The sequence below is a fragment of the Cervus elaphus genome, chromosome 1 (genome assembly GCF_910594005.1).
Source record: "Cervus elaphus chromosome 1, mCerEla1.1, whole genome shotgun sequence".
Taxonomy (NCBI): Eukaryota; Metazoa; Chordata; class Mammalia; order Artiodactyla; family Cervidae; genus Cervus; species Cervus elaphus.
Window position 1 is genome coordinate 94369148 of NC_057815.1, and position 72089 is coordinate 94441236.

The 72089-nt window shown below is 37.1% G+C and overlaps 4 protein-coding genes and 1 pseudogene across 4 annotated transcripts; all 5 read right to left on the bottom strand.

The window, feature by feature from the left end:
* Positions 1–6584: 6584 nt before the first annotated feature.
* LOC122700224 (olfactory receptor 8K3-like) lies at positions 6585–7526 on the bottom strand. Its single transcript, XM_043912953.1, has one exon. The coding sequence runs from the start codon at positions 7524–7526 to the stop codon at positions 6585–6587; it is 942 nt and encodes a 313-aa protein (XP_043768888.1).
* Positions 7527–18072: 10546 nt separating this feature from the next.
* On the bottom strand, positions 18073–19032 carry LOC122703163 (olfactory receptor 8K3-like). The gene has a single exon (XM_043917217.1). It carries the CDS (start codon positions 19030–19032, stop codon positions 18073–18075), a length of 960 nt encoding a protein of 319 aa, XP_043773152.1.
* Positions 19033–25549: 6517 nt separating this feature from the next.
* LOC122700259 lies at positions 25550–26486 on the bottom strand (annotated as a pseudogene).
* Positions 26487–33960: 7474 nt separating this feature from the next.
* LOC122700149 (olfactory receptor 8K3-like) lies at positions 33961–34917 on the bottom strand. The gene has a single exon (XM_043912820.1). It carries the CDS (start codon positions 34915–34917, stop codon positions 33961–33963), a length of 957 nt encoding a protein of 318 aa, XP_043768755.1.
* Positions 34918–56432: 21515 nt separating this feature from the next.
* Positions 56433–57380, bottom strand: LOC122700528 (olfactory receptor 8K3-like). The gene has a single exon (XM_043913477.1). It carries the CDS (start codon positions 57372–57374, stop codon positions 56433–56435), a length of 942 nt encoding a protein of 313 aa, XP_043769412.1. The 5' UTR covers positions 57375–57380.
* Positions 57381–72089: the final 14709 nt, after the last annotated feature.

Genomic DNA, 72089 nt, shown 5'->3' on the forward strand with positions numbered 1-72089 from the left:
AAAATCCCCTGGAGAAGGGAATAGCAACCCACCCCAGTATTCTGGCCCAGAGAATCCCAAGGACAGAGGAGTCTGGCAGGCTACAGTCCATGGGGTTGCAAAGAGTCAAACATGACTGAGCAACTAACACTTTCATCTTCCTACCTACAATAAAACATATAGTGAGAGAGACAAAGAGAGTTGCTGGTTCTCAACTGGAAATTATGCTACTAACCAAAGGACATTTGTCAGAATTGAGAGGACATGTTAATTGCTACAAGTGGAATGTGGAAGCTACCAGCATATGATGATTAGAGGTCAGTGATGCCTCTAAACATCCTGTAAAACACCATATCTGTCTAAAATATCAATAGTACTAAAGTTGAAAAACCAGGATGTTATAGATAGATGATAGATAAATAGATACATATATACATATATAGATGTATAGATACAGACAAGAAATACAATAGATAACAAACATAGATAGGACAAAAAAAAGTTAAGACATAAATTTGAGGGCTACATATATAAACTATTATTGTGCTGTTCTTATAAACTTTCTATAATTTCTATCTAGTCATTTATATAATTGCAATTACATAGTGACATGTATGGAGAAGGCAATGGCACCCCACTCCAGTACTCTTGCCTGGAAAATCCCATGGACGGAGGAGCCTGGTGGGCTGCAGTCCATGGGGTCGCTACCAGTCGGACACGACTGAGCAACTTCACTTTCACTTTTCACTTTCATGCATTGGAGAAGGAAAGGGCAACCCACTCCAGTGTTCTTGCCTGGAGAATGCCAGGGACGGTGGAGCCTGGTGGGCTGCCGTCTGTGGGGTCGCACAGAGTCGGACACGACTGAAGTGACTTAGCAGCAGCAGCAGCAGCAGTGACATGTATAAATTACATTTAATAATATGACAATACATATGCCAATTATATAATAAATTATGATGCAATTAAATACTATCCATTATAAAATTTTAAAACCAGAATTCAGAAAATCTACAGAACTTGCTACTCCAACACAGAGTTCCATACAGTTCTATGCACAGTTGATATAGGCTGAAACAGTTGACACGCTTGACACATTTTAGACAGCTGTATAAATAAGAAAACTATAGTAGATTGCAGTGAGACATATTTGTATTTCTGTGAAGAAACATATAAGACATATAATAAGTAGGTAGAAAGATAGATGATAGATAGAATCTCTGTATTAAATTTCCTTATGGTATATAAAAAGGGCTAGTTTGGGCAAATAATTCAATTTATCTGAAAGTTTATTTTCATACAGAAAACCAATACAATTACAGGATTGTTGGGTGGGAAAATGAGGATTAAATAATTAAATGCCTTTATGTTACCTGGAAATCAAGTACATCTTGGTTTAAAATATATATATATATATATATATATATGTATATATATATATAATGGAGGCAATATCTTAGCTCAAAGAGATCTTCTTTATGTATGTAAATTCATCTGCACTGTGACATACCTTATTTGTCAAGGCAATATGATTAACAGGTGAGGATTATATAATGTACGATGGAATACATACAATTTACTCCAAGTCTTGCCCTTTCTGCAGAAATAATATTGGGCCATCAGAGTGCTTGGATTTTTTTATCTTCTAAATTTTTTAGTTATTTTAGTAAAATATAATAAAACTTTATTTTGATATATATTTTCTTAAAATATTAATTTGACCCAAGGGGCATATTCACTATAATGGACTTCTACTAACTTGTAAGAATTCAAATGTACTTTGTTATGCAAGAACCCAGGGTAAAATGAGGAAATTTGAGCAAATTGGAAGAAAGAGAAGTCATTAGCATTGTTTTCATATCTTGAATATCATAACTTGCTTTGAATAAAGAGATGCTATACTTTAAAAGGGTGCCGGGAGCCGGCACACGAGATCCCACCCATGACAAGGTCGTGAGGAGAAAGCCTGACGGGCAAGGCGGATCAGGTTTTCAGGGATTCCTAAAAGCTGCCCACGGCGCTCACCTTAAAGATGGTATCTGTCGTTCTGGTGCTTGCTTCAATAGACTACTCCCTAATTTCCGTGACACAGGCAGAAGGACTTCCCCGATCTCTTCCCAAATAAGAATCAATTTAGAACTTTAACCAATAAGTTTCCCGGGCGGTGGTATTTTATGAGATTATCCAGGGTGAAAGGAGTGTTTTAATTTAAACTCCTTTGCTGGTATTTTAGTTTGTTTGGCAAAGGCGTCTATGCCCTTGGTGCTAATATGCATGATTGCTTATAATACCCTAATCATAAAACAGCATAAAGAACCTGATCACATAAAGGCCCTAATAGGCACAGAGCCCTTCGGGGGTGAGGAAGCCCTATTAGAGAACATAAAAATATTATTCTAAAAGTGGTTATAGTTAAAGATTTAGAAAAATAAGAGTTTAAAATTGTTAATTTTAACCAGGAATGCTAAACAGGGGCTGCCTCACTGGAGCTGCAGAGTCTTTGTGTGGTAAACCTTTTAGATAAATTTAACTGATAACTTCTGCAAAAGGACTGACCTTTGTGTTCATTTAAGAATAGATTACGGGAAACAGCTTTGCATTCACCTAGGTCATAAAATGTCAGTAGGCCCCAAGTCCAGAAGATAATGCACAAGACCCTCATAAACAAAGAAATATGCAGAAAACACCCTGGTTTGGTGAAGAACAAGCTGATGTAATGTTAAACTATCTTCCCCTTAGAAATGTACTAATTTAGGGTATAAAAGCCACAGTAAAAAATAAAGCATTGCCAGACTCCGCCAGACCCTGCAAACACCCCCGTCTGGTCATTCTCTCTCTCTCTCTCTCTCTCTCTGGTCATTCTCTCTCTCTCTCTCTCTCTCTCTTTCTCCCTCGCAGACTTGGCCCTATCAAGGCTGGTCTCATGTGTCTTCTCTCTCTCTCTCACCAACGCCATTCATTCTGAGGGTATCCCCTGGATCCTGCCGAGGCTGGACCCCGGCAAGTGGACTTCCCCGGTGCCTCAGTGTTAAAGAATTTGCCTGCCAATGCAGGAGACATGAGTTCAATCCATGGGTCAGGAAGATCCCATGGAAAGGAAATGGCAACATACTCCAGTATTCTTGCCTGGAAAATCCCATGGACAGAGAAGCCTGGCAGTCCATGGGGTCGAAGTCACCTGGAACTTAGCAACTGAGCACAACGCATCACAGTATGATAAAAAAAATGTTCAAAGTCCCTATGTTGCATAATAATGTACTAGAGTGATGGGATAAAATACACTGTAGAATTGTTATACATGGATCCTTGCATATCATTGCAAAATTTACATCTTACGCCAAAGAAATTCCTTCAAACTATAATACAAAACATAATTATTTTTATATCATTAAATAAAAATATATCTGAAGGTCCCTAATAATACACACATCAAGAATATACCAGTGTAAGAAGTGGATGGCAGATTAAGGTAGATAATTATTAAATTTAAAATATTGTGAGCCTGAATGTTTCTTTAAAGAAATAAAAATGATACAGGTTGAAATAAAAATTACAGTGACAGTAATCTCTAAAGGATCTCTATAAGAAAAGGAATAAAAGCACAATTTTATAACATTACATGTAAAAATGATTACATGAAATCTGCATTTAATTCACTTAAAATACTGCTTACAATTTTATGACCTCCTAATCACCAATCTTGCCTTGATGCATACACTTTTCTTATATCAGAAATACTGAAATGTGCATCACTAGAGAATAATTTTAGAAAAATATCTTCAGTATATTTAATAAGAAGCACGCCAGGCCTCCCTGTCCATCACAAACTCCCAGAAAGGACTGAGTGACTGAACTAAACTGAACTGAACTGAATATGAAACTTGTTTTTGTTTCTTTGTTTTGTAAATATGAAACAGTGAGAAAATACAAACTTGGCAAATTTCAATTTTCCTGTAAATATGAGAAAAGATAGAAGTGTTTTTGCTTTTCTCTCACACTTTAGCATTTTACAAAAACCAAATAGTTTTCTCAGAGTTTAACATCTTTGTTGAATACCAATTTATCTTTTTAAAGCTGTACCTCATGAGATAATTATATATTTTCTGTCAGATCTCACTTGAAATCAAAGAGCATGTTGATCACTGTACCATTACCATAAAACTGGCTACTTAAAAGTCTCTTAATATGCAAATAATGTTTTCTATGTCTCAGTGTGAGGTGGGAATTCCATTTTGCTTCATCAAGGGATCTGGAAAGAATTATACTTTTACATTTATTTAAATAATCATTAGGTATTAAATTATGTTGAGGGGAGGTCACAAAAAAGCACCTGGAGCACTAACTAACTAAGAATTCAGAAGGAGTTAAAAAAGAAAGACAAGACCCCAGCTTCTGAATTTTCCCAGTTTCTAAAAATTCACATCTCTTTTGTTATGTATCATTTGCTCTCTACTTTGCCCTCCATTAGAGATATCATTGTTTATACAAAACAAATATCATGGTAATGTTTCAAAGATGTTTTTCAGCATTTTGCCTGTCATCTTATGGAATAACATTCAACAAATTATTATGAAATGACAAGAAGAGAGGTCCTATTCCTGCTCAGGAATTATGGAGTAGTGGAAAACAAAGAAAACGGTATCAGAAATGGTCTCATTTTGCTTGGGCTTTGCCATTGAGCTAAACTGTAACTTTGAATATGTCACTGAAACATTCTTGATATTGAAAATGAGGCATCACATGCAATATCCTGTCATTTTACCTGTAAAAGCATTTCTCATGACTCTCACCTGTATTCCTGACATGGCTAAGTGAGAAGAATTTATGGATTTCTTTCACTTTTTGAGATTCTCCCTGAGGAGATGCCAAGCAATTTGTTGATTATCCCTAAAGTATTGAGAGCAAAACAGCATGTCTAGAGATTGTCTTTTAATCGCCTGGGACATTTGTCTTTCCTTCCTTACTTCCTGACTTCCTCCCTCCCTCCCCCCTTCCTTCTTTGCATATATATACATACATTTATATATCTTTTAACTCTTGGTTGACTTTCCTTTTGTAGCACACAAGACTCTTGATTAAATCTTGCATCTATAGGGCATGCCTACCGAGAGTCAGTATTTCCACAGGTTCTTCTCAAATGTGTGGCTGTGGAGAAATTTTCAACATTGTTTTATTACAGTATTTAATATATTTAGAAATTAAAATAATACATTATGCTAATATGAGATGTTTCCTCCTTGATTTGTTGCCCATGTGATTGTTTTTACTTACCTCTCAGAGACAGAAATTAGTTACTTACTGTTACTTCTTATTTCTGGAGAAAGAATGGCAACCCACTCCAGTATTCTTGCCTGGAGAATCCCATGGACAGAGGAACCTGGTGGGCTACAGTCCATGGGGTCTCAAATAGTTGGACATGACTTACCAACTAAACAATAAAGATGGGATATAGTGGCGAACAGAGAAGCCTAGAGTGCTGCGATTTATGGGGTTGCAAAGACTTGAACGTGACTTAGCGATTTAACACCACCAACAACAATACCTCCATCATATTCCGTTTCTTTTGTGATGAAAGCATTTAAATATTGCTCTCTTAACCTTCAGGCATACAGTAGAGATTGCTAACTATAATCAAGGAAATTGATCTTGACTGGAATGTCCACTGGTACAGAGAACGGACTGGTTGAAATAAAACATTGTGCTGATTTTGTGCGTTACTGAATTGCAAAGTGTGCTGAGTTAATAGGCTTTCTAGGGCTCATGTATGAGAGTAACTTCATGGATGAGAACAGATCAGGATTCTAACCTCCTCCATGCAGTATGGAAACACCTGGGAAAGTTCAGATAATTCCTGAGATCAAATCTTTGTGCTACACTGAGCCTCCTTGAAACCACAATAAGTTTAATTTTTGTGTTGTGTTCTCAGTCATGTCCAATTCTTTGTGACCCCGTGGAGTGTAGCCCACTGGGCTCCTCTGTCCATGGAATTTTCTGGCAAGAATACTGGAGTGGGTTGCCCTGTCCTTTTCCAGGGAAGTTTAATTTTTCATATGCCTTCGAAGTGTATGGGGGCTCAAACAGATAGATATTCTTACACAAAAACATATGCACATGCCCAAATACACACATAGTCACGGGGAAGTTTATTCTAGCAGTTAAGAATGTATGGCAAAATCAATACAATATAGTAAAGTAATTAGCCTCCAATTAAAATAAATAAATTTATATCAAAGAAAAAGAGAAAAGCAATAATCATTTAAAGTCACCTTTTATATCTACTATTCTTCCTTTCTCACACACAGCATACCCACTCTCCTTACCTGCTTGAATATCTGTAGTGTCCTCATTAATTCTCGTGTATAATAACATTTATTTAATTATATTTATGATTAATCTGTCTTACTCAAATAAGGCAGATATTTTCTTGCTTTGTGCGCTAGTGTAAGTACAGACCATTAGAGTGCTACTGGCACATAAAAGGCAATCTCTAAAAGTACATTGAACTTATTCGTGTTCACTGTTCCATTTAAAGACACATAGAGAATCTAAAGGATAGGAATCTAAAGGAAGCGCAGAACCTAAAGGATAGGAATTGTACATAGGCTTTAAGAGGAACTGTTACAAAGCTTATTCCACACCTTTTGTAGTGCATATTTTACATCTTTGTTCCTCAAACTGTAGATCAAGGGATTTAACATAGGGATAACAAGGGTGTAAAATATAGATGCCATTTTGTCTGTATCAAAGGAGTGTCTAGACTCTGGTTGCGCATACATAAATATCAAAGCCCCAAAGAACACGGTGACCACTGTCAGGTGGGATCCACAGGTAGAAAAAGCCTTGTGCCTGCCTTCAGCAGAGCTCATCCTGAGAATGGCTACAAGGATGAGCGGATAAGACATAAGAATCATTGGAAGGGAGAGGATCACATTAACACCTGCAAAGATCAGAATGATCAGTTCAATTTCTTGCGTATTTGAACAGAGCAAGGATATCAAGGGGAGACAGTCACAGTAGAAATGTTTGATGACATTGTAGCCACAGAAGGATAAATTAAAAATCTTTACAGTGATTATAAGAGACACGGATGTGCTATAGAGGTAGGGGATTGCCACCAGCACCCGGCACACCCTTCGTGACATGATGACCGTGTAGAGCAGGGGGTGACAGATGGCCACGTAGCGGTCACAGGACATTGCGGCCAGAATAAAAAGTTCACTAATCATGAACATGATGAAGAAAGCCAGCTGGGTGGCACACAAATAATAGGAGATTGAATTTTGACTCACAATAAAACTTGCCAACATTTTGGGTCCTACAGCTGTTGAATAGCCAAGATCAGTAAGAGCCAGGTGTCTGAGAAGGAAGTACATGGGTGTCTGCAGCCTGGGGTCCACCTTAGTGAGGATGACCATGCCCAAGTTGCCCACCGTTGAGGTCACGTAGATGATGAGGAAGAGCCCAAACAGTGGAGCCTGCAGCTCGGGGCGGTCTGTGATTCCCGTGAGGATGAATTCATTTGGCACAGTAAGATTTTGTGTTTTCATGCAGTTTTATCAGGATATGTGTTCTGGGTGGAGACATCAAGCATAGTAAGCAGATTTCATGTATTATCACCTGGCAGGTTTTTCATATGTGAAGCTTGTATAAGTAAAATACATCCTAACTTCCCAAAACAGGATATTTTTAAAAATCCCATATCCTATGTATAATAATATGCATAAATAAAGATAGAGACAGAGTCTGAGATATTCATTAGTTCTCAAATAGGAGTTATTTTGCTAAGCAAATAACTGTCAACATCTGAAAGGCATATTGGTTATTGCAACTGGAAGGTGAGTAGTACGTGCATATAATGGTCTGTGGTCAGTTATGTTTCTAAACATCTCATGACACCCCTTATCAGTCCAAAATCTCAGTAGTGCTAAAGCTGGAAAACAAGAAAGGTATAGATGGTATACCTAGACATAAATACAGAGATAGATAAATATCCTCTGTCCATGGGATTCTCCAGACAAGAATACAGGAGTGGATTGCCATGCCCTCTCCAGGGGATCCTCCTGACCCAGGGATTGAACCTGTGTCTCTTATGTCTCCTGCCTTGGCAGGCAGATTCTTTACCACTAGGGTCACCTGGGAAGCCCCATATAAATATATAGATACACATATAGGTGTGTATACCTGTAAATACATAGATAAAAGATACAGAAATGTATGCATAGAAGTACATTAGAAATGAAATAAAATTAAAACTGTGTTTCATATATAAATTTATACATATATAAACTTATGTGATACATATTTAAAGTTTTCTATTAGTCATTTATGTAATTGCAACCACATTGTGATATTTATAAATTATACTTGATAATATCACTTAATCATATCACTTAATACATATAAGAATTGTATTATTCAATTATGTGAGAATTATGATAAAAATGTAAAGCCATAAATTCCAAAAATGTAAAGAACACAGTGGGCTTCCCGGGTGGCTCAAATGGTAAAGATTCTGCCTGCCATGAGGGAGACCCGGGACTGATCCTTGGGTTGGGAGGATCCCCTGGAGAAGAGAACGGCTACCCGCTCCAGTATTCTTGCCTGGAGATTTCCATGGACAGAGGAGCCTGGTGGGCTACAGTCCATGGGGTCGCAAAGAGTTGGACGCTTTCACTTCACTTTCATAGAACCTGTTACTTCAACGCATAGTCCTCAAAATCCTTTGTTCAGGTGATACAGACTGAAATAGTTAACAGACAACAAATATTGGACAGTTGTATAAATAAGAAAAATATAATAGATTGCAGTGAGAATTACCCCTCTATAAAAATATGTGAGGCATATATGTATATAGATATGCTGCAGCTGCTGCTGCTAAGTCGCATCAGTCAGGTCCAACCCTGTGCGACCCCATAGACGGCAGCCCACCAGGCCCCGCTGTCCCTGGGATTCTCCAGGCAAGAACACCGGAGTGGGTTGCCATGTCCTTCTCCAGTAAATATATATAATCTCTGCTATATTTTCTGTTATATACAAATGATTACTTTGGGCAAATAATTTATCTGAAAATCTTTATTTTCTTATGCAAAACTGATATTTCTTTACAGGGTGGTTGGGAGAGAAAAATGAAGATTAAGGGATTCAATATGTTTAGGCTTACCTGGAAATCAGATAAAAATCAAATATATACATATATATATGTACATATATATGTATATATATATATATGTATGTATATATATATTTCATGGTGGCAATAACTTAGCTCAAAGAGAGTTTCTTTATATATTTGTGTGTCAGTTCTTCTGTACTGTGACGTTGTCTTATTTGTCAAGTCTATGATGTAATGATCAATAGGTGAGGACTAGGTCAAGTAGAATGGAGCACATTTAACTTACACCAAGCCCTTCACTATTCCCCTCTGCAGGACTAAAATTGGACCTCTGAAGTCCATAAAGTGGGTTCTTTATGTTCTAGTTTTATTTATTATTTTAGCAAAAATGAAAGTTCATTATGATGCAAATTTTCCAAAAACATAATCTTTCCCTAGGAACATTTTCACTACAATTGGCATATATTAATTTGCATGTAACAATTCAAATAAACATTGTCATGCAAGAACCCAGGAGAGTGCAAGGAGATCTAAGCAAATGGAAAGAAAGAGTAGCCATTGGCATTTTTTCTGCATAATGGAGATTTATTAAAAACTCCGTTTTGAAAAGAAGATGCTGTGCTTAAAAAAAGAAAAATGTGTAAGGTTACTGTGTCACACAATGCTACGCTGTTGTTTAGTCACTAACTCCTTCCTGACTCTTTGTGACCCCATGGGCTGTATTCTGCCAGGCTCCTCTGTCCCTGAGGTTTCCCAGGCAAGATGAGTGGAGTGGGTTGCCATTTCCTGACCCAGGGATCGATCCTGCATTGACAGGTGCATTCATTATCACTGAGCCTCCAGGGAAGCCCCACACAGTACTGTAGATGTGAATAAAATACATTAAATAGATATACATGGATTAGGGGTGTTACTTAACATTTTTTTTATTTTAAGGTCACAAAACTCCACCAAATGATAATGTAACACGAAACACAAATCAACATTTTATAAAATCAAATAAAAGTGTATCTGAATATGATAATAATAAACATAGTACGAATATACCAGAATAAGAGGTGGGCTTCCCTGGTGGCTCAGACGATAAAGAATCTCCTGCAATGCAGGAGACCTGAATTCAATCCCTGGGTTGGGAAGATCCCTTAGAGAATGGAATGGCTACCCACTCCAGTCTTCTTTCCTGGAGAATTTCATGGACAGAAGAACCAGCGGGCTACAGTCCTTGGGGTCTCAAAGAGTCAGATACATCTAAACAACCAACTCACAAGAGTAGGAGGTAAATGGCAGATCAAGGTAAGAGGATTATTATGTGCAAAATATTGTCAACATAAACACCTCCTTTAAAAAATATAAATAACATTGGTTACAATAAATTATCAGTGACTGCAGTCTCTGAGTGGTCTGTGAGAAAATTAATTAAAAAATTTATAACATTAAATATAACAGTATTTACACGAAATTAGCACTTTGCTCACTTAAAATATCGTTTACAATTTTAAGACCTCCTGATAGTCTACCTGGACTTGATGCAAACAATTTTCTAATATCAGAAACATGAAATGTATATCACTCAACAGTTACTGTAGAGAAATATCTTCAATAAATGTAATAAGAAGTAGCATAAATCTTGTTTTCTTGTCTTCGTTTTGCAATTATGAAAAGCTAAAAAAAAATCAGACTTTGCAAATTCCAATTTTTCCGTAAAGGTAAGAAATGATATAAGTGTTTTTGGTTGCTTTGTCACAAGCTTTATCATTCTATGGATAGACCCAAATAGCTATCTCATAGTTTAACATTTTTTTAAAATCCCGATTGTCAACTTTTTAAAGCTGTGCCCTGTGAGATAATTTTATCTAATTTGCGGTCAGATTCTACTTGAAATTGAAGGACACACTGAAAATTCCACCATTGCCATAAAACTAGGTGCTTAAAAGCCTGCTAATAACCAAATAGCAATTTCTACATCTCATTGTAAGGAGGAAATGCTCTTTTGTCTCATCAAGGGATCCAGAAATAATCATATTTATATACTGATGTACATAATCATTAAATATTAAATGATATTGAAACAGTCACCAAAAAACACCCAGAGCACTAAATGAATAAGAATTTAGAAGAACATCACCATAAGAGACTGAATACATGAGGCTTCTTAATTTTGCCAGTTTCTAAATATTCATGTGTTTTTGGCAGTGGTGGTGTTTCAGTTGCTAAAGCCTGTCTGACACTTGTAACCCCTGGACTGCAGCCCGCCAGGCTTATCTGTCCAAGGGGTTTCTCTGGCAAAAATGCTGCCGTGGGTTGCCATTTCTTTCTCCAGGGGATCTTCCTGACCCGGGGAAGGAACCAGGGTTGTTGCAGGCAGATTTTTTACCAGCTGGGCCACCACGGAAGCCCTCACGCATCTTTAGTTTTGCTTTATTTACTCTTGGTTTTGCCTTCCACTGGAGATACTGTTATTTATATAAATGGACATCGCGATGATGTTTCAGAAATGCTTTTCAGGGTTTAGTCTGTAAATATGTGAATATTTTCAAATAGTTAATATGAAAAGACAGAAGAGGAGTCCTATTCCTGAGAGAACTGAATCAGAAATGGTTCATTTTGCTCAGGCGTTGCCAGTGAATTAATGTGAAACCTTGAATTTGTCTCTGAAACGCTGTCAGCGTATTGGAAACAAGGCATCACGTGAAATACTCTGTCATTTTACCTGTAATGAAGTCTCTGTAGTGACTCCCTCCTGTGGCTCTCACATGGCTAAGTGGAACAATTTATGGATCTCGTTCACCTTTTGATACTCTCCCTGAGGAGATGTCAAAGAATTTGCTGATCATCCCTAAAGTCCTGAGACCACAACAAAATATCTGGAGATTGGCTTTTCAATTTTCTAGGACAATTATTTCTTTCCTCTTTATTCTTTCCTACCTTTTTTTTTTTAACTTTTGGTTAACTTTCCTTTTGTAGTATACAAATCTCTTAATTAAACCTGTCTCTAGAGCAGACCCATTAAGTCACAGTGGTCTTCTCAAATGAATGATGATATAGAAATGTTTAAACATTGTCCTATTTCATTATTGAAAAATAGGGAATTAAAGATGGGCTTCTTAGGTGGCTCAGTGGTAAAGAATCTGCCTACCTAGCAGGAGACACAGGTTCTATTCCTGGGTCAGAAAGAGTCCCTGGAGAAGGAAATGATAACCCACTCCAGAATTCTTGCCTGGAAAATCTCATGGACAGAGGAACCTGGTGGGCTACAATCCATGGGGTCTGAAACAGTTGGACACAGCTGAGGGACTGAGCACATATGCATGCTATGAACTCTTCACCAGACCTAGATCTTGGATATGGATTTCCCCCTATTGTTTTATCTAAATATTTTATTTGTGGCTGTTATTTAGTTGCTAAGTCATGTCCGACTCTGTTGTGAACCCATGGACTGTAGCCTGCCAGTCTCCTCTGTCCATGGGATTCTCCAGGCAAGGATACTGAGCGGATTGCCATTTTCTTCTCCAGGGGTTCTTCCCAACCTGGTGTCTCCTGCACTACAGGCAGTTTCTTTACCACTGGGCCACCAGGGAAGCCCTAAATATTTCATAGTTTAGCATTTTACAGTTAAGTTGTTCTTCATTTTGAGTTAATTATTGTATTAGGTCAACATTATTTATTTGCTTGCTTAGTTTTTCCTCCATATCCCTAATTACCTCTGCACAATGATTTTAAAAGGCTACACCCCTTCTTTTGAATTACCTTTGCAACTTTATGAAAAATTAGTTGGACTATTTATAAAAATCTATTTCTGTGTTGTCTATTATGTTCCATTAATTTATATGTTTGTGTTTCTACCAATATAAAAATCTTGGTTATTTGGTTATATAATTAATCCTAACATGAAGGAGTGTTTTTTCCTAGTTATACTAAATTTTAAAATGTGTTTTCGTTTATGTTCTGCCCTTAACCTTTCAATAAAATACAGTATAAAATCACCTCTGCACTAAATCTTGCTGAGATTTTATTTAGGTTTGCATTAAATCTATGGATCAATTTGGGAAGAATTTTATCTTAAGTATACAGATCTGAGCTAAGTATAGCTACTAAATTATTCAAATCTCTTTTGATTTTTAAAATTGGGATTTGTACTTTTCAGCATACAGATCCTGTGCAGGCTTTGTTAGTTTTTATGTACATTTTCATTAGCTATGAAGTGACTTTAAATGGTCTTGTTTTATTAATACCTATATATATATATTTTTTTTTTTATATAATTTTTGTCAATCATATATCTTGTCTTCTTTGTGAACTCATGTTTTCCAGATTATTTTACTTTCCATAGTTTTGTGGACATTATCTATTAGAAAGCATGTCTTTTGCAAATAAGGATGTTTTCATTTCTTTCTTTGAAATTTCTATGAATTTTATTAGTGTTTTTTTTTCTTTTTCTTTTTTTTCTTACACTTGGACACTACTGAAGCAGTTAACAGTTTCACTTTCACTTTTCTGGGAATATAAAAGCAATAATTTTAATGAGCACATTTCCATTCATAAAAAGATGATAATTTATCAATTTGAGATATCTGCTTTTTCTTTAATTTAACAATAATCTGGTAATCTGATGATGTTCCAACTACCCATGTTTTGGTTTAAGTGTCTAGGATAGGATTTTTTAGAACGTTGACTCTAAATTTGAATGTAATCCAATGAGGTATGTGATTTGTTTGAAACTTCACTGCTTTATCTCAGCAATCAATTTTGTGCTGAAAGCTCATTGCAGGTCAAATGCAATATGAAAGTAACACCTAAAGACAAAGTTGGAATATTCAAAGTCATGTTTTAAAAATATATATCCAATTTAGCATATAAGTGATTGCACTCATTGAGTATTTAAGAATCATACTTTGTTTATTCACCCATTCGTTTGCTTAGTCACTAAGTGATTTCCCACTCTTTGCAACCTCATGGACTGTAGTCTGTCAGACTCCTCTGTCCATGAGATTTTCCAGGCAAGATTATTGGAGTGGGTTTTCTTCTCCAGGGGGTCTTCTGGACCCAGAGATTGAACCCAGATCTCCTGCATTGGCAGGAGGATTCTTTACCACTGAGGCACCTGGGAAGGCCCAAGCCTTTTTATTAACTCAAAAGTATTAATAATAGGCCTTTGTATGGCATTTGTATGGGTTTCTCTGATGACTCAGTGGTAAAGAACCCACCTGCTAATGCAAAGGCGCAGGTTCAATCCCAGGGTCGGGAAGATCACCTAGAGAAAGAAATGGCAACCCACTCCAGTATTCTTGCCTGGGAAATCCCATTAACAGAAGGAGCCTGACAGGCTATAGTCTATGGGGTCATAAAGAGTAGACATACTTAGTGACTAAGCAATGATGACATGGCTTATCTATGGAAGCAGGAGACATTCTAGAAGAAGGCAGAATGTGCAGCTTCCTCCCCCAAGGTCCAGAGCTCCTTCCAAAGGATAGCCTAAGAAAGCAAAGTCCTTTGTGTGCCTCCAGCTGTGACAACAGGTAGGCAATGCTGGGATTGGATTTTTCCAGAACTGGATATTTTCCAGCAATGAAGATAAAAGTGACAAAGTTCTCTTATGGATTGGAACTTGTTCTTAAGGTTAACTCCCCTGAGAACTGGTATTGCTGGACAAGGGAGTGCTGCCTCTCACTTCATGACTCTGGCCCCAGTCAGCTGGCTTGCCTTGATACAAGTTTGACAACCCGCATCTTCAGCCAGCAGAAACCAGAGGGAATGCCCCCACTGGCTACAAGGTCTCAGGACAGAAACAAGATGAAAGGAGAACTTGAAAGTCTATGCTTTCTCCACAAAATGGCTTTTTTCTGTTTTTCTCTTTTGCTTATGGAACATTTATTGTTCATATACACATGAATCTATTTCTGATCTATCAGTATCTTTTCATTGATATATATTGCCAATTTTTATATCAAGAGCAGACTTTAAAAAAAATAACTGTAGCTTTGGAATAAGACTGGATATCATTACTGTTTGTCTTAATGTTAATATTGCAAGTTTATTCCTCTTTTTAAAGTTAGTTCAGCTATTCTAGATCTTTTGCTCTGTATGGTTTGATTTTAGCTCCTTTATGTGTTTTGGTTTCAGCTTCTCAATTCCTATCAAAAAAGAATTTCTGCTTAAATTTTAATTGTGTTTGATTTGAGAAATTGTGATATTTACCTAATATTGAATAAATCAGTAAATAAATATGGTAAGATCTCATTTGTTTATGCCTCCATTAATATCATTCAGGAATATTTTCTAATTTTTACCATACAGGCTTGCATATTTTGTATATATCTTTAAGCATTTCATAATTATGATGAATTTATAACAGGTATTTAACAATTTAACAAGGCTTTCCAGTAGTCATTTATGGATGTGAGAGTTGGACCATAAAGAGCCTAAGAATTAAAAAAAAAAAAGCCTAAGAATTGACGCCTTTGCACTGTGGTGTTAGAGAAGACTCCTGAGAAGCCCTTGGACTGCAAGGAGATCAAACTAGTCCATCCTAAAGGAAATCAACCCTGAATATTCACTGGAAGGACTGATGCTGAAGATGAAACTCCAAAACTCTGGCCAGCTGATGTGAAGGGCCAACTCATTGGAAAAGACCCTGATGCTTGGAAAAATTGAAGGCAGAAGGAGAAGAGGGTTACAGAGGATAAGATGGTTGGATGGCATCACCAATTCAATGGACATGAGGTTGGCAAACTCCAGGAGATGATGAGGAGGGAATGGCCTGGCGTCCTGCGGTCCATAGGGTCGCGAAGAGTCAAGACATGATTTGTCGACTGAACAAAAATAGCATTTAACAATTCCATTTCTAATTTTTCATTTGTAGGATATAGAAATAAAAATTACTGTGTGTACTGATCTCTCTTTGAAACATCCTAAATTCACCTTTTAATTCAATGCATTTTTCTATAGTTTATATTTCCACCTGTACAATCTCATCATGTACTAAAAAACACAGTTTAAATTCCTTCTTTCCAATATGGACTGTTTTTTTTTTCTTTGCCATATTGAATACCACCTCCATTAAAATATCAATATCATGGGAAAGATAAGTCCTACTTGCCTTTTTCTTGATTTAGTGAAAATGTTTTTGAGTTTTTAAGAATAATGAACAAAGAACAGTGCAGTCTCTATATGATGTAAACACAATTTCATAAATGTTAAAAATAAAAAATTAAACAAAAAAGTGACAATTTAGAATACATGCAAATCCATGGCTGATTCATGTCAATGTATGACAAAAACCACTACAATATTGTAAAGCAATTAGCCTCCAACTAATAAAAATAAATGGAAAAAAAAAGAAGAGGATATTTGTACACATATTATATATATAACAAATTGTTAGATATCTTATTACATTCTTCTTAGAAATATTGACCAAATCATGGAATTTTGTCTTGTGTTTGCTACAAAGAGATGATCAAATCATGGCAATCAAGCAATAAAATAAAAATTATAGAATATAATAAAACATATTACAATACAATATATAATATAATAAACATATATGCATACATATATAGTAAAAGAGTTTTTACACACTCTTATGAATCAATACTGAAGAAGGTTATCCCATAACAGACGCACAAAGCTAGTTCAGCATAGAGTAGACCTCTTATGCAAAAGTACAAAAATAATTAACACACAAATTTTAAATAAGCAATATTTTTGTTTTTCAGACAGATAAGGAAATGTAACTATCTTGTTTGATCAAAAAGCAGATAGGAATCAAGATCCCAATAAAATATAAAAGTATAACTCAAAGCTTCCACAGCAAACTCTCAAGAAATTTACCTTTTTTCCCTCTGGGTTTGTTGTGACATAATTGACAGTTAATATGGTGTAAATTTAAAGTCTACAACATGTTGATATGATGCATTTATATAGTTGAATATGGCCACAATATAGCACTAGTTAACATTTTCATGTTACATGATTACCATTCCTTTTTCTGAGGTGAAAATACTTAAGGCCCACTCTCTGAGTGACTTCCAAGTGTAGAATATTGTTAAAAACAATTAAGAAAATGTATCTGGTTCAGAGAATACTTTGGCCACCTGATGCGAAGAACTGACTCATTGGAAAAGACCCTCCTGCTGGGAAAGATTGAAGGCGGGAGGAGCAGGGGACGTCAGAGCATGAGGTTGTTGGATGGCATCACTGGCTTGATGGGCATGAGCTTGAGCAACCTCTGGGAGCTGGTGAGGGACAGGGAAGCCTGGTGTGCTGCAGCCCACGGGGTAGCAAAGAGTTGGACATGGCTGAGCGACTGAACTTGAATTTACAGAGAAACGGTCTGATTTAGATAAATAAGATGTTGTGAGTTACTGAATTGCTAAATGTGCTGAGTCTAAGGACTTCCTAGGGCTCATGTATAAAAGGAATTTCACTGATCAGAGCAGAGCAGGATCCTAATATCTTCCACGTGATAAGGGAGCATCTGTATCAATTGAGATGAATGATGAATTCAAATCACTGTACTACACTGAGCCTCCTAGAAACCACCATAAGTTTAATTTTAATGCATGCCATAGAAAAGTACAGTGAATAAAAAACAGAAGTGTGTGCTTACATAAAACCACATGTACATGCACAAACACCTGTAGACACTAGGAAATTTATTCTAATAGTTGGGAATAACAATAATTCTTTGAATCCTTTTGCATATGCTATTGTTCCTCATTCAACTCTCTTTACTTGCCTTTATAGAGTCCTAACTCATTCTAAGGTATGGTGCTATTTACTTAATTATATTTGTAATTCATCTCTTCCCCTCAGGAAAGGCAGATATTTTCCCCTTTGGGTGCTAATGTATATATAGCACATAGAAGTATGACTAGCCCTTAGAAGGCAATTTCTAAATATGTGTTGAACATTTCCATACTTTTTATTATTTTTAGAGACACACAGAGAACGTCTTGAAGCCCATCACCCAAAGTATAGATTCATATTGTACAGAAGCCTGAAGAGAAAGAATTGCATATTCTTTTCCACATCCTTTGTAGGGCATGTTTTACATCTTTGTTCCTAAAACTGTAAATCAAGGGATTTAGCATAGGGATAATGAGAGTGTAAAATATAGATGCCATTTTATCTGTGTCAAATGAATGGTTGGACTCTGGCTGCACATACATGAATATTAAAGCCCCGTAGAATACTGTGACTACCGTCAGGTGAGACCCACAGGTAGAAAAAGCCTTGTGCCTGCCTTCAGCAGAGCTCATCCTGAGAACGGATGCAAGAATAAGAAGGTAAGACACAAGAACTATCAGAAGAGAGAAAATCAAATTAAAACCTGCTGAGATAAGAATAATCAGTCCAATTTCATTTGCATTTGAGCAGAGCAAAGATAACAAGGGGAGACTGTCACAGTAGAAGTGTCTGATGACATTATAGCCACAGAATAATGAGTCAAATATCTTTACAGCGATAAGAAGAGACTCAAATATGCTATAGAGATACGGCATTGCCACCAGCACCTGGCATATCCTTTGCGACATGACCACTGGGTAAAGCAGAGGGTTACAGATGGCCACGTAGCGGTCATAGGACATTGCTGCCAGAATGAAAAGCTCACTAATAATGAACACAAGAAAGAAAGTGAGCTGTGTAGCACAAAAGTAATAAGAGATTTCATTTTGATCCGCCACAAAATTTACCAACATTTTGGGGCCCACGGTTGTTGAATAACCAAGATCAGTGAAAGCCAGGTGCCTGAGAAAGAAGTACATGGGTGTCTGTAGCCTGGAGTCCACCTTAGTGAGGATAACCATGCCCAAGTTGCCCACCACGGAGGTCACGTAGATGATGAGGAAGAGCCCAAACAACGGAGCCTGCAGCTCAGGGCGGTCTGTGATTCCCATGAGGATGAATTCACTCAGCACTGTTCCATTCTGTGTTTGCATCCAGGTTTATGAGGAAACCTGCTCTGGGTAGACACAGCAGCAGAGTCAATAGATTTTGTGTAAAATATCCTCTTAGATGGGCTAGTATGCAGAACTGGTAAGTAAGATAAATTCAAATTTCCAGTTTAGAATATTTAAAAGTAAGTCCACCTGCCACACATTAAAATATACATAAATAGAGACAGAAGGAAATACGAAGGTAGATCAGCTATTCTCTGTTAGAGTGACTTTGCTCCCCCAAGAATATTTTTCCACTGTCTGGAGACATTTTGGCTGTCATAACTGACAGTTGAAATGCTATTGGATTCTAATGTTTTTATGTCAGATAAAGAGCTCAATATCTTAACATTTCAAATATGCAACCTGTAACAATATTGAGCCAGTAGTCACAATAGTATTTGGGTTGACAAACACTATAGTATAGGTATAGAAACATAGAAAACTAGACAAAATAATAATAATAATAATAAATAAAAAAGAAACACAGACAACTAGACAGAGATATGCAAATATAGATAACAAAACAAAACAGAGAAGTTAAACAATCATAAAACTTTAGGTATTATGGATAATTATTGCACTATTCCTTCAAGTTCTATTTTTATTCTTTATAAGATATAACCACATGATGGCACTTTAAAAATTCATCAATCTTAGGATATAGTTCAGTTCAGTTCAGTTGCTCAGTTATGTCTGACTCTTTGCCACCACATGGACTGCAACACACCAGGCTTTCCTGTCCATCACCAACTCCCGGAGTTTACTCAAACTCATGTCCATTGAGTCGGTGATGCCATCCAACCATCTCATCCTCTGTCGTCCCCTTCTCCTCCCGACTTCAGTCTTTCCCAGCATCAGGGTCTTTTCAAATGAGGCAGTTCTTTGCATCAGGTGGCCAAAGTATTGGCATTTCAGCTTCAACATCAGTCCTTCCAATGAATATTCAGGAGTGATTTCCTTTAGGATGGACTGGTTGGCTCCCCTTGCAGTCCAAGGGACTCTCAAGGGTCTTCTCCAACATCACAGTTCAAAAGCATCAATTCTTTGGCACTCAGCTTTCTTTATAGTCCAATTCTCACATCCATACATGACTACTGGACAAACCATAGCCTTGACCAGGTGGACCTTTGTTGGCAAATTATTGTCTCTGCTTTTTAATATGCTGTCTAGAATATAATGCATATACTAATGATACAATAAATTTTCAATCCAAAAATTCCCAACGTTCATATAACCCACTACTCAAAACATAGTCTGTGAAAGATATTTTTCCTTCAGATGGTACTGACTCAAATTTAGCACACCTGACAGGCATGAATAAGTGTATGAATAAGAAATGCATAATGGACCACAGTGGGAATTAAATTTGTTTACGTGATGAATCATACTAGGACATACCTGACTATTATAGGACATGTATGTCCATGTATAGGACATACATGCCTGTAAATACAGTTTCTGCAATGCCTTCATTTATGGTGAGAAGAGGGCAGCAGAGGATGAGATGGCTAGATAGCATCACCAACTCAATGAACATGAATTTGAGCCAACTCCAAGAGACAGGGAAAGATAGGTAGGCATAGCATGCTGCAGTCCATGGGGTCACAAAGAGTCAGACAGGATTTAGCGACTGAACAACAACTATTAAGGGTTAATCTGGGACAATAGTGTGGATTATCTAAAACTCTTTATGACCATGTGTGATGGAAAACAGTGTGCACAGTTTTGGGGAAAGATTCATGAAGATTCAATAGTTCAGTGAGTCTATCTTACCTGGAAATAGTTCTCAAATGTCAAATACATAGTTTTGTGGGGTTTTTAATGTTTATTTGTTTCTAATAGTGATAGTAACTTATCTGAAAGAGATTTTCTTCCTCATATAAGCATATTCTCTGGACTGTGGTTTTATGCCTCTGTCAGGGCTATAGTGATGGGTAAGTGAGGAGCTGGTCAAGTAGGATGTAATACATGTGATTTATTTCAGTTCCCACCCCACCCCCATCCCATAACTAAATATAGATTCTATGTCATAGAATTAAGGTGGAACTTGGCAAATGTCACTGAAATATTGTGGATACTGGTAGCATACTGTACCACATGAAATATTATTTTTACCTGTAATGAAGTTTCTGTGTTGACTCCTTCCTGTATTTCTTACATGGCTGTGAGAACAATATATGGATTCCCTCACCTTTGAGACTCTCCCTGAGGAGATGTCAAGCAATTTGTTGATTAGCCCTAATGCCTAGGAGAACACAACAAAATGTCTGGAGGTCTTTCAATAATCGCCAAGGACAATTTATATTCACCAGTAAGTTTAGTACTTATTTAACTCCTATTTTTCACTCTTAGTTAACTTCCCACTTTTAGCACATGGGGCTCTTCATTCAAATGTTGTATTAATACATTTAAGAAAGGCCCGTTTCCACAATGGTCTCCTCAAAGGGGTGACATGGTAGAGACATGTCAAAATTCTTTTTTAATATATCATTTTTTTAAAAAAATTAAAAGGAGTTAAAATTACACATTAGGTAAATGTGGCCTGTTATTTCCTTGATTTAGTTGGTTTCGCTGTTTTTCTTCACTTCTGAGGCAGACATTACTTGCTCATTTTTCTCATTTCATAGTTAGTTGCCATCTTCGACTAGTTACAACTTCTTTTGATTTTTTTCCCCTTAATGGCATAGTGCAGCATTTCATTTATTTCATTCTGTCCAGTTCCAATTCCTATTCTAATTTTCTTTCCCATCTAGGAACATTTTATACTATGAGCTCAGTATGTCTTAGAATGTGTTCAGATCTTTGATTTCTTTAACTAGCATACTTTTCAACATACACATCCTGCACATTTTCTGAGTTTCTTACTATTTCATTACCCTTTGTATTGTAAATGGCATATGTATATGTATATGTGTATGTATATATACACACGCATGTGTACATAATCAGTTGTTTCAGTTGTATCTGACAATTTTCAACCGTATGGATTGTACCCCACCTCTGTCCATGGGATTTTCCTGGCAAGAATATTGGAGTGGGTCGCCATCTCCTCCTCCAGGGGATCTTCCGAACCCAGTGATCAAACCCACGTTTCCTGTGTCTCCTACATTGCAGGCCGATTCTTTATCACTGCACCCCCTGAGAAGTCACAAATATGCATATTTTTGGTTCTTGCATGTTATACATTATATAAATATATTCATATGTATATGTGTATATATAATATATGCATTGACAAGATATTTGCTTGTTGAGTTTGTATCCTTTTATCTTGCTGAACTCACAATTGTGAGGGAATTCCTGAACTCACATTTATAACCGGGTTCCTTGAGGTTTTCTGTTAGAAAACATGTCATTTGTAGTTATAAGAGAATCTAATTTCTTTGTTTTTCCCACATTGTATGCGTTGTATGACATCTTTTGTTAACTTCTGAGATTTCTTGTTTGATCTGCTTTGTGCAACTATACATGAATCTTCATTTTAGAATTTTTTTGCAACTAAATTTTAGATTATCTGATCTTTTAAGTCTGTCATCCTTTACTATGCTTAATTATTTTTGAGAGTCATTATATTTTTGTGTGTTCCAATAATTTATTACTCTTTATAGCAGCATGAAATTCACTTGTCACGATTTACTTTCATCCTCAGGATAGAAACGTTTAGATGGTTCCCAGGGTCTGACTAATATAAATAAACATTTATATTTATGCAAACATTGACATTTGCATACAAAGAAATCTGCTGTCCTTTCTCTTGGGTAAGTACAAGGCAGTAGAATGGATAAATATTATGTCACAGGTGAGATATGTTTAAAGTTTTAAGACAATTTTTTTTATATTTTTATTGAAGAATAATTTACTTACAATGCTGTGTTAGTTTTAGGTGTATAGCAAAGTGATTCAGTCATAGGTAAACATTTATATTTTTTTCATCTTCTTTTCCCTCAAAGGCTATTACAAAACATTGAGTATAGTTTTCTGTACTATGTAATAGGTACTTATGGCTATCTATTTTATACATAGTCATGTGTTTATGTCAATCCCAGACTCCTAAACTACCCTCTTTTTCCCCACTCAGGTAGCCATTAGTTTATCTTCTGTGTCTGAGGGCCTATCTCCATTCTTTATAGAGTTTCATACGCATCACTTCTTTTTATATTCCACATATAAGTGATATCATACAACATTTGTCTTTCTCAGCCTTGTTTATTTTATTGAGTATGATTGTCTCTAGATCCATCCATGTTATTTCAAATGCCATTATTTCATTCACTGTTACTCATTTTTATGGCTGAGTACCATTACATTCTATAAATATACCACATTTTTTATCTGTCATGTCCAATAGTTTGTGACCCCATGGACTGCAGCACGCCAGACCTCCCTGTCCATCACCAACTCCTGGAGCTTGCTCAAACTCATGTCCGTCGAGTCAGTGGTGGCATCCAACCATCTCATCCTCTGTCGTCCCCTTCTCCTCCTGCCCTCAATCTTTCCCAACATCAGGGTCTTTTCCAGTGAGTAAATTCTTTGCATCAAGTGGCCAAAGCATTGGAGCTTCAGCTTCAGCATCAGGCCTTCCAGTGAATATTCAGGACTGATTTCCTTGGGCTTCCCGAGGAAATCAGCTTGGGCTTCCCTTGTGTCTCACCTGATAAATAATCCACCTGCATTGCAAGAGACCTGGGTTTGACCCTCGGGTTGGGAAGATCCCCTGGAGAAGAGAAAGGCTACCCACCCTAGTATTCTGGCCCAGAGAATTCCATGGACTATATATATCCCAATATAAATGGGCAGAAGATCTAAACAGACTTTTCTCTAAAAAGATATACAGATAGCCAATGGGCACATAAAATCATGCTCAACTTTGCTAATTATTATAGAAACACAAATCAAAATAGAATGAGATACCATCTCACATACAGTCATCATCAAAATCTCTACAAACAATAAATGCTGAAGAGGGTGTGGAGAAAAGGGAACCCTTCCACATTGTTGATAGAAATGAAATTGGTACGGCCAACATAACAAACAGTATGGAGGTTCCTCAAAAAATTAAAAATAGAGCTCCTGTATGTTGCTGAAGAAAAAAGTGAATCTTAAATGGATTTAAAATGTTTATACCATTTTATTTTCTACTAACAATGTGTAAGTTTAGGTTCCTCCAAATACTCACAAACTACTGTGTATTCTAGTTGACATATAGTGTTATCTATTTGAAATCTAAATTGAAAGTATTCAATGTGTAATGACACTGAGCTTCTTTTTATGGTATGTAGCAGTTCCTGATTTTTACATTTTTATATTTTATGGAAAGTAGTATATTTTCTGATATATTATTTATCAACTTAATAATGTGATTAAGTTTTAAATGAATGAAAAGTATACAAATCTGTAACTCAGTATTTTTTTTTTTTTTTTTTTTGGTTTATAATCTGAAGGATAATCAAAGGTACTCTAACATGTATTCTAGGAGTGGGATATTAGGTTATGTTTATTCACAGTTTATCTTTTCAAATACATGTACTGTTTGCATCCCTGTGTATTTCTGCTCATTATACATAATCTTAGATGTACATTTTTTTATGTTTATATATGAATAGATGAGATATATATATATACATTCATTAATAATTTAAAATGACTTATAAAGTATAAATAATAATTATTCTCACTTGATTATTCTTATAAATTATTTTTATTCAAACTTTATTTGTAGCATTGATTATTTTAAATCCTGATGATGTACATAGAAAACAGTCCAATATCTCTATGATGTAAATAAATCTATTGAATGTTAAAAAGTAATCGAAATAAGCAAAAACAAAATTAGGAAAGTTAAAGAGAGTTATGTAAGAAGTATGTTCAAAAGACATGGCAGATTTATAGATTACAGAATATTGCACTACACTTTCACTAGAACTATCACCATTCAAATCATAGAATCATCTCATGCTGCTTTCTCCAAGCAGGATCACCAAACGCATAGAGTCAAACAATGTATCTTAATCAAAACATGATACACATTTTAACCAAATTTGTGGCAAGTGAGCCAAAGGAAAGAGAGGCAAGACTCCTGTTTGTCATAGAGTAGACTTCATACTGCGCTCCACCGGGTCGCACAGAGTCGGACACGACTGAGCGACTTCACTTTCCCTTTTCACTTTCATGCACTGGAGAAGGAAATGGAAACCCACTCCAGTGTTCTTCCCTGGATAATCCCAGGGATGGTGGAGCGGGGTGGGCTGCCGTCCATGGGGTCGCACAGAGTCGGACACGACTGAAGCGACTTAGAAGCAGCAGCAGCAGCAACAGACTTCATTATAAGGAGACAAAAACAACTAGAATATTGCTCATTTATTAATATGTTCAGTGCACTCAGAAGTTTAACTGGTGTGCAGAAGTCAATCTCTATATGTATGTTGAAATCATTTATCCTTGCATTTCCCTCTGAGAAAACTTATAAAAAATCTCAATGTCCATAGCCTAATTCAAGGAACCACACAGCAAAATGAACTTAAGAAAAGATATTACATAGTTTTTCCCATAGTCTATGAACAGCATATTTTACATCTTTGTTCCTCAAGCTGTAGATCAAGGGATTTAACATGGGGGTGATCAACATGTAAAATATAGATGCGTTTTACCAGCATCAAAGGAATGGCTGGACTCGGGTTGAACATACGTAAATATCAAAGTCCCATAGAACACTGTAACCACAGTCAAGTGGGATCCACATGTAGAGAAAGCCCTGTGCCTTCCTTCATCAGAGTCCATCCTGAGAATAGCTGTAAGAATAAGCAGGTCAACCACAAGAACTATTAGCAGGGATGAAGTTAAATTAAAACCTGAAGGATCAGAATAATCAGTTCAATTTCACATGTATTTGAACAAAACAAAGATATCAAAAGGAGACAGTCACAGTAGAAATGTCTGATTACATTGTAGCCACAGAAGGATAAATTAAAAATTTTTATAGTGATTAGAAGAGACACAAATGTGCTATAGACATAGGCGATTGCCACCAGCATCCCGCATGCCCTTTTTGACGTGATAACTGTATAGAGAAGAGGGTGACAGATGGCCACATAGCGGTCATAGGACATTGGTGCCAGAATAAAAAGCTCACTAATGAACATAATGTAGAAAGCTCCCTCAATGGCACAAAAGTTGTAGAAGGTTTTATTTTGATCCACAAGAAAATTTACCAACATTTTGGGTCCCACAGTTGTTGAATAGCTGAGATCAGTAAGGGCCAGGTGTCTGAGAAGGAAGCACATGGGTGTCTGCAGCCTGGGGTCCACCTCAGGGAGGATGGCCATGCCCAAGCTGCCCACCGCTGAGGTCACGTAGATGACGAGGAAGAGCCCGAACAGTGGAGCCTGCAGCTCGGGGCGGTCTGTGAGTCCCGTGAGGATGAATTTGCTCAGCACTGTTTGATTGAGCTTTTCCATCAAGGTTTACCAGAAAACCTATTCTGGATAAAGACATCAGCATAGTCAGTAGCTGTCATATAGCATCATCTGGTAGTGTTTAGCACACAAAACTAATATAAATATGATAAATTTGAATTTCTAGTTTGGGGTATTTTAAAATGATCCTAACTGCCACAGTAAATATATATAGCAATGATAGATACATGATAGATAATCAGTGATGATAGAAATAGGGTTGGCAATAGAAATAAATCAGTGGTTTTTCAACTGTTGAAGATCTGTTCTCCAAATAACTTTGATAATCTTTTGAGAAATTTGTTTGCAGTAATTGCAGATATTGGAGGGAGGCTACTGCTGGCCTCCAATGGTTAAAGTACAGTGATGCTGCTGGAATCAGCACCCCAACACCAAAAACAAAAATTTACCAAACACAAAATATCAATAGGGTCAAGATTCACAAAGACTTCTATAGACAGATACAAATAGATACAAAGATATAGGAGGTAAAAATGAAAAAAAAAATAGTAACTACTTTATATGTTAATTTTACAGATGGTTATTAAAATTGTAGGATGTCATTTATATAATGATAACATAATTGGGGATTCCAGGTGGCTCAGTTGTAAAGAATCTTTCTGCTAATGCAAGAGACCTAGTTCGATCTTTGGGTTGGGAAGAACTCCTGGAGAAGAAAATGGTAACCCCCTCTAGTATTTTTGCCTGGTAAATCCTGAGGACAGAGGAGCCTGGTAGGGTGACAGTCCATAGAGTTGCAAAAGCTTCAGACATGACAGTGACTAAAAACCAGCAATAACATAATTACATTATCAAATTACAGTCCCTGATGGCTCAGACAGTAAAGAATCTACCTACAATGTGGAAGACCTAAGTTCAATCCCCGGGTCAGGAAGGTTCCAAGAAGAAGGAAATGGTTCCTCATTCTAGTATTCTTGCCTGGAGAATTCCATGGACAGAGGCTACAGTCTATGGGGCCACAGAGTCAGACACAACTGAACGACTAACACTAACTAACTAATATATGTTAGTCACATAATAAAAACTAAACCCAAATTTTAACAATCTATGGAAACATTCAAACAGTTTATAGTAAAAGTCTTGGGAGACCCTTTGTGAATGCAGATGGTGCAGGATGAAGCAATTAACACTTTTGATATAGGACTTAAGCTTTCAAAAGAAAACTCTAACAGACTGTAGTAGAACTTACTTGTATATATCCTGGGAAATACTCCAGGAAATAGGCATAGATAGATAGAGTTGGCTGTACATACAATTGTGGTATATGTAAAGGAATGCTTTGAAAAAAATGATATAACTAATCTTACTCTATGTTTCCATACTGGAAAAATCAGCTCTTCCTTTTTTGCAGAATTTTTGGGAAGATAAATGAGAAATGTTTCAGCGTGTCAATAGTATTTGGAAATATGCCTCAAATATCATGCATTTAGTGTGTTCTTAGTGTGTTTATTTGGAGATCAATTATCTGATTATTATTTTTAAAACTATTCATTTTGAGAAAAAATATATGTATTTGTTTCAGATTCCCCTGGAAACTGAACATGTTATATATCATAATACCACGATAAACCTGAACACTTAAAAAATTCCTAAACACCAAAAAATTGTTTTTCATGTCAATGTAAGGTAGAAATACCCATTTTTGCTTTTAAAATATCAAAAAAAATCAAATTTACAGATTTTTAAAATTTTTTATTAATTCCCTGGTAGCTCAGCTGGCAAAGAATCCACCTGTGATGCAGGAGACCCTGGTTTGATTCCTGGGTCAGGAAGATCCGCTGGAGAAGGAATAGGCTACCCCCTCCAGTGTTCTTGGGCTTCCCTAGGGGTTCAGCTGGTAAAGAATTCACCTGCAATGCAGGAGACTTGGGTTTGATCCCTGGGTTGGGAAGATACCCTGGAGAAGGGATAGGCTACCCACTCCAGTACTCTGGCCTGGAGAATTCCATGGACTGTATAGTCCATGGGGTTGCAAAGACTCAGACATGACTGAGCGACTTTCATTATTAACATTTCTGAGAAGAAAATAAGGAAAACGTTAGAGGCCAAGACTGACGAAAATTTAGCTAGAAACTAACCACTTGCAGCTTCATGATTCTGCTATGATTTTCATTTTTATTCTTAATCCTTTAGTTAGGCTTCTTGTGTTACACTTTTCATTTCTTATCTGCATGTTTAAGCATTTATAAAAACATAAATATTACATAAACAACATGGCACTGATGTTTCAAAGATGCTCATTTGTGTTTGTGAAAATATTTGTATAATTACTTTGAAGAAAAAGTGTTGAGGTCCTATTCTGCTTATATATTAACAATAGCAAGGTGTACACAGAATTAAATCAGAAATCCTTTTTTTTTTCATTTATTTTTATTAGTTGGAGGCTAATTACTTTATTTTGCTGTGGTTTGTCATAGAATAAAAGCATTTTCTTGTTAATATCTTCAGAATTATTAATAAAATATGACACTACATGAGCTATACTGCTTACCTGTCATGAAACCTCTGTCTTGGCTTCCTCATATGCTTTATAACATGCATCGTAAGAATAATTTATGGATTCCTTTCCATCCTCTGAGACTCTCCCTGAGGAGATGCCAAGCAATTTCTTGATTGCCCCTTTGAAGCATTTGAAAGCTTAATAGAAACAAGGGAGCGGGTATTTTTATTAGTGGTCCAGGACAGTTTATATGCACCAATGAGTTAGAATATTTACAGGTATTTTTGTGTTCCATTTTACTTTTTACTCTTGATTAATTTTCTTCTTCACATGATGCTAAAGTTTATTTTCTGTGTCTATGTGGCAAGACTATGCTACCAAGTTGTTTAATAAAATATCAGTCAAGGTGTCAGTTTTTTAGATGTGATAAACTTTTGAGCAGTAGATTTTGAGTACAGCTGATTTCCTTTCAGAATATGGTGAGACTCTTTCAATCAAGAGTGAGGAATCCCAAAGAAAAAGGAAGTTTGTTTTCAGATTGCCACAAAAAAGTCTGCCTCAGTTTCCTGCATTTGTCCTCAGCATCAGCTAGTGCTGTCTGCCAGCCTGGCCCACAAATTTCTGCCTTGGCAGCTCCCATTATAACATTGTACACTTTTTTAAATACATCTATTTATCTATCTATCATATATCTATATTACGTTCCCTGGAATACCCTAATACAGCCATATAGGAATTTGGATTAATATATTTCATCCATAAGACAAACCTGTCGGTATTCTTCTAGCTCTCCAATAATCTCTCTAGTTAGATGACAAAAAGCTGTGCTGAATTACTGTTCTATGGGGTTTTTTTAAATGTTTAAATGAAATAAAAATAATACGTTTTGTGTATATATGAAGAATTTTGTATGTATATTCTTTCCTTTTTTTAACTCTATGGAGGGAAATTAGTTACTCTCATTTCTCATTCCCACTTCACACTGAGTCATCATCTGTTTTGGACTTCTCTTGCACTGTATTTGTCTTTGTACTTGGTGACTGCAGTCATGTCCGACTCTTGAAACCCTATGGACTGTAGCCAGACTCCTCTGTCCACTGGATTCTCCAGGCAAGAGTATTGGAGTGGACTTGCCTTTAACACATTTCAATATTTCTTGCTTCTCCATCATGTCCAATATCCTCTCCAGTTCTTCTTGTCTACCTTGACATATGTTCTGATGTGTCTCACATAATCCATATATTCCACAAAAATGTAACTTGTTAATGAGCTGTAAATGTGCATTGTTGAATATAATTCAGTAGTTATTTGTGGTTTATCTATGCTGTAACTTTTCACTATTTATTAAGCTAAAATTCATGGATTTTTTTCTTTATTGATCTTTTCTTTATGGCCAATTAATCTACAACCAAGTAGGAAATAACTCTGTAATGGAGAAAAGATGGTCTCTTCAATAAATGATGGTGGGGAAAATGGGAAACTATGTGTAAAAGAACTGACTTAGAACATTCTCTATCACTATACACAGTAGATTAAAGGTCGAAATGTAAGACCAGATACTATAAAACCCTTAGAAGAACATATAGGCAGAGCACTCTTTGATTTAAACCACAGCAATATCTTTTTCAATCCATCTCCTAGAGTTATGGAAATATAGACTACTCTTTCTTATCCCACATTGTCCCAGGTAGCCTTAAACTTGATATTTAAAAATTTTTATGTTGAAGTAATTATAGGATCACAAGAAGGTTTCAAAAAAAGAACACAGAGTCTTCTGTCTATTTTAGTTCTAGTGGTAACAACTTGCATAAGACAGTACAGTTTCATAACCATGAAATTATCAATGTACAATCCACTGAATTTGTTCAGACTTCACCAGATTGCACATGCTAATTTGTGTATCTTCATTTATATAATCACATGCCCTCCTCAATGTTGTCATATATGCGTAGTTGTATAACCACACCATAGTCAGCACAGAGACTTACTTCATCACATGAATATCGCTCATGTCATTTCTTCATAGCCACACCCATTCTCTCCTCTAATTCTTGTCTTTAACCTAAATGCTAAGCAGTTTTTCATCACTATAATTTTAACCATTGAGAATGTTTTATAAAGGAAATACCATGTGTAATCTTTACCAATAGGTTGTGTTCACTCAGCATAATTTTCTTGAAGTCCATTCAGGCTTTTAGTATATCAATGCCTGTTCCTTTATCAGGGCTGAATATTATTACATGATGATATACCTTATTCATTCATTGAAAGACATGTGGCTTGTTTTCAGTATTAAACTATGTGAAGTGAGTAAGTTTACCAATCATTCAGTTTGTCTTTGGTTTTGTTACTCAGCACTTTGTACTTTTCAGTATACTGATCTTGTTTATGTGTTTATTTATTTGTTTGTGTCACCAAAACATTTCCTTTTGCTTGGGTAATTTACTTGCCTTCTTAGTTTCTACTCAATTATTTCATTATATTAATATTAGGGAGATTTAAATGCCATGTATGTAAATTGATTTTTTAATGTGAAATATATTCTTTTCTCATTATGCATTATTGTTTCCATATTTTGCTAGAGTCAGTTTGATACAATTTTGTTTAGAATTTTTGACTATATGTTAAGACTGATACTATTATTTTTTTCTTAAAATAACTTCTCTTGCACTTTTACAACAAGAAAGCTTTCCAAGTAGAGTTAGGAAATGTACCTTCTCTTTAGTTTTCTGAAAGAATTAGAAGCTAGTTGTTTACTTTTTTAGCCCTAAACAATATGTAGAATTTTGCAATTAAGGCACCTGAATCAGATTTTGGAGTGGAGTTATGTTAACACAAATTTCTGCTTGAGATCATCTTAATTCTTGACTTTTTAATAGTGTGTCTTAGTGTCCAAACACATCAATATATATATTTAAATTATATCCTTTCATATCATTCTGGCCTTAAGCACAAATTGCTATTTCAAAGAAATATTGGTGTTGGTAAAGTTTCCTTGTAATTTCCTTTTTATCTAATTCTATTTATTTTTTAAAAAATATTATCATATTATGCATTAAATTATGTTGACATCAAAAATGTCCATTCTAATTATTCATTTGTGTACAAACTGCTGTTTTTCAATGTTTGTATTCTATGAAAAATTAGCCAACTTCCTTAAATAACTGATATGTCTACTGAATATAACAAAGTAGCATAAAATAAATGAAATATAGGGGATATTATGTATGCTTAGTCACAGTTAATTTTTAAAATTCAGATATTAGAGACTATATCTTTCTTCATTATGAAAGTTGTAGTGTTAGTTGCTCCATCCTGTCTGACTCTTTGTGACCCCATGAACCGTAACTCGTCAGGCTCCTCTATCCATGGGATTCTCCAGGCAAGAATACTGGAGTGGATTACTGTTCCCTTCTCCGGAGGATTTTCCTGACCCAGGGATTGAACACAGGTCTCCTGCATTGCAGGCAGATTCTTTACCATCTGAGCTACAGGGAAGATCATGAAAGTTATAACTATTCATTTAAGATGTTTTGGGGAGAATATATAAACAAAAATATAAAATTAAGCATTTTAATAATAATAGCCACCACTATCTCATGTTATTTTACTGTATTTCTGTCAACATAATTTCCTAGAAACAAATATTTTTATTTTGCTTATATGTGTATTGTTCATACTTTTTTCCTAATTAAAAATCAACTGTAAAAACTTTTGGTAATATTCATTTTATATGTGTGTGTGTGTTAGTTGCTTGGTCATGTCCAACTCTTTGCAACCCCATAGACTCTAGCCCACCAGACCCCTCCATCCATGGGATTCTCCAGGCAAGAACACTGGAGTGGGTTGCCATTTCCTTCTCCAAAAGGAACTATAGAAAGAAAGAAAGTGAAGTTGCTCAGTCATGTCCGACTCTGTGACTCCATGGACTGTAGCCTACCAGGTTCCTCCATCCATGGAATTTTCGAGGCAAGAGTACTGGAGTGGGTTGCCAAGTCCTTCTCCATATTTTTATATGACATTATACATATTTCCTTGATGCTAGGTATGATTGAAGGAAAGAGGAAAAGAAGATGAGAAAGTGGTGGATGAGATGATTAGGCAGCATCTCTGACTCAATGGACATGAGTTCAAGCAAAATCTGGGAGATAGCAGAGGACGTAGGAGTCTGGTATTCTGCAGTCCACGGGGTTGCAAAGAGTTGGACATAACTTAGCAACTGAACAGCAAATACAGCATACACATAATTATTTTATTTCAATGAATGTTATTTATTGAAATTTAATTGACTACATAGAAAATTCTACTTCTTGGTTGGTGAACAAAGGAGTCTAGTCCTTCCTTGATGTAAAGAAAATGTCTTGAATGTTAAAAATACTAAAAGTAAACAAAAAATGGGGGATTTAGCGACGGTTTGAAGGAAGTTAGTCCAGATATCATAAGATATATATCAATTGCTACATTTCACATTACACATTCACTATAAGTGCAGCGTAGACAAAATCATGAAACTGCCTCTTTTTTACTTCCTGAAAGAGGGATTGAGTTTGCTTTTAACACGCCTTGTGGAAGAACATGAAGACCGAAATGGAGTGAATGTGCTAACACTAAATACACACGTGTACACAAACACAAACAGATACTTTAGAGTTTACTCTGAAGACTGACGATCCTAAAAGTCGTTTCATTCTCCTTTTGTACCTACTGTCCTTCATCACTCCTGCATAGCTTACTCTCCTTGACTGCTCTTACGGTCTATTATGTCCTAACTCATTCCACTGTACTCTAAAATTGATTTCATATTTTGCTTATGTTTCATCTCTTATCAAAGCTGGCAAATATTTTTCCTGTTTTTTCTTATACTAATAAATTTATAGCACATAGAAGTGTGAATGGCACATAGAAGTTATTCTCTAAATATCTAAACTCTTGTGTTTGTGTTCCCCCTTTGCAAACACAAAACATGAGGTATGAAGTCCTTAACCTAATTTGTAGAAATCACATTGACACTGATCATTACGAAAAGATGCTAAATAGTTTTCTCCACATCTTCTGTAGTGCATATTTTACATCTTTGTTTCTTAAGCTGTAAATCAAAGGATTCAACATGGGAATAACAAGAGTGTAGAATATAGACGCCACTTTATCAGTGTCAAAGGAATGACTGGACTTGGGTTTCACATACATAAATGTCAAAGTGCCATAGAACACGGTGACCACTGTCAGGTGGGATCCACAGGTAGAAAAAGCCTTCCGCCTACCTTCCGCAGATTTCATCCTGAGAATAGCTGCAAGGATAAGCAGGTAAGACACAAGAACTATCGTAAGGGTGAAAATCAAATTAAAAGATGAGAAACTCATTATCATAAGTTCAATTTCATGTGTGTCTGAGCAAAGCAAAGATAACAAGGGGAAACTGTCACAGTAGAAATGATTGATGATATTATAGCCACAGAAGAATGAATTAAAAAGCTTTATGGTGATCAACAGAGACACAAATGTGCTATAGACATAAGGAATTGCCACCAGCACTTTACACACCCTTTGTGACATGATGACTGTGTAGAGCAGAGGGTTACAAATGGCCACATAGCGATCATAAGACATTGTCACCAGAATAAAAAGTTCATTAATAATGAACATGATGAAAAAACCCATCTGTGTAGCACACAAATAATAGGAGATTTTATTCTGATCCACAACAAAATTTACCAACATTTTGGGTCCTACCGCTGTTGAATAACCGAGATCAGTAAGAGCCAGGTGCCTGAGAAAGAAGTACCTGGGTGTCTGTAGCCTGGAGTCCACCTTAGTGAGGATGACCATGCCCAAGTTGCCCACCACGGAGGACACGTAGATGATGAGGAAGAGCCCAAACAATGGAGCCTGCAGCTTGGGGCGGTCTGTGATTCCCATGAGGATGAATTCGCTCAGCACGGTTCTGTTGTATTCTTCCATTTTATCAGAAAACATATGCTGGATAGAGACCTCAGAATAGTAAATAGTGTTATGTTTTAAATTCTGGTGATTTTTTAGCATTAAAAGTTAATATAAATATAATAAATTGAATTTTAAGTTCTATTAAAAAAACTGTCTCCTGGAAGTAAAGCATACATTTATAGAAATAGAAATGGTTACAGAGCTAGCAATACCGTTGGAGAAAGGGCTAGGTTTGTCATTTTCCAATGGGAAAAATTAGTTCCCCAAAGAGCATTCAATAATATCTTGAGGCATTTTGATTGTCACCAATGGAGGAAGTGTGCTGCTGGCTTCAAATGGTTATAGTCCAGTGACACTTGTAAGTATGATACTGTATTATGGTAGCCCCCAACAAGAAAGAATTATGATGCTTCCCTTGTGGCTCAGATGGTGAAGAATCTGCCAGCAATGCAGCAGGCCTGGGTTCAATCCCCGAGTGAGGAAGATCTCCTGGAGAAGGGAATGGCTACCCACTCCAGTATTCTTGCCTGGAGAATTCCATAAACGGAGGAGCCTGGTGGTTAGAGTCCATGGGATCACAAAGGGCCCACTGACAGATACTTTCACTTTTACAGGCTCTCCTGGTAGCTCAGATGATAAACAATCTGCCTGCAATGCAGGAGACACTGGTTCAATTCCTGGATTGGAAAATTCCCCTGGAGAAGGTATAGATGAACCACTCCACTTTTCTTGGGCTTCCTTGGTGGTTCAAATGGTAAAGAATCCACTTGCAATTCAGGAGACCTGGGTTTGATCCCTGGGTTGGGAAGATTCCTTGGAGAAGGGAACAGCTACCCATTCCAGTATTTTGGCCTGGAGAATTCCATGAACAGAGGATCTTGGCAAGCTATAGTCCATGGGGTTGCAAAGAGTTGGACACAACTGAGCAACTTTCCCTTCACTCAAATGCCAAATGGCTATTTTTGGCAAACGTTGACACATGTGTAGATATATAGATTGACATAAAAGTAGATAAAGGAAGCAGAAAGGAAAAGTACTGACATAACCTTTATTTCTTGACAACTTTTTTATTATATGTTATATGCTCTCAATTCTGCAACTATAAACCTTAATTCGTAAGCTTTCTAAGATGCAAGTGTGCTTTCATGTGTACAGACGTGTAAGTTGGTTCAGGTGTCTGGCACACATCACAATGCCCCTGCATCCATGCAGCTGTGATTCTTTTGTACTTTACTGTACAGCAGTTTGTACTGTAAGACAGCATCTTTATTTCCATCCCAGGATATCCGGAAGCAAGTGTACAAACAATGGTGATGGGTGCTATACACCTATTACAGCTCAGTACCACATAGTCAACTGCATTAGTTGGGGACCTAGGGTAACTTTGCTGATGAAAAAAGAAAGTGTTAGCTCCTCAGTCCTGTCTGACTCCTTGTGACCCCGTGGACTGTGGTCCACAGTCTCCTCTGTTCATGGGATTCTCCAGGCAGGAATACTGGAATGAACTGCCATTCCCTTCTCCAGGGGATCTTCCAGACCCAGGGATCAAACCCCGGTCTCCTGCATTACAGGCAGGTTCTTTACCATCTGAGACACAAGGAATCCTGCAGACAAATCAAACTCGCAAACATGCTCTAGGAAGGAAACCCATTATTATGTAGAGGACTTACTGTAATTATAATTATACTTGCATAATTACAATCATATAGTATAACATAGTTATGTATGAATTGCATACACTTTTAAAATCCTATTTACAATTGTGTATGGACACATTTATTAGCCCTTCTATTCAAGCATATTTATGTGAAAGACCTTATGTCTACTGATAGTACAAGATGAAATGATTAATACTCGACTAATATTGGACAGAGGTGTAAATGTAAAGAAATTCTATCAGAACATATTAGACAATTGTTTTCATATAAGGAATTTTCTAAGAAATATACATAGGTTGATATAATATCAGTTATTCCTATATTTTGGTATATACAAAGGAATAATTTGGCAAGTGTAAATTTTGTGAATACCTTTATATACATCAGCAAAATCAACTGTTTCTTGCAGGGTTGCTGTGAAGACAATCAAAAATAAAATATTTCAAGATATTCATGGTACCTGAAATACCCTCAAAATCAATTACATAGGAATTTTTGTTGTTTGTTTTCAACTTCTCAGTAGAGACAGCAGTTTACCTAAAATGGATTATGCCTACACAGCTACATAAAAATTCATTTTTTTTTTACTTAACTTTTTGTTATGATTATCATGATGATGAATTGGCTGAATATCTGTTCAGGTAACACGTCCCAGGGTCCCTCACTGTGACCAAACTCCGTGACTACAAGGGGACCATCACTTATTTTGAATAATTTATGGACTACCTTACCTCATATATGCAATGTATATTTACCTAAAATTTAGCACATTTCTTCTATATTTTCAATATAGCTAATGAGAGGGTAACAGGAAGGAAGGCCAAGGGTCTCCAAATGGATGAAATAGGCTGCAAGTGCCAGACATTCTTCTCTCTCTTAAGTGGCAGGAGGAAACAAACTGACGATATTTTTTTCCTTCTCTATACAACATGAAAAGAAGGTTTCTCTTAAAATGCTGTGTTGCCATGACACCTGGTTTCACCTGAAGCTAACTATTCTCAAACCTTGAGTTAACCAATACATTTTTTCTTATGGAAATGTTTGCCTTAAGCTATGTTAATGTACCCCAGACTCAGACTTCTAGTTCCCCCAAATGGCTCAGAACGTACTTGACAAACCAGTATGTTATACTCGGATATTGTTCCACCAATCTATGTAAACAAAACTATTTGTATGGTAATCTGCCCTTCTACAAGATTCAAGTCAATTGTCTTACAGCCTGGGATGAATGATCTGATGCTAGAATTATCACAAAAGGCAATTTATGGATGAGGGGCCTGGTGCCATTCTGAGTTTTAAGATGTTCCTCTCTTTTCATTAACTGACTGCTAGTGACTGTATAACATCCAGCTGAAGACTAGCAGGGGGTGCTCTTTCTGCCCCCTTCTGATGCCTGTGTCAGAAGCTTCCTCTATCTCCTTTATACTTTAATAAAACTTTATTACACAAAAGCTCTGAGAGATCCAGCCTTGTCTCTGGCCGCAGATTGAATTCGTCTCTTCTGGAGGCCAAGAATCCTGGCGTCTTATCGTTCAGCAACAACCTTTCATCTTGAGGGCTCGTCCGGGATCCTTCAGGACAAGATGGGAGCTAACATTTCCAGCCTCACTCCTTTGAACTGTATCCTGAAAAACTAGGATAGATTTGATCCCCAGGACTTAAAGAAGACACACCTGGTCTTCCTATGTGATACTGCATGGCCGCGGTACCCACTGGAAGACGGCGAATGGTGGCCAGTTGGAGGGTCTCTTATGTATGATACTGTTTTACAATTAGACTGGTTCTGTAGAAAATGAGGGAAAAGTGATCTTAAAAGATAGATTTCTCACTCAGTTGGCTCCAGATATTCGCCGTAGGTTATCAAAACAGGCGTATGGACCAAATCAGTCTTTAGATAATCTGTTACAACTGGTTCAGACAGTCTATTATGGAAGGGAATATGAGGAAAAGAAAGAAAGGCAGAGAAAGACAAAGGAACAGGCAGAAGCCCTCGCAATGGCTATGAAAACTGTTCTTAAACAGCCTGAGAAAAGTACCCAGAGGGACCCAGGGGAAAAGGGATGGGCTTGCTATTGCTGTGGAAAGGAGGGGCATCTCAAGCGGGATTGCCCTCAGGCATCTAAGCCGCCCCTGGCTCCATGTCCGGTCTGCAAGGGACCACACTGGAGGAGAGACTGCCCCCAGAGGCGTAGGTCTCAGGGGTCGGACTCTCAAGACCATCACGACTGAAGGTGCCGGGGGGTCCCCACACAAGCTCCCGTCCTAATTACACCTGAGGAACCCCGGGTATTGATAACGGTGGGAGGCCAATCCATCAATTTCCTTTTAGATACTGGGGCAACTTACTCCGTGCTTACTGAAGCCCCTGGCCCACTTTCTTCCCAATCCGCTTCCGTAATGGGACTCTCTGGACGAGCCATAAGGTATTATTTCAGTTATTCTCTATCTTGCAACTGGGATTCTGTGCTATTTTCACACGAGTTTCTTATTGTGCCAGAATCACCCTCACCCCTTTTGGGGAGGGATATACTGAGCAGGGTCCATGCCTCTGTTTTCATGAATATGGAGCCCTCGCTTTCTCTCCCTTTAGTTGAACAAAATGTGAATCCTAGAGAATGGGCTGATGGAAACTCTGTGGGTCGAGCACAAAATGCTATTCCTGTGGTTGTCAAGCTCAAAGACCCGCACTTATTTCCACATAAGAAGCAGTATCCCCTGAAACCTGAGGTTAAGGAAGGGTTAAAGCCCATCACTGAGAATTTAAAAGAGCAGGGACTGTTAGTTCCCTGTAACAGTCCATGCAACACTCCTATTCTGGGTATAAAGAAATCAAATGGTAAATGGAGACTAGTTCAAGATTTACAAATAATAAATGAGGCTGTGGTTCCTTTACACCCTGTGGTGCCTAATCCTTATACTCTATTGTCTGACATTCCTGAACGAGCCAAATATTCCTCGGTAATTGATTTAAAAGATGCCTTCTATTCAGTGCCTTTGGCGGAGGAAAGTCAATTTCTATTTGCCTTCGAGGACCCCACGCAGCCAGCTTCTCAGTTAACCTGGACGGTTTTGCCCCAGGGATTTCGTGACAGGCCTCACTTATTTGGACAAAGTTTGTCACGAGATCCACAAAACTTTAATAGCTCTGAAGCGGTGGTGTTACAATATGTAGATGATATTTTGCTCTGTGCTGAGACAGAGGAAGCTTGTTCACGAGCCTCAGAAGATTTCTTAAACTTTCTGGCAGGCTGCGGTTACAAGGCATCAAGAGAGAAGGCTCAGTTTTGTCAACAGATATCTGGGCCTAATCATCTCAGAAGGGACTAGGGCCATAGGCCCAGAGAGAATTAAACCTATACTAAATCATCCCCTACCTATGACTTTAAGACAATTGAGAGGATTTTTGAGAATCACAGGCTACTGTTGTATTTGGATTCCGGGTTATGGGGAACTTGCCCGGCCTTTATGTAAACTTATAGCTGAAACTCAGCAGGCCCAAACCAACAAACTGGTTTGGTCTCCAGATAATGAAAAGGCTTTTAAGGTTCTTCAGACTGCTCTCCCGCAACCTCCCGCTTTGAGTTTGCCCACAGGGTCAGAATTTAACTTGTTTGTCACTGAAAGAAAAGGTATGGCCTTGGGAGTTTTGACACAACCTCGAGGGCCTCACCAGCAACCTATTGATTATATAAGCAAAGAATTAGATGTAATTTCATGTAATTTCACTGCCTAAGAGTAATTGGTGCAGCGGCTTTATTAGCACCTAAAGCTTTAAATGGCAGAGAGTGAAGAGGAACTGAAAAGCCTCTTGATGAAAGTGAAAGAGGAGAATGAAAAAGTTGGCTTAAAGCTTAACATTCAGAAAACTAAGATCACAGCATCTGGTCCCATCACCGCATGGGAAATAGATGGGGAGACAGTGGAAACAGTGTCAGACTTTATTTTGGGGGGCTCCAAAATCACTGCGGATGGTGACTTCAGCCATGAAATTAAAAGATGCTTACTCCTTGGAAGGAAAGTTATGACCAACCTAGATAGCATATTAAAAAGCAGAGACATTACTTTGCCAACAAAGGTGTGTCTGGTCAAGGCTATGGTTTTTCCAGTGGTCATGTATGGATGTAAGAGTTGGACAGTGAAGAAAGCTGAGTGCCGAAAAATTGATGCTTTTGAACTGTGGTGTTGGAGAAGACTCTTGAGAGAGTCCCTTGGACTGCAAGGAGATCCAACCAGTCCATCCTGAAGGAGACCAGTCCTGGGTGTTCATTGGAAGGACTGATGCTGAAGCTGAAACTCCAGTACTTTGGCCACCTAAAGCTAAGAACCAACTCATTGGAAAAGACCCTGATGCTGGGAGGGGTTGGGGGCAGGAGGAGAAAGGGACGACAGAGGATGAGATGGCTGGATGGCATCACCAACTCAATGGGCATGAGTTTGAGTAAACTCCAGGAGTTGGTGATGGACAGGGAGGCCTGGCGTGCTGCGATTCATGGGGTCACAAAGAGTCAGACGTGACTGAACGACTGAACTGAACTGAACTGAAGCTTTAAAAATAATTAATGGATGAAACCTTACTGTACTGACTTCTCATGATGTAAGTGGAATCTTAAATTCTAAGGTTCGTATTTGGATGACAGACACTAGACTTCTTAAATATCAGTCATTGTTGTTAAAAGGACCAGTAACTACGCTTAAAGTTTGTGTAAATTTAAATCCTGCCACGTTCCTTCCTGAGAAGAAAAATGATATACCTTATCATGATTGTTCCCAATTCCTAACTTTAAACTATGCAGCTCGGGAGGATCTAATGGATACCCCATTAGGCAATCTTGACATGGAAATATTTGCAGATGGCAGTTGTTTTGTTCGGGATGGAAAGCGGAAAGCAGGTTACGCTGTGGTGACTGCTGAACAGGTTTTAGAAGCAAAATCTCTCCCCCAGGGAACCAGTGCCCAGTTGGCGGAGCTTGTGGCTCTGACCCGAGCTCTAGAGTTAAGCAAAGGACAGCGAGTAAATATCTACACTGATTCTAAGTAGGCTTATTTGACTTTACATGCTCATGCATGGAAAGAAAGACAGTTTAAAACAGCAACAGGAGGACCTATTAAGCATTTCAAAGAGATTGAGAGACTTTTAACTGCTAACCCTAAAGAATTACCTAGTTATGTAACTCAGCTCTCAGCTTTTCAACAGGCATCAACAGAACTCCAGGAGACAACTTCTGACCCAGTCTCTGAGTCCAGCAAGCCTCTATTTGAGCCAGGAACTGAGGTCCTCATAAAAACATTGGGATCTGGGGGCCCATCCCTCGAGCCCCTCTGGGAAGGCCCTTACTAGGATATTCTTTCTTCTCCCACAGCTGTCAAAGTCCCAGGAATTGATTCGTGGGTGCAACACACTCGAGTTAAGAGGTGGCACCCTGACCAGAATTAAGTGATGTCATTTTATGTCTTTACTTTCTATGCTCTGACTTTGTACTTTTCAGATGGGCCCTATAATCTATGTGAGCCTACTTATGCTGACTCCAGAAATCCTGAGTCTGCTATTTGATCCTCAAGACAATGCCTTCCTGTCCTGGGCTCACTCCTACGCTGCATTCCACAACTGGTCTAACTGCTGGGTCTGCGGAGTGCTCCCCTCTGCATTGGTGGAAGGCTTCCCATGGTGGACATCTCCACTTCAAGAAAAAGACTTTCTCCAAGTCTGCGACTACCTTTGACAACAATCATATGTGATGCCTCTTCTTCATCTGATGACATCTAACAACCCTAAAATGGACTGGTGCAACACTTTGTACTTCAACTATGGACATAACGTGACTTTTAATTTTGATTATACATTGTCTCTGTTTAATGACTATTTTGCTGCACATAAGACAAATAGGTCTAGATCTGATGGTTTTTTACCTGACGTTTATCAAATATGGGATTAGGTTATATGGTTAACTCCTGAAAAAGGACGTCTAATATCTATTGCCCCTATATGCTGGGAACAAACAGGGTCATCCCCAAAAGTTAGCCAACAACTTAATTACAATGATTAGAAACAACTGGGATTTTTGCCTCAGGAAATATGTAACGTAATCATTCCCGTGTTTTCCAACCCCAGTTCAGGCCCTCCCTTTGTCTGGCCAGGCACTAATTGGGACTGGATATCTCAGTCACGCTGGCTTGCTCCAAACGGGACTTCCTGGATATGTGGCTCTTACCTATGGCTTGGCTTCCGCCTGGTTGGATAGAGAGATGCACCCTGGGTCTAGCCTTTACTCATGGCTTTATATTTTCAGAGCTTCCAGAGAAGCCTGCTAATTTACCCCACCTTAAACCTTGGTGGGCAAGGTCTGTATTTCACTGGTGTGATTATTTGGCTGCAGTGTTTGTCCCCTCTTTGGGAACTACAGATGTTATGCTACGAGTGGATGCTTTGACTAATTTTACTCAACGGGCATTACAAGATTCTCAAAAAGCTATTTCAGCTCTTACTGCTGAACAAGCACAGATTAGAAAGGTGGTTTTACAAAACAGATTGGCTTTAGATATTCTGACAGCTATGCAAGGAGGAACCTGAGCCATCATTCACACTCAATGCTGCACATAGATACCTGATATGAGCACTAATGTTACTCATTTTACTAAACACATGAACAAGACGACTGGGGCCATGGATACTCCTGAAGCCTCGATTGCCTCACTTTGGGGGACGTTAACTAGTTCCCCATGGTGGAAAACTATCTTAACTACAATAATTCTGATTGTTTTGTTTTTGCTCTTTGCTCCCTGCATCTGTAACTGTGTAACTGGATTTGTTTCTAGTCGCATGAAGGCTTTTAAGTTACAAATGATTGCTCAAACTCCTGCTATCACTGCAGCTTCTTCTGGCTACTATTTGGGGCCCCTGGATAAGACATCCTCACTATGAGGATTAGGAGAATATGTTGCCTCACCAATTTAGGGACAACACCCCTTGTCAGCTCGGAAGCAGTTATGGAATGAGAACGACGCCCCTTTTCCCTAGGCAACATAATTCTCCTAAAAGAAAAGGGGGGAATGAGAGGGTAACAGGCAGGAAGGCCAGGGGTCTCCAAATGGAGGAAAGAGGCTGCAAGTGCCAGACATTTTTATCTCTCTTAAGCGCAGGAGGAAACAAACTAGCGATATTTTTTCTTCTCTATACAAATTGAATAGAAGGTTTCTCTTAAAATGCTGTGTTACCATGACACCTGGTTTCACCTGAAGCTAACTATTCTCAAACCTTGAGTTAACCAGTACATTTTTTCTTATGGAAATGTTTGTCTTAAGCTATGTTAATGTGCTCCAGACTCTGTCTTCAAGTTCCGCCAAATGGCTCAGAACCTACTTGACAAACCAGTATGTTATACTCAGATATTGTTCCCCTAATCTATGTAAATAAAACTATTTGTATGGTAATCTGCCCTTCTACAAGATTCAAGTCAATTGTCTTACAGCCTGGGATGAATTATCTGGTGCCATTCTGAGTTTTAAGACATTCCTTTCTTTTCATTAACAGGCTGCTAGTGACTGTATATCATCCAGCTGAAGACTAGCAGGGGGTGCTCTCTCTGCCCTCTTCTGATGCCTGTGTCAGAGGCTTCCTCTATCTCCTTTATACTTTAATAAAACTTTATTACACAAAAGCTCTGAGTGATCCAGCCTCGTCTCTGGCCCCGGATTGAATTCGTCTCTTCTGGAGGCCAAGAATCCTGTCGTCTTATCGTTCAGAAACAACCTTTCACTAGCATATTCCACATTGTTTGTAACATGTAATATATATTTTGTCAAGAAGGAACCAAAGATATTGTAAGGAAATTGAGCAAATTGAGAGAAAATGATGTCACTGGAATTTGTTTTATATAATGAACTTTTATAAACATTACTTTTGGATAAAGACATTTTCTACCTTATATAAAAAATAAGTTTTAAATCACTATATTACACAATAGGATACTGGCAAAATAAAATGCATGTATGTGTTATTTGCTCAGCCATGTCTGACTCTGCAACCCCGTGGACTGGAATCCACCAGGCTTTTCTGTCCATGGGACTCAAGGCAAGAATCCTGGAGTGGTTTACCATGCCCTTCTCCAGGTGTCTTCCAGATTCAGGGGTCAAACCCAGGCCTCCCACATTGCTGGTAGATTCTCTATTATCTAAGCAACCAGGGTCTACCCTTTTATATATACTCCTTGCTGCCCCATGAACTGTAGCCCATCAGGCTCCTTTGTCATGTAATTTCCTAATTATAAACAAAATAGTGGTGTCAGGAGTTTCTGAATTTTAATAATTCAAAAAAATATTTTATTAAAAAATAAAAATATTTTATAATGTTAAATTATAAATATGTTTATAGTAAATAAACACATCTCAAATAAATCTTGTGTACAAGGTTGTGAGCTTCTGATACCATGTCCTTGTGTACATTAATTTCTTATGTCAGAAATACTGAGCTACACTTAATTTTTTTACTTAATGAAAGAAGGCATATATATCTTGTTTAGGTGCAATTTTGAAAGGCTAAGGAATAAATAATTACACTGGCAAGTGTTGATTTTCCTTTAAGATAATTAAGGACTTATTCTTATAATAAGAAAAGCTTATTCTTAACGGCATCAGAATTGTATGAAAAGCATCACATTACTTTTTTCTATTTGCTATCTGTGTTGATTATCTGATGATTCGTTTTTGAAATCATGGTCTGTGAAAATTATGTGTTTTCTGTCTTATTCCAGTGGAAACATGCTGTACATTATATCATCACCATAACATTAGGCAGTCAAAGTCCCCTAGGCTCCAAAATTAATTTTCACGTCTCAATGCAAGGGGGAAATCCCCATTTTTCTCATCAAAAGATCAGGAAAAAAAATTACATATTAATTTAAATGTTCATTAAACATACAATTTTTGAGAGGAGACTAAGAAACACTCAGAATCAATAACTAAAGATTTGGAAAGACAATAACCTGAAAATTGACTACTTGCCACTTAATAATTATATATATATATTGAATGTATTGTAATAATGTAATAATGTAATATTAATGTATATATAATTTCTTACTCTTTAGACTGTCTTATCTCTCAGTTTTGTTCTTTCTTATTTGAATTGTTGTGCTGAAAAGGCTTTTAAGAGTCCCTTGGACTGAATGGAAATCAAACCAATCAACCCTAAAGGAAACAAACCCTGAATATTCAATGGAAGGACTGATGCTGAATCTGAAACAACACCTTGGCCACCTGATGCAAAGAGCTGACTCATTGGAAAAGATGCTGATGCTGGGAAAGATTGAAGGCAAAAGAAGAAGAGGGTGGCAGAGTATGAGATAGCTGACTAGAATCACCATCTCAATGGACATGAATGTGAGCAAACTCCAGGAGATAGTTAAGGACAGAGAAGCCTTACATGCTGCAGTCCATGGGATCGCAAAGAGTTGGATACAACTTAGCAACTGAAGAACAAATACATATATTGAAGTCTTGATATAAAGCAAATATTTCATAAACATTGTGTCACTGATGTTTCAAAGGTTGTCATCAGCACTGGTGAAAATATTTGTACATTAATCTAAATAAAAAGGGGAGCAGTCCTGTTCTTCTTGTGCATTATCAATAACAGGATGCACACAGAAGTCAACCAGAAATCTTGATATTTTGATATGCTTGGTTATAGAATAAGTGCCTTACAGTGAATTACCAAACTACTTGGATATTGGTAAAATATGATACCACATGAAGTATACTATCTGCTTACCTGTCACAAAAGCTGTGTCTTGACTTCTCCATGTGTTTCAGAATATGCGTAGTGAGACCAATTTACAGAAACTTTTTCACTCTCTGTGTCTCTCCCTGAGGAGATGCTAAGCAATTTTGTGATTGTCCCTGAGGCATTGGAAACCTTAATGGAAACTAGGGAGTAGATGTGTTTATTACTAGTCCAGAATAATTTGTATTCCCCCAAAATGAGAAAGATTTATTTGTGTGTTTTTCATTCTATATTTACTCTTAGTTCACTTCCTATTGATTCTGTTTCTCTGGTGTACTCTAATCCCACCAGATAGGGATCAGGTATAATGCATTTTACCTATACAACAAGCCTGTCAGTATTCCCTTTGTTCTGTAATGGTCTCCTCAAGTGGGTGATGCAAAGGGGATCTTTTGTGTCTTGTGTTGCATAAAATATGTAAATAAACTAAAAATAATAGTACATTGTGCATGTGTAAAATGTTTTCTTTCATATTTCTTTCTTCTTATTTTTTTAATACAGGGGATTATTCTTTTAATTGGTGTGCTGTGCTCAGTCACTTCAGATATGCAGATGACACTACCTTTATGGCAGAAAGTAAAGAGGAACTAAAGAGCCTCTTGATGAAAGCAAGAGAGGAGAGTGAAAAAGTTGGCTTAAAACTTAGCATTCAGAAAACTAAGGTCATGACATCTGGTCCCATCACTTCATGGCAAATAGATGGGGAAACAATGGAAACAGTGAGAGACTTTCTTTTTTGGGGCTCTAAAATCACTGCAGATGGTGACTTCAGTCATTAAATTAAAAGACACTTGCTCCTTGGAAGAAAAGTTATGACCAACCTAGACAGCATATTAAAAAGCAGAGACATTCCTCGGCTGACAGACTTCCATCTAGTTAAAGCTACAGTTTTTCCATTAGTCATGTATGTATGTGAGAGTTGGACTATAAAGAAAGCTGAGTGCTGAAGAATTGATGCTTTTGAACTGTGGTGTTGGAGAAGTCTCTTGAGAGTCCCTTGAACTGCAAGGAGATCCAACCAATCCATCCTAAAGGAAACCAGTCCTGAATATTCATTGGAAAGACTGACACTGAAAACTCCAGTACTTCGGCCCCCTGATGCGAAGAACTAACTCATTTGAAAAGACCCTGATTCTGGGAAAGATTGAAAGCAGGAGGAAAAGGGGATGAAGAGGATGAGATCGATGGATGGCATCATGGATTCAATGCAGTTGAGTTTGAGTAAACCCAGGAGTTGCCGATGGACAGGGAGGCCTTGCTTGCTGCAGTCCATGGGGTGGCAAAGAGATGGAGAAGACTGAACGACTGCCCTGAACTGTGTCTATAGAATATCTGCTGACACTTCATGAACTTTGCATTAAATCTATAGATCACTTTAGAGAGAACTAGGAGTTTTACCACATTTAGTCTTCCAACTCTAAACTGAAAATGTTTAACATCTCATTTTGATCATATTTCATTTTGCTAGTCACTAGAATGGGTTAATTTAATTCTGATGTTCATTATATCTACTACTGTGGGCAGGAATCCCTTAGAAGAAATGGAGTAGCCATCATGGTCAACAAAAGTGTCCGAAATGCAGTACTTGGATGCAATCTCAAAAATGACAGAATGATTTCTGTTCGTTTCCAAGGCAAACCATTCAATATCATGGTAATCCAAACCTATGCCCCAACCAGTAACACTGAAAAAGGTGAAGTTGAACGGTTCTATGAAGACCTACAAGACCTTTTAGAACTAACACCCCAAAAATATGTCATTTTCATTATAGGGGACTGAAATGCAAAGGTCGGAAGTCAAGAAACACCTGGAGTAACAGGCAAATTTGGCCTTGGAGTACGGAATGAAGCAGGGCAAAGGCTAATAGAGTTTTGCCAAGAGAATTCACTGGTCGTAGCAAACACCCTCTTCCAGCAACCCAAGAGGAGACTCTACACATGGACATCACCAGATGGCCAACACCAAAATCAGACTGATTATATTCTTTGCAGCCAAAGATGGAGAAGTTCTATACAGTCAGCAAAAACAAGACCTGGAGCTGACTGTGGCTCAGATCATGAACTCCTTATTGCCAAATTCAGACTTAAACTGAAGAAAGTAGGGAAAACCACTAGACCATTTAGGTATGACCTAAACCAAATTCCTTATGACTATACATTGGAAGTGAGAAATAGATTTAAGGGATTAGATCTGACAGACAGAGAGCCTGGTGAACTATGGACAGAGGTTCGTGACATTGTAGAGGAGATAGGGATCAAGACCATCCCCATGGAAAAGAAATGCAAGGCAAAATGGTTGTCTGAGGAAGCCTTACAAATAGCTGTGAAAAGAAGAGAAGAGAAAAGCAAAGGAGAAAAGGAAAGATATTCTGATTTGAAAGCAGAGTTCCAAAGAATAGCCAGGAGAGATAAGAAAGCCTTCCTCGGTGATCAATGCAAAGAAATAGAGGAAAACAACAGAATGGGAGAGACTAGAGATCTCTTCGAGAAAATTAGAGATACCAAAGGAACATTTCACGCAAAGATGGGTTCGATAAAGGACAGAAATAGTATGGACCTAACAGAAGCAGAAGATATCAAGAAGAGGTGGCAAGAATACACAGAAGTGTACAAAAAAGATCTTCACGACCCAGATAATCACAATGGTGTGATCACTCACCTAAAGCCAGACACCCTGAAATGTGAAGTCAAGTGGGCCTTAGAAAGCATTACTACGAACAAAGCTAGTGGAGGTGATGGAATTCCAGTTGAGCTATTTCAAATCCTGAAAGATGATGCTGTGAAAGTGCTGCACTCAATATGCCAGCAAATCTGGAAAACTCAGCAGTGGCCACAGACCTGGAAAATGTCAGTTTTCATTCCAATCCCAAAGAAAGGCAATGCCAAAGAATGCTCAAACTACCACACAATTGCATTCATCTCACACACTAGTAAAATAATGCTCAAAATTTTCCAAGCCAGGCTTCAGCAATACGTGAACTATGAACTTCCAGATATTCAAAATGGTTTTAGAAAAGACAGAGGAACCAGAGATCAAATTGCCAACATCTGCTGGATCATCGAAAAAGCAAGAGAGTTCCAGAGAAACGTCTATTTCTGCTTTATTGACTGTGTGGATCACAATAAACTGTGAAAAATACTGAAAGAGATGGGCATACCAGACCACCTGACCTGCCTCTTGAGGAAACTGTATGCAGGTCAGGAAGCAACAGTTAGAACTGGACCTGGACCAACAGACTGGTTCCAAATAGGAAAAGGAGTACGTCAAGGCTGTATATTGTCACCCTGCTTATTTAACTTGTATGCAGAGTACATCATGAGAAATGCTGGGCTGGAAGATGCACAAGCTGGAATCAAGATTGCTAGGAGAAATATCAATAAACTCAGATATGCAGATGACACCACCCTTATGGCAGAAAGTGAAGAGGAACTAAAAAGCCTCTTGATGAAAGTGAAAGAAGAGAGTGAAAAAGTTGGCTTAAAGCTTAATGTTCAGAAAACTAAGATCATGGCATCTGGTCCCATCACTCGTGGAAAATAGATGGGGAGACAGTGGAAACAGTGTCAGACTTTATATTTTTGGGCTCCAAAATCACTGCAGATGGTGATTGCAGCCATGAAATTAAAAGATGCTTAGTCCTTGGAAAGAAAGTTATGACCAACCTAGATAGCATATTAAAAAGCAGAGACATTACTTTGCCAACCAAGGTCTGTCTGGTCAAGGCTATGGTTTTTCCAGTGGTCATGTATGGATGTGAGAGTTGGACTGTGAAGAAAGCTGAGTGCTGAAAAATTGGTGCTTTTGAACTGTGGTGTGGAGAAGACTCCTGAGAGTCCCTTGGACTGCTAGGAGACCCAACCAGTCCATCCTAAGGGAAATCAGTCCTGGGTGTTCATTGGAAGGACTGATTGTTGAAGCTGAAACTCCAATACTTTGGCCACCTGATGCGAAGAGTTGACTCATTAGAAAAGACCCTGATGCTGCTAAAGATAGGGGACAGGAGGAGAAGAGGACAACAGAGGATGAGATGGCTGGATGTCATCACCAATTCCTTGGACTTGGGTTTGAGTAAATTCCGGGAGTTGGTGATGGACAGGGAGGCCTGGCGTGCTCCAATTCATGGGGTTGCAAAACGTCAGAGATGAATGAGAGACTGAACTGAACTGAAGTGAACTGATTTTGTACTTTTCAGTATACAGATCTTCTTAATTTTTTTCTTAGTTTCACAAAAGTATTTCGCTACACTTGGGTGATTTCCATATTTTCTTAGTTTTTACCTAAGTATTTCATTGTACTTGAGATGAATTAAATGGTATGTATGTAAAATTTTTTAATATTAAACTTATAATACTTTTCAGGGATAAGCTAATCACTGATGTATTATTATTTATATATTTTGCTAGATTAAATTTGTTAAATTTTTTAGACTATTTGAATATCTATTAAGATTTTTTTTTTTATTTTTTCCCTTAATACCTTTGCCTGCTTTTCATACCATTGGAAAGCTTTGCTGAAAAAGTTAGAAAATGCAATATTTTTTGTTTTCTGAAAGAAAAGAAGAAAATCAGAAAGAAAGATTTTCAGAAGAAAATCTGAAAGAAAATCTTTTCCCTCAATATCAAGCAGAACACCCTAGTCAATGCACATGAACCTGGTTTGGGATTTGAGGGAGTTATTTTTAATGTATATTTCTATTTGAGATAATCCTTTTCTGCATTTGTTGTAAAGTGTTTCTTAGTGTACATACATAAACACATACATACATTTATATATATGTTTAAATTACAGCTCATATTTCTGAATTAAAACTGTTTCAAATACAATAGTACTCTTGTTAAATCTCATTTGTATTTATTATTTTAATACTATAGTGATCTTTTAAAATCAATTTTGTATTATGTATTATATATTATTGATGTTCAAAATACTCTATCTAATTATTTATTTATGCACCAACTCCTGTTTTTTCAAGTATTCATATTCTGTTAAAAACTGGAAAACTTCCTTAAATAAACTGTGTGTGTGCTATGTCTCTTGTTCGAGTCTTTGCCACCTGTGGACCGCAGCCCGCCAGACTCCTCTGTCCACGGGGTTTTCCAGGCAAGAATACAAGAGCGGTTTGCCGCGCCCACCTGCAGGGGATCTTCCTGACTCAGGGATTGAACCCGTGTCTCTAACTTGCATTGATCGGTGGGTTCTTTACCGTTAGCACTACCTGGGAAGCCCAAATAAAGTATTCATTCATATAATAATGAAATAGAGAGTAATTTATAGAATGAATAAAATATATCAGAAACATCTGTGGATCTGAATACATTTTTCCCCCTTTTGTACATCATTTCAAGGGGACTATCATGTGAAGCACACTAAGATTGATTTTAGAGAAGGTATACAGCATTATGTTTACCCATGATTTTTTTCAATTCCTTATATTAGAAACCTCTCTTTATCATAAAAATTGCAATTATTTGCTAAAGATATTTTGGGAAGAACATAAAAGCAAATTTATTAAATTAAGCATATTAATAATCTCAGCAGCCATAAATAGCTTTCATTTCTCGGGATCACTGTCTAACATAATTTTCTAGGAAGATAGTTTATGTTTATAAATACATATTTCTTAGCTATATTATTTTTCATAATTAAAAAATCAACTATAAAAGCTTATTAGTAATATTTACTTTTACATGATAATATAACATAATTTTAATCCAAATGAATTTTGTTTATTCAAATTCATTTGACTTCATGAAAAAATTTTAATAGTTTAAAAAAATTTTTAAAAATATTTATTTATTTTTGGCTGTTCTGAGTATTTGTTGCTGCATGCAGGCTTTCCGTAGTTGCAGCAGGTGGGGCCTTCTGCTTTTGTGAAGCACAGGCTCTAGGTATGCTGGCTTCAGCAGTTGTGGCTAAAAGGGCTTATTTCATCCAGAGTATAAGGGATCTTCCACGACCAGGGATTGAACCTGTGTCCCTAGCATTGGCAGGCAGATTCTTAGTCACTGGACCATCAGAGAAGGTCTGATCACATGCAAAATTTTAGTCCTTGACAGTAGCTGAAGAAAAGCATCTAGATCCTCTCTGATGTAAATAAAGCACCATTAATGTTAGAAAAATGCTACAAGTAAACAGAAACATGGAGGAATTTATGGTAGTTTATAGTTAGTCCAGATATCATAGCATGTACATCAGTTGTTACATGTCACACTTTACTTTCACTAGAAATACAGCATAGACCAAGTCATGGGAGGGCCACTGTTTATTTCTCAGAAGAGGAACCATCAAATCAATGCAGTGAGACAACGCACCCTTATCAACATCTAATACACACTCAGTCAAATCCGAGGAAGCAGCAGCATGAAAGGGAAGCAACAAGTAATTTATCATACAGTGGGCCTCTTATGCAAATATAGTTTGCATATGACCCTCATATGGTCAATTTGCAAAATGACCCTTAAACAAAAATTATTTAAAATCATTTTTGTCTTTAAGAAATCTGTCTTAACTGACATATTCACAAGTGTAGACAAAAAGACTGAATAAGACAAAAGCAGACACTGTGCTGATCTTCTGAGCTGCTGAAATGCCATGATGTTGAGTGAGTAGGTTCTGTAGAACTCATGTGTGATAATAATAGAACTGAGGAGGAAAAAAAACAGGACCCTGAGATCCCGTGTGGAAGGAAGGTATTTGAGCAAATTCATATGACTGTTGAGTTTGAGTCCTCCCACTCCAAGAAGCTTGCTTGAAACCACAAACAAGTTTGCTATTAACATGAACCATGAAAGAGTATGAACGATAAATCACAACAAATGTTAATAAACAAAACCCCACACACGTACACAAGCAAAGGTGAATAAGTAAAACAGAAAGGAAAAGAAATAATATACACTTTAGCTTCTTTATGGGTGGGGACATTTAGAAGCCCTCACTTTAGAACATACTTATGTGAAAGACTTTATGTCTACTGAATGCACAGGATGAAATGATGAATACACTTGCCTAATACTGGAAAGAGATCTGAAGTTAAAGAAATTAAAGGAATTCTATCAGATCATGTTAAACATAATTGGCTTTCATAACAGGAAACATTTTGAGAAGTGGGCATAGGTGGTATAATCTGTTACATGTGCATTTTTGGTACATACAAAGCATTACTTTGGCAAATATAAACGACCTTAATCTCTATGCATGCGTGCCTGCTCAGTCACTGGAGTTCTGTCTGACTCTTCCCGACCCCACGCATCTTGGCTCACCAAGCTTCTCTGTCCACAGGGCTATCCAAGCAGGAATCCTGGAGTGGGTTGCCGTGCCCTCCTCCAGGGATTGAACTCTTGTCTCTTGCAGTGCAGGTGGAGTTTTTACCACTGAGCCATTGGTGAAGCCCCTAATCTCTTTATATCCATCAGTGAAATCAACTATTTCTTGCAAGGTTGTTGGGAAGATAATCAATAATGAAATCTTTCAGTATATTCATGGAACCTGGTAATGTCTTCATATGTCAGCTAAATTAGATTTTCCTGTTATTTATTCTTCATTTCTTAATAGAGACAGCAAGTTGCCTAAAACAGGTTACTTTTACACATGTACATGCAAATTCTTTTAGGGTGACTAAACTTTTTTTCAGGGGTATGATGATGAATAGATACTGTGTTTCCAGGTAAGAGTCCTCTGGGCCCCCACCATGACCCAACTTGATGCCTACAAGGGGTGTAGAATCAGTGCTATATTGCAAATCATCAAACAATCTGGAGTTGATAAAATACGGCACCACATAAAATATACTATGTATACTTGTAATGAAAACTCTGTCTTGGCTTTCTCATGTGCTCGTAAAATACATATTGTGAATAATTTATGAATTATTTTCTGCCCTTTGAGACTCTCCTTAAGGAGATACCAAGCAATTTCTTGATCATCCCTGAAGCATTTGAAATTTTAACAGAAACAAGGGAGGAGATGTGGCTATTAGTAGTCTTGAGCAATTTGTGTTTCCCAATAGCCTGGTCAGATTTATTTGTGTGCATTTCATTTTCCTTTTCCTCATACTTGAATTTCCTTTTCCTTTTCCTCATACTTGCTGCTGCTAAGTCGCTTCAGTTGTGTCCAACTCTGTGCAACCCCATAGACAGCAGCCCATACTTAGGTTCATATTAATTCTGTTCCTATGCTTCACCCTAATACAATCTCATAAGGATTTGGATTAAGATATATTTTATCCACAGTACAAGCCCTTCGGTGTTCCTGTAGCTCTGCAGTGATCTCCTTAAGTGGATGGCATAATGGAGATGTATTAAATCATTGTCTTATTTAAAATGTTTAAATACATTAAACATAATAATATGATGTGTCTAGATAAGATAGTGTTTCCTTTTTTTTTTTTTCTTTTTAAAACTCTAGGGAGAGGAATTAGCTACTTCTATTTTACATTCTCATTCCATACTGCATCATCATTTTATTACAGAATTGTCTTTCATTTGCTTTGTTTTCATTACATTTTAATGTAATAAAACATTCAATTCAACATTTTCACTATCACATGCAATACCTATTCTCATTTTTCTCTCTCAATTCAGAGATTCTACTGTGCTTCACTTAAGCCTTGCATGATCAATATGTTTTGCAATATTGCCATGTTTTGTGCACATATGTTTTACTATGTCTACATATTATTGAGCAGTAAAATTACATTGTTGAATATAATTTGCTAATTATTTGTCATATACCATGATGTGACTTTTTTTTCTTCTTAATTCATTACAGTAAAAAATACATGGAGAAAGTCGTGGATCTTTTCTTTGTTAAAGCATATGTTGTTTTTCCTTATCCTCAGCTATCATGAATACTACTACAACATATAGGCCAATAAAAAGCCTCGCGTTTGACATGTTATTATGTTGTGAACAAATTCCACATGATACACACATCACATATCTGCCTCTGTGAGTGTTCCTGTGTAGACAGAGATAGAGACAGGACTTTTGAGTTTTTATGCCAGGCTGATTTGAGAGTCCATACCACAGATCATGGGAGAAGTGCTTGCTTTTTTCAAATGCCTAATTTTTAACAAAATATCACAGGACATCACAAAGAAACACACAAAAAGATCACAAAGAAACAAGGAAAATAGATCAATTCAAACAAACATAACTCTCCAATATATAAACAAACTGAGGACATAAACAGAGGTAGAAAGTAATTTAAAAAGAATAAAATAAAAAAACTCAAATGCTGAAAACACAACAATTGAATTAAAATTTTACTACCTGGTTTCACCAACAGATTAGAAGAATCAGAATAATCAGGGATTTAAACTCAAGTCATTTTAAAGTATTGAGTATGAGGAGTAAATAATAATATTACTAATAGTAATAATAATAAGTGAACAGAGACTAAGGGACTTAGAAGACACCACTAAAAAAGTTTATTTACAGAAATAATGGGCAAGAATTTCCCAAATTTGAAGAAAGGCTGATACAAAAGTACAAATGCAAGAAACTCACACATATAAGTGGGGTAAAAAATTTCAGAGATTAAACAGAAACATATTATGATCAAGATGTGGTAATTAAGTCATTTGGCTCAGAGGTTAAAGCGTCTGCCTGGAATATGGGAGACCGTGGTTCGATCCCTGAGTTTGGAAGAACCCCTGGAGAAGGAAATGGCAACCCACTCCAGTACTCTTGCTCGGAGAATCCCATGGAGGGAGGAGCCTCTTAGGCTACATACAGTCCATGGGGTCGCAAATAGTCGGACACGACTGAGCGACTTCATTTTCTTTCTTTCTTTCTTTCCTTTTCTGTACCTACTATTCTTCTTTACCCCCACAGAGCATACGCACAGTCCTTGATTGCTCTTATGGTCTATTCTACTGTCCTCGAAAATATACTTAATTGTTATGCTTACATTTCATCACTTCTCAGAGGTGGAAAAGGGTTTTGCCTTTTTCTTTTAGCCAATGTGTTTATACCACTTAGGAGTATGACTATCAAATAGAATACTCTAAATTCATGATGATCTTATATGTATTTGCTTTTCTCTCTGAATGCACCCACAGCAAGGTGGAAAGTACCTAACCTAATTTGTAGGCATGACATGGACAGTGACTTTTAAGGAAAGATATTGCAAAGTTTTTTCCATGTCCTTTGTAGTGCATATTTTACATCTTTGTTTCTTAAACTATAGATCAAGGGATTTAACATGGGAATAACAAGGGTGTAAAATATGAAAGCAACTTTATCAGTGTCAAAGGAATGACTGGACTCTGGTTGCACATACATAAATATCAAAGTCCCGTAGAACACGGTGACCACTGTCAGGTGGGATCCACAGGTAGAAAAAGCCTTGTGCCTGCCTTCAGCAGAGCTCATCCTGAGAATGGCTGCAAGGATGAGCAGGTAAGACACAAGAACTATTAGAAGAGAGAAAATCAAATTAAATCCTGATAAGACCAGGATAATTAATTCAATTTCATGTGTGTTTGAACAGAGCAGGGATAATATGGGGAGACTGTCACAGTAGAAATGACTGATGACACTATAGCCGCAGAAAGATGAATTAAAAATGTTTACAGTGACTAGAAGAGAAATGAATGTGCTATAGAGGTAGGGGATTGCCACCAGAACCCGGCACACCCTTTGTGACATGATGACCGTGTAGAGCAGGGGGTGACAGATGGCCACGTAGCGGTCATAGGACATTGCGGCCAGAATAAAAAGTTCACTAATGATGAACACAATGAAGAGAGCCAGCTGCGTGGCACACATATAATAAGAGATTGTGTTTTGATCCACAACGAAATTCATCAACATTTTGGGTCCTACAGCTGTGGAATAACCCAGATCAGTAAGAGCCAGGTGCCTGAGAAAGAAGTACATGGGTGTCTGCAGCCTGGGGTCCACCTTGGTGAGGATGACCATGCCCAAGTTGCCCACCACTGAGGTCACGTAGATGACGAGGAAGAGCCCAAACAGTGGAGCCTGCAGCTCGGGGTGGTCTGTGATTCCCGTGAGGATGAATTCACTCAGCACTGTTCCATTCTCTGTTTCCATTTTATCAGAAAACCTACTTTAATAGAGACATTGTATAGTCAATGATATCATTAATGAAATATAGTGATTTCTTTTAGTTTACATACATGAAATAAATAAATCTAAATTATATTTTAAACACAAAGAAGGACTTCTGTGTCCTTTAAATAAAACATAGAAATATAAATAGAAATAAAAAAGAGGGATAAATATACATCTGGAGAAAGAGAGAGACCTGTAGTTTTTCACTGGTGAAGATTAACCCCCCAAAGAATATGTAACAATATTTTGAGGCCATTTGGTTGTAAGCATTGGAGGTAGTTAGAAACCAGTGAGACTGGTATTTATCCTAATATATTAGGGCTGCTGCCAAAACAACAAGGGGGCTTCTCCATGGCTTAGTGAGTAAAGAATCTGCTTGCAATGCAGGAGACTCAGGAGACATGCGTCCAATCCCTGGGTTGGAAGATACCCTGGAGGAGGAAATGGCAATCCATTCCAGTATTCTTCCCAAGAAAATTCAGTGGATACAATCTGTGGGGTCACAAAATGTTGGACATAGCAATAAGGAATTATACAGACCAAAATGCCAAAGGGCCAAGACTGACCAGCAGTGGTATATGTGTGCATATAGATATGGATTGATATAAATATAGATGAGGGAAACATATCTAAAAAAATTTTATGAATTTTAGGTGCTATTTTATAGGTGAAGGCAATCTTTTCTGTTATCTTTTGTGTAATGACCATCACACCACTGCTTTCACAAAATTAAAGCCACATAATACTACATAGTACACATGCTAAACTTTACCTCATAAAAAATGAAGCCCAAATTGCAATATGCATGGAAACATTTAGAAGTCCTTACATTAAAATAAGTTTATCTGAAGCCCTTATGTCTACAGGGGGTGCAAGATGATAAAATTAATACATTTGACCAATATTGAACAAAGGTGTAAACATAAGGGAATTCTAACATATGATACCACACTGGTTGTTTTTTTTTTATTTTTATTTTTTCCACAGGGAAACATTCCATATAACATACATGGGTTGATATAATCTCTGCTATAGCAATACTTTTTGTATATGCAAATGAGTACCCTAGCAAATATGGTAGGTTATTTCAATCTCTTTCTTGCCAGGTTGTGGGAAGATATGTGAGATTTAAACATTTAATTGCATTGATGTTATCTGAAATACCCTTCAAATATCTAATACATAGAATTTTTGTGTGCATTTGCTTTTAATTTCTTAGTGGAAAAAGCATGCTACCTGAATTGGATTCTCCTTACACATGCACGTATAAATTCTTTTGTGCGACTTCCTTCTTGGCTGTATGATGGTGCACAGACTGAATGCTATGTTACCCAGGAAACAGCCCTCAACGTCCCCACTGCCCCCACGGCTGCAACTGGGACCATCCGTGAGCTCTTGCTCAAGTTTTTTAACCTCCTACATAACTTAAAATATGTAATATATATTTTCTCAAAATGTAACATTTTTTCCTCCTCCCCAACTGCATTTTCACTGAAACTGACATATATTGAATTGTTTGTAACACGGACGGTATATTTAGCCAGGGAGAAACCAAGGTCACAATGAGGAAATTGAGCCACTGGAGAGACTGTGATGCAACTAAAATTTGTTTTAGATAACGAAGTTTCATAAATACTTCCTTTGGATAAAAGGATTCTCTATTGAAAAAGAAAAGTTTTAAAATTATTATATATTACACAATATCATACTGAAAAAAATTTTTAAAAAAGGATATACAAGCATACATCTATATCATCTATCTATATATATTTATATGTATCATATATTTCCAGAATATTATTTTGTCTGATTTCACATCAAGGCTGCAAATATCCTCCATACAACATTAAATGCAGAGGTATAAGTACAGTGAATTAAAGATATATATGAATACTCCTAAGAAAACATCATTCTTATCATGAATATTACTAAGAAAACAGGATACCAGAGTAGAATGTAGATTTTTTTTGAAATGTAGATTTTTTTAACGTAAAGAATTCGCTGAGGTTTGCAACACTGTATAGTAGGTGGTGATCAAAATCATCCTCAAGAAAAAGAAATGCAAAAAAGCAAAATAGTTGTCTGAAGAGGCCTTACAAATAGCTGAGAATAGATGAGAAGCTAAAGACAGAGGAGAAAAGGAAAGATATAGCACCTGAATGCAGAGTTCCAGAGAATAATAAGGACAGATATGAGAGCCTTCCTAAGTGATCAATGCAAAGAAATAGGGAAAACAATAGAATGGAAAAGACTAGAGATCTCTTCAAGAAAATTACAGATACCAAGGGAACATTTCATGCAAATATGGGTACAATAAAGGACAGAAAAGATATGTACCAAACAGAAGCAGATAATATTAAGAAGAGCTAGGAAGAATACACAGAAGAACCAAAAAATAATAATAATAGCAATAATAATAATGACCCAGATAATCAAAATGGTGTGATCACTCAATATTCCAGCAAATTTGCAAAACTCAGCAGTGGCCGCAAGACTGGAAAAGGTCAGGTTTGATTCCAGTACCAAAGAAAGGCAGTGCCAAAGAATGTTCAAACTGTGCACAATTGCACTCATCTCACAAGCAAGCAAAGAAATGCTCGAAATTCTCCAAGCTACGATTCAACATTACGTGAACCGAGAACTTCCAGAAGTTCAAACTGAATTTAGAAAGAGCAGAGGAATCAGAGATCAAATTGCCAACATCCATTGGATCATAGAAAAAGCAAGAGAATTACAGAAAAACAACTGCTTCTGCTTCATTGACTGTGCCAAAGCCTTTGACTGTGGATCACCACAAACTGTGGAAAATTCTTAAAGAGATGGTAATACTAGACCACCTAACCTGCCTCCTGAGAAACCCATATGCAGGTCAAGAAGTAACAGCTGGAACCAGACATGGAACAGGGTGTCCTTTGCCAACAAAGGACTGTATAGTCAAAGCTATGGTTTTCCAGTAGTGATGCATATATGTGAGATTTGGACCATAAAAAAGGCTGAGCACTGAAGAATTGATGCTTTTGAACTGTGGTGTTGGAGAAGACTCTTGAGAGTCCCTTGGACTGCAAGGAGATCCAACCAGTCAGTCTTAAAGAAAATCAATCTTGAATATTCATTGGAAGGACTGATGCTGAAGCTGAAGCTCAATACTTTGGCCACCTCATGCGAAGAGCTAATTTATTAGAGAAGACCCTGATGCTGGGAAAAATTGGCGGGAGGAGAAGGGAATGACAGAGGAGGAGATGGTTGAATGGCATCACTGACTCAATGGACGTAAGTTTGAGCAGGCTCCAGTAGATGGCGAAAGACTGGGAGACCTGGCATGCTGCAGTCCATGGGGTCACAATGAGTCAGACACGATGGAGTGTCAACAATTAAAAGAAAAGCAATAGCAAAAAAAAAAAAAAAAAAAACCTGATTTTTTTTAATATACTAATGCTTTACTAAAAAAATAAATAAGAAATAGAATTGATATTATTACAAGGAAAATAAGTGTCAGGATTCTCTGTGAACTCTAGGAAAGTAAATAAAAATATAATATTCATAAAATTAAATTATGTATGTGTTGATTGGAAATCCACATTTATCTCATCAAGTGCATTGCTTATAAGATTTTGAACCTCTGATATCCTAACCTATCCCCATATACATGCTTTCTTATATCAGAAATATGGCACTACAAATAGGAAAACATGAAGTGACATAAATCTTTGTTTAGTTTGCTTCTGAAAGGCTACTGAAAGAAAAAAAAACTCTACACTGGTAAATGCTGATTTTCCTGTAAGATAAGGTGGGGGATATTGAAGAGAATTTTCTGTTTGCTTCACCAGCTTTAGAAATGTATGAAATGTATGAAATTACTTTTCCAAAGTTTACTACCTGTGCTGATCTCCTGATTATTATTTTTAGAACTATACTCTAAAAAAGTTATGTGTTTTCTGTCCGATTCCACTGGAAACTGAACTTGCTGGATGGCAGATTTACCGAAACACTGGGTACTCAAAACTCCTAGCCTCCAAAAATTTCTTTTCACATCACAGTGCAAGATGGAAAACCCTGCTTTTCCTCATCAAGAGATCAGAAATATTCCCATGAATACCTTGATTTAATTATTCATTAAAAACACAATATTTTGGGAAGGCAATAAGATCCCAGAGTCACTAAATGACTGAGAATTTCAAAGAATACCAAACAAGAACATGACCACCAGCAGCTTTGTAATTCTGACTTAATTTTTTTCTTTTAATTCCTGAATCTTCAGGTTTTCTTGTCCCACTGTTGTGTCTTTTCTTACTCATACAATTAAGCGTTTATAGAAAACATCTGCTGCCATTGCTCAGTTCCTAAGTCATGTCAGACTCTTTGTGGCCCCATGGACTGCAGCACGCCAGGCCTCCAAATATTAAATAATATGACCCTGACATTTCAAAGATGCTCCTTAGTGTTTGTGAAAATATTTGAATGGTTATCGGCAGGAAAAGGGATGCTTGCAGTTCTATTCTGGTCATACATTATCAACAGAAAGTTGTACATGGAAAAGAACCAAATATCCTCATGTTTTGCTGTGATTTGACATAGAATAAAACTGCTATCTTGCAAATGTCACCAAAGCTATCCATCTATTGTTAAAATAAGGCACCACATGAAATATGCTATTTACCTGTAATGAAACCTCTGATGTTCTCATGTGCTTTGCAACACAAATAGGGCAATTTATGCATTTTTCTCTCCCTCTGTGACTCTCCTTGAGGAGTTGCCAAGCAATTTTTTGACTGTCCCTGAAGCATTAAAATATAACAGAATGCAAGTAATGAGGTGTAGTTATTAATAATCCAGAGCAGTTTGTATGTACCTGTAAATAAGTTACATATATTGGTTTCCTATTTTTTTTTTTTTTACCATTTATTAATGTTCTCTTTTTTCCTGCTTTGATAGTTAATTTCTGTACCCATTTGGCTAGGCTGTGGTGCCCAATTGTTTAGTTAAATATCAGTCTAGTGTCACTGTGAAAATTATTCTTTTTTTAATTTTTATTAACACTTAAATGAATAGACTTTCAGTACAGCCAATTGCTCCTCAAAATATAGGTGGGCTTCATCTAACCAGTTGAAGGTCTTCAAAAGCAAATACTGAGGTCCTTTAAAGGAAAAAGTGTCTGTCTCTAGACATTATGTAAGTAATTAAATAAACTGAAAATAACAATGCATCATGTAGATTTTATATGTGTATACAACTATATATAAAGGACAGGGAGCTATATTTAATATCCTGTAATAAACTGTGAACTGACCTGAACTGAATAAACCATAAAGGATATATATAGTCTTTATCTGCTATTTCCAAATTGGTCCCTCCCCCCACTTTCCACTTTAACCATAAGTTTTTTTTCCATGCCTCTAGTTTATTTCTGTTCTGTTGCTAAGTTAGTTTGTAGCATTGCTTTTAGATTGCACATGTAAGTGATATCATGCAGTATTTGTCTTTCTCTTTCCGACTTCACTTAGTATGATACGCTCTAAATTTATCAATATTGATACAAGTGGCATTATTTCCTTCTATTTTTATGACTCAATAGTATTTCATCATGTACATACACCACATCTTTGTCCATCCCTCAGTGGACAGGTGTCTTCCATGTCTTGGCTTTTGAGGTTCATGTATCTTTTTGAATTGCTCTTCTCCATATATGTGCTCAGAAGCGGGATTGCTGGATCACATGGCAACTCTATTTTGTACTGTTTTCCATCGTGGTGATGGTGGTTCAGTCGCTAAGTCGTGCCCATCGTGGCAGCACCAAATTATATTTCCACCAGCAGTGTAGGAGGATTCCCTCTTCTTCACACCCTCTCTAGCATATACTATTTGTCGACTTTTAAAATGATAGTCATTCTGAACAGTGGGAAGTGATAACTTACTGTAGTTTTGATTTGCATTTCTCTAATAATTATCAAAGTTGTGCATCTTTTCATATGCCTACTGGCCATTTGTATGTCTTTTTGGAGAAATGTCTATCTAGACCTTCTGCTCATTTTTTGACCGGGAGCAGTCTTCCCCTAAATATACACATATTCCATTCACTCAACTTCTCAAGTGTTTATTTAACCAATATTCTTACAGAGGGCTACCTGACAACTTTAATCAAAATTTAAGTTCCATCCTGGCTACTTCCTCTTTTTCATTTTCATATTGCTCAACAACACCAACCTTACTATAGAGCTCACTTTTCATTCTTCAAATTTTCTGTATTTTCTCTAAGCCCCATGAAGAAAGAGTCTTGGTTGTTAAAATAGCAATGCATGTTTATTTTCCTGAATGAATCATTTAGGTAATATTTATCAGCTATTCTTTTTGTACCTTTTACTCTGCTAGTACTACAGAAAAACTGAATGTACTATACATTTTCTGGTTTATAAAAATAAGTGCTTTAAGAAAGAGACACGTTAATAGGTCACACGTGAGAACACGTGGGAATGGCAGTTAGATGAGGGCCTGAAACTAGGTATGGGTGAGTATCTGAGCAGGGAATAGTCATCTGTTAATGATATATTTTGTTTCCAAGTAATGAATGGTTTTCTTTATTTCTATGCTTCTCATACATCAATTCTTGTTCATCCAATAGAGGCAAATTTACAAGGCTTAAACACACCAATAACAATATACTTTCACTAATACATCATCCATTGTTAGCATATCCTAGAGTGAATTTTAAATAGTATATTTGCACATATTTTCCAGTTTCTAGAGAGGGCATTTTTCACCTCTTTGTTCCTCAAATTGTAGATCATCGGATTCAGCATGGGTATTACTAAAGTATAAAATAAAGATGCCATTTTATCAGTATCAAAGGAATCACTGGATTTGGGCTGCACGTACATAAAGAGGAGAGTGCCATAGAATATGATTATCACTGTCAAATGAGATCCACAGGTGGAGAAAGCCTTGTGTCTGCTTTCTCCTGGTTCATCCTGAAGATGGCGACAAGGATCAAGATATAGGACACGAGAACTATCAGAAGAGACGAAACCAAATTAAAAATTGAAAAGATCAGAATTACCCATCTAATCTCACGTGTCTGAACAAAGCAAAGATATCAAGGTCAGACTATCACAATAGAAATGTTTAATGATATTATGACCACAAAACGATGAAATAAAAATTTGTATGACGGTCAGCAGAGACAAAAAGAGGCTGTACAGATAGGGACTGGCCACTGGTCTGTGACGTAACCTTTGTGACATGATCCTGTGTGGAGCAGAGGGTTACAGACCGCCACGCAGCGGTCACAGGCCATCGCAGACAGCGTGAAAACTTCACTGTGATAAACGTGCTGAACAAAGTGAGCCGGGTGGCACACCAGTGATGGAGATTGTACGCTGATCTGCGGCAGCATTCACCAGCGTTCTGGGCCCTACAGCTGTTGAATAACCAAGGTCAGTGAAAGCCAGGTGTCTGAGCAAAAAGTACATGGGTGTTTGTAGCCTAGAGTCTATCGCAGTGAGAATAACCAAGCCCAGGTTACCCCCACTGAGCCCAAGTAAACAGTGAGGAAGAGTCCAAACAAAGGCGCCTGTAGCTCAGGGAGATCCGTGATTCCGAGGATGAATTCAGTCAGCAGCTCAGACTGTGTTTGTCCAGCCAGGCCATTCGGGAAACACAAACTGGGAATAAATATAAAATAATTATTAACCTTCACGAGCTGTGATGAGATTATCATTGTAATAAGTGGCTAAAATCTTAAATCTTATGCTTATGGTTTGTTAATTTAATTGGCAGCTCAGTTCTCTCTCTCCCAAGTCACTTAGCTCCTGACAGGTGTCTTAGATATGACACATAAACAGTAAAAATATAAAATAAAATAAACAAAAATAAACAAATTTACTTTAATCTAAATGAAAATTAAAGTTTTGTCTGTCAAAGGACAGTCTCAAAGTTTTAAAAATGTGACCCTCACAATGGAAAAAGTTGGGAATCATATGTCTGATGTGTCTAATGTATTGAATAATGTTTTGTATAAACACTTTTATAATTCAACAACAGAAAAATACCCAAATTAAAAACAGACAACGGATGTGAACAGAAATTTCTCACAGGAGATATACATATGACCAGTAATCACCTGAAAATATGTACAAAATACAATGGACAAGGGTGAACATTGGACCTTCACTGTAAAACCACACTGAGCACAGAGGTTCGAGAAGCCAAATCACCCCCAGTCCCCACCCCCCCCGCCGGGGCCACCAGTTACACCTTTCAACAGTAAATGCGTGACAGTAAGTGTGATCTACAAAGAGAGATCAAAAATGTATATTTAAATGCATATATTTAAACATCAAAGCAATTTTTTGAGAGACAATAAAGTGAGTTTTGGTAAGAGCTACTAAATAAATAAAGAATGGAAAATAATCTAAATTTTAAGCAAAAGATACATTCCCACTTCATAATTTTGAAGGGACTGTCCTGTGCGTAAATTTGTATTTGTACAGGTTTTCTTTTTCATTCCAGTCTCCAATAGATGTCCAGTCAGTCATTTAAGGGATGATTTGACAGCCTCAAGTATTTGTAGGTGGGAGGGAGTGAGAGTCCTCTAACTAATTAGATATTACAGTGTGATGAAGCCACAACGTAGTGAAATGGATGCTTTAATATTTCATTTTGACCTCACCTCTAGCAAAAAATAAAAAATGATGACTTTCAAATGGCACTGATCCTTGCAATGATATGGATACATCTGGGAAACTCATGTTATATTAGAAGCAGATAAATTACAAGGACTATAAACACATGGATATAATGCCTTTAATTCAGACATAGTTGGAAAACACTGTGGGAATCTGTCATTATCTGGTGTTAAAATTTTGAAGTAACTTCAATTTATATCAAATCTATATCATATTTATATATCATTTTATATCATATGATATCAAATATCATATTTCACATCTTTATTAAGGGTCCAAGTGTAATCATGAAAATCTTAAAAGTTGGAGTTTCTTAATAATATTGACTCCCTTTCCAAGGGTTACATTGTGTTTTTCACTATTCAAAGAGGACAAGCCTACTACATCAAACTAAAAGTGTAGCATTCATCAAAAAACATAATAAAGATGTTTGTTGTTGCTCTGTCACCCATCGTGTCTGACTCTTTGCAACCCCATGGACTGCAGCACACCAGGCCTCCCTGTCCCTTTACCGTCTCCCAAAGTTTGCTCAAGATCATGTCCATTGCATCAGTGATGCCTTCCAGCCATCTCATCTTCCGATGCCCTCTTCTCCTTCTGCCCTCAATCTTTTCCAGCACCCGGGACTTTTCCATTGAGTCATGTATGCATCAGAAGGCTGAAATACTGGAGCTTCAGCTTCAGCATCAGTCCTTACAATGAGTATTCAGTTGATTTCCCTTAAGATTGAGTGGTTTGATCTCCTTGCTGTCCAAGGGACTCTCAGGAGTCTTCTCCAGCACCACAGTTCTAAGGCATCAATTCTTTGGTGTTCTGTCTTCTTTATGGTCCAGCTCTTACAACCATACATGACCACTGGGAAGACCATAGCCTTGACCACTGGGAAGACCATAGCCTTGACCATATGGACCTTTGTTGGCAGAGTTAAGTCTCTGCTTTTCAAAACACTGTCTAGGTTTCTCATAGCTTTCCTGCCAAGAAGCAATCATCTTCTGATTTCATGGCTTCAGTCACCACCCACAGTGATCTTAGAGCCGAAGAAGAGGAAATCTTTCACTACGTCCACCTTTTCCCCTTCTATTTGCCATGTACAATATTATTGACCTCTGCCCATAGTTCTTCAGGCACGTTGTTTACTAGATCTAATGCCTTGAATCTATTTATTATCTCCACTGCATATTCACAGAGGATTTGATTTAAGTCATACCTTAAAAATGAACATTCAGAAAACTAAGATCATGGCATCCTGTCCCATCACTTCATGGCAAATAGATAAGGAAACAATGGAAACAGTGAGAGGCTTAATTTTGGGGGGCTCCAAAATCACTGCAGATGGTGACTGTGGCCATGAAATTAAAAGATGTTTGCTCCTTGAAAGAAACGTTGTGACCAACCTAGGCAGCATGTTAAAAAGCAGAGACATTACTTTACCAACAAAGGTCCATCTAGTCAAAGCTATGGTTTTTCCAGTAGTCGTGTGTGGATATAAGAGTTGGTCTATAAAGAAATCTGAGCACCAAAGAACTGATGCTTTTGAACTGTAGTGTTGGAGAAGACTCTTGAGAGTCCCTTGGGCTACAAGGAGATCCAACCAGTCCATCCTAAAGGAAATCAGTCCTGAATATTCATTGGAAGGACTGATGCCGAAGCTGAAACTCCAATACTTTGGCCACCTCATGCGAAGAGTTGACTCATTTGAAAAGATTCTGACGCTGGAAAGATTGAAGGCAGGAGGAGAAGGGAATGGCAGAGGATGAGATGGTTGGATGGCATCACCAACTCGATGGACATGAGCTTGAGCAAACTCCAGGAATTGATGATGGTGTGCTGCAGTCCATGGGATCGCAAAGAGTCAGACATGACTTAGGGACTGAACTGAACTGATACCTGGCTGGCCTAGTGGTTTCCCCCAGTTTCTTTAGTTTAAGCCTGTATTTTGCTATGAGAAGCTGATGAGCTGAGTCATGGTTGGTTCCAGGTCTTGTTTTTGCTAACTGTAAACAGCTTCTCCATCTTTGGCTACAAAGAATGTAATCGATTCTAACACCAGGAAAAAAAAAAAAAAGTTCTACTCAAAAGAACCTGGAGTAATAGGCAAATTTGGCTTCAAAGAATAAAATGAAGCATGGCAAAGACTAACTGAATCCTGCTAAGAGAATGCAGTGGTCATAGCGAATACCCTTTGTCAACCACACAAGAGACGACTTTGCACATGGACATCAACAAATGGTCAATACCGAAATCAACAGGTATTAGACCAGAAACTTCAGTTATCAAAACAGATTGTTAAAGCTATGGCTGAATGACCAAGGTGGGGTATTAGGAAATCAACTTCAAGTCATTGATGAGGCCATGAGTCACTAGACTCTTAGAATCAAAAACAGATATAATCTACTCACCTCTAATGAGGAACCTTCTGTTCCTAGTGTGTTCCTAACAACCCAGTGAGAAGAATTTATGGGTTTCTTTGCTCCTTTGAGACTCTCCCTGCAGAGAAATGATACAGTCTGATAATTAGATGCAAAGCATTTTAAAGCTTCAAGCAAAGCCAACAGGATGTCTGGGGATTATGCAGGACATCTTTATATTCCCATACAAATAAAGGTATGTTAGATAACTTTCCACAGTTTTCCCTGGTTAAGTTTCCTCTACTGCAACCCAGAGATCCAAAATCGATTGTATTAATTGGGCAGGCATTTTAGATTTTCTTGCAACCCTTAATTTTCTCCTCTTAATATAGCATCTTTTCATGACTTCATGGCTGAGGACGTAATGGACAAAGATTTGAACAATGCTTATTGCACTGTTTTAAAAATTCACAAGGGAAAATAATATTTATGTTATCAACTTTCTCCTTATTTGCAGTGTATTATTATTGGAGTATAATATACATACTAATGGGGCACAGCCTGATGTCTCAGATGATTATGAAACTGCTTGCAATGTGGGAGACCCGGGTTCAATTCAGATGATTATGAAACTGCTTGCAATGTGGGAGACCCGGGTTCAATCCCTGGGTCACGACGATCCCCTAGAGAAGGAAATGGCAAACCACTCCAGTGCTCTTGCATGGAGAAGTCCATGGACAAAGTAACTGGTGTTGCAGTCCATGGAGTTGAAAAGATTTGGACACAGCTGAGTGACTAACACTTTCATACATATTAACACATGTAAACAACATACACTTAAAACTTAACACATCTCTATAATCAGAATCCAAATTAAACAGCAATAACAAACCCTAAACTAAAACATTACCAGGATTCCAAAAGAACCCTATATTTTTCTTTTTACCATGAACTTTTCCACACACACACACACACACACACACACACACACACATTCATATAACCACTTCTCTGACTTCTAACAGCGTATATTATTTTCACCTATTTTTGTTATTTTATATAAAAAGAAATTCTTCATATGTTACTCTTTTATGTGTATGTGTCTGGCTTTTTTAAATGAATAATAATATATAGTTCTAGATTGCTCATTGTTTATTTTGTGTACAATTCCATTTTGTGAATAAATCACAAATTAGTTAAACTTCATGGCATTGTTAAATATAAGGATTGCTTATAAGGAGGTTTATAGTTAATGACTCAGTTATAATTGGAAAAGACCGTGATGTTGGGAAAGACTGAAGGCAGGAGAAGGAGATGACAGAGGATGAGATGATTGGATGGCATCACCGACTCAGTGGATATGAGTTTGGGTAAACTCTGGGAGTTGGTAATGGACAGGGAGGCCTGGTGTGCTGCAGTTCATGGGGTCGCAGAGAGTTGGACACAATTGAGCATCTGAAGACACTGAACTGAAATGAATTAGTGATACTGTGAACATTCTATTTCATTGTATGTTTCGATAAAAATAGAACTTTTTTTCCATATGTCTGAGTCTTTATAAAATAATGAAAATTGGATTTTTGCCCTATATTTGTTAAAGATAATCATTTATAGTTTATAAAAATGATGTGCTAATATTATGCAAAAGTTTTTGATAATGCTAATTAAATAGTTACTCCCACACTCCTTGTGTCCCTAGTATTATTCAATCTAGAATGGCTTAATCTTGAGTGCATTTCTATTTGGGTACATTCCTTATACTGAAATTGCTGAGTCATAGGAGAGTCATATTCAGTTTTATTAAATACTGTAAAGTAAATTTCCAGAGTGGTTATAATCAACATGAATTCTCACTAGCAAATAGTTATGATTGCTCAGTATCTTAGTCAAGACTCAATATTTTCCATTATTTTCTTTCTAGTCATTCTGGATGATGCATACAGGTATCATTAATTTTAGTTTATTGTAATACTGAATGAAATTGGAAACATTTTCATGTGTTGAAATGTTACTTTGGTTTTTTTTTTTCCAAAAAGCACTTTTTCATGTCCTTTGTTAACTTTGTATTGTAATTCATGTCAATTATTTATTGATCTGTAGGAGTTATTTTTGTATTTTACATTGAATCCTTTCTCAGATGCACTCAATGTAAATAACACATGTCTGATTATGTATGTATGATGTAAATATTCGTTCACACTATGAGAGTTTCTTGTTCATACCATCAATTTTGATGTTCAGAATTTCTTTAAATAGTCCAGTTAATCTTTTTAAATCTTATGGAGTTACTTCTTTGTGTGTTCTGCTTAACAACCTGTACCTATTTCAATATCGCAAAGATTTCCTACTATGCTTTCCTCTGAAGTGTTTATTGTTTGCATTTTCACATTTGGATCTTTAATCGAGGTAGAATTGATTCTGCATAGCATATGTGCAGAAGGAGGAAATGGCAACCCACTCCAGTACCCTTGCTAGGAAAATCCCATGGACGGAGGAGCCTGGTGGGCTGCCGTCTCTGGGGTCGCACAGAGTCGGACACGACTGAAGTGACTTAGCAGCAACAGCAGCATATGTGTAGGTATCTGAATCCTGTTTTTTCCCTAAAATAATTATGCAAATGACTCAATAGCATTTATTGAAGAGATATTTCTTTCTCCTTTAGAAAGCAGTGATTTCCCTAAGTCAGATAAGAGTAGATGACTGGACCTGTCTCATTCATCAGTCTTATTTCATTGATCAGTCTGTGCTCAGCAAAATGTTTTCTAAATTTCTAAAGCTTTATAACAGGCCTCAATGTCTGATAATGGACCTTCTGCTACTTTACTCTCTTTCTTTAAGATTATCTTCGCTATTTTTGGTGTTTTCACTTTCTGAATAAATTTTAATATACAAAGTGTCAGTATCTTATAAGTATAGGTCAGTATCTTTTATGTTTGTATCTATTGGTATAATTTTTGGAGAGTCTGTCACTTAATGTTATATCCATTCGTGTTTCATTTAATGTTATTTATACCCATTTACTTTTCTCGTCATTTGTTCCCTTCCCTTCCCCTCCCTTCCCTTCCCTTTCCCATTCTTCTTGCATTGCTGTGTATAATATATTGCATTAACAGCATAGAAAGTGCCCTTATATAATGACCCATAACATCAGATTGTTTTTATTTAACACCTATAATGAATATATTTGCTCAAAACATGCTATTGCTTACCTTCCAGTACCCACTGTTACTTAGGAAAGGAACTGCTGCATCATAGAGAATACACATTCTAAAATTTAGTGTTTGCTTATTTTCCCAGTCTTTATAGCAACATACACTTACTCAGGCAACTAAAAAAGGTTTAGTTTCTTCACATTCTCATCAAAATCTCTAACTGTTCAAAGAAACTTGAGTTTTGCCATCTTGCCGAATGTGTAGTTATATGGCTGTATAGACTTGACTTCCATTTAGCTAATGATCAGTGATGTTTCTGAACACATTTATATATGTTTTTCAGTATTTTGATGTACTCTTTTGTGAAGCAGTTCTTCAGATATCTTGCTCTCTTTTCCCCAATAGTCTGTCTAGCTCGTACTGATTTTAGGAATTAGGATATCTGTTCTATTTTTACTTTTTTTTTTTTTTTTACAAATTATTGATACCAGTACTTTGTAGGGTGTACTTGTTTCA

What these genes read in the sequence shown, in the direction of transcription:
- LOC122703163 (XM_043917217.1), bottom strand. Translation starts at nt 19,032, where the DNA reads ATGCAAACACAGAATGGAACAGTGCTGAGTGAATTCATCCTCATGGGA.
- LOC122700224 (XM_043912953.1), bottom strand. Translation starts at nt 7,526, where the DNA reads ATGAAAACACAAAATCTTACTGTGCCAAATGAATTCATCCTCACGGGA.
- LOC122700528 (XM_043913477.1), bottom strand. Translation starts at nt 57,374, where the DNA reads ATGGAAACAGAGAATGGAACAGTGCTGAGTGAATTCATCCTCACGGGA.
- LOC122700149 (XM_043912820.1), bottom strand. Translation starts at nt 34,917, where the DNA reads ATGTTTTCTGATAAAATGGAAGAATACAACAGAACCGTGCTGAGCGAA.